At 31.8% G+C, this 72,089-nt stretch overlaps 2 protein-coding genes across 3 annotated transcripts; both read left to right on the forward strand.

The window, feature by feature from the left end:
* The first annotated feature begins 6,011 nt into the window (after positions 1–6,011).
* Positions 6,012–9,551, forward strand: LOC126852005 (uncharacterized). Of its 2 annotated transcripts, none has more exons than XM_050596444.1 (8): positions 6,012–7,001; positions 7,792–7,922; positions 7,997–8,223; positions 8,315–8,608; positions 8,729–8,779; positions 8,860–9,083; positions 9,169–9,331; positions 9,413–9,551. In XM_050596444.1, exons 3-8 carry the CDS (start codon positions 8,007–8,009, stop codon positions 9,502–9,504), a joined length of 1,041 nt encoding a protein of 346 aa, XP_050452401.1. In that variant the 5' UTR covers positions 6,012–7,001; positions 7,792–7,922; positions 7,997–8,006; the 3' UTR covers positions 9,505–9,551. The 2 variants fall into 2 exon arrangements, with proteins under 2 accessions (XP_050452401.1, XP_050452402.1); XM_050596445.1 differs by having other exon boundaries at positions 6,919–7,001; positions 7,997–8,126.
* Positions 9,552–65,322: 55,771 nt separating this feature from the next.
* On the forward strand, positions 65,323–67,613 carry LOC126851832 (uncharacterized). The gene is made up of 4 exons (XM_050596173.1): positions 65,323–65,393; positions 66,189–66,321; positions 67,384–67,453; positions 67,569–67,613. The coding sequence occupies exons 1-4, from the start codon at positions 65,324–65,326 to the stop codon at positions 67,611–67,613; spliced, it is 318 nt and encodes a 105-aa protein (XP_050452130.1). The 5' UTR covers position 65,323.
* Positions 67,614–72,089: the final 4,476 nt, after the last annotated feature.

Consider the following 72,089-nt stretch of genomic DNA (forward strand, 5'->3'; position numbering starts at 1 on the left):
CACTGAGTGCTCACGCACACTACCAGGCGCGCGGCTCACCGACCGAGCGTCCAGCTAAAGATCGGCGATGGTCGGACTTCACTCAATAATAACTCTTTTATTAAGTGTTATAAAAAAAAATGATAAAGGACTTTTCTGTTCAGAATAACACCCTCTACTTTTCCTTAAAGGGTGTTGCGCGAATTTTCGAACACCCTGTATATATATATATATATATATATATTTTCATTTTCTGTAATTTCTGTTTGATTTAAAATATTTATTTTTCTCTGTCTCCCTATATATATATATATATATATATATATATATATATATATATATATATATATATAGGAGACAAAGAAAAATAAATATTTTAAATCAAACAGAAATTACAGAAAATGAAAATATATATTAATGAAATAGAGAATAACACTAATGTAGATGTACATGAAAGCATAATGCAGGTAAATCAAGAGCGAGCTTTACAAGATATCAATATGTATGGCAAATTAGCTGCAATGGGTATTGAAATTGATACTGATGAAGAATAAATGACATGCACATTAAATGATAACGAATTGGAAAAAAATATTAGAAGATGATAATGAAACCAAAAAAATGACACTTTAATAATAGATAGCAATATAGATGCATGCCGTACAAAGAGTGTATGCCAGGAAAATGAATCGTAGATTTTACCTATTTTTTTGAGCAATTACATGAAAAATTTGACAACCATTGCCACGGAATGCAGTTTTCGCGATTTAACATTTATCGATGCCCATGTGTACGGAAAAATAAATTTCTTTTCAAATGCCATATGTGCAATTTTGAAAGTTTTGTTTGGAGTGAGCCGCCACCTGAAGAAAGTTTAAATGTAGGGGCAGTGACTGGCACAATACTAACAGGTACAGGATATACACAATTACAAGAAAGTTGCGCTGCTATGAACATTAGTGTATGGCAAAAAAAATGTATGAAAAAGCACATGAAATTGTTGCTGAGGCATTCGCAAAAGTTGCTGAAGAAAGCATGAAAGCTGCAAATGAAGAACGTTGACATTACGACACAATGAGGTAATAAATGGAATACCATATGTAGCAGTAATAGGTGACGGAAGCTGGATGAAAAGATCATACGGAACAAGAAGATATGATTCTTTGTCAGGTGTAGGCACAATATGTGGTGCGCGAACGGGCAAAGTGCTGCATATGTCTGTAAGAAATAAATATTGTGCAGTTTGTATAAAAGCAGAAAAGCTTGAAAAAGAACCTGCAAATCACAAATGTTATAAAAATTGGGGTAGAGATTGCAGTTCAACGCGTGGAAGCAGGCGCAATTGTCGAAAGATTTTAAACAAGCATAGAAAAACGCGGACTAATTTATTCTACCTATGTAGCAGATGGAGATAGCAGCGTATATAAAAAAATAATACAAGCAAATCCATACCCTAATGTATTTATAGAAAAAATTGAATGTCGGAACCATCTATTACGCAGTTTTTCTATTACGCATCAAAAGTAAAAGAAATAGCAAAAACAAAAGGACGTTTTGGCAAATTAAGAAATGTTATTGATAATCGTATACTTTAAATTAGAACAGCTGTGACAAAAGCTGTGAAGTACCGTTTAGAGGAGCAAAATACAATGCAACAAAAGATTGCATCTCTAAAAATGGATTTAGACAATATAATAAGTCATGTTTTTGGCGAGCATAATGAATGCAAAAAAATAGGATATTTCTGCGATGGATTACAGAAAGAAAATAAAGAAAATTATATTCCACAATTAAAAAAATGTGGACTGTATAAAAAACTGCAAAATGCATTAAAATATATTAGTTGGAATGCCAAAAGTTTATTGCAGAATAAAGATAGTAACAGAGTAGAAACTTTTAACTCTGTTATATCAAAATGTACTGGTGGAAAAAGAATAAATTTCGGTTTAAGAGGCTCATACGAAGCGCATTATAATGCTGCAGTAATCACATTTAACACTGGCAAACCTATAAGTCACTTAAGTTATGCTCTGGAAACAAAACCAGGGGAAATAGCAGCACAATTGGAAAATAATAAAATAATAAATGCACCTGACACAAGGAAACGATCGACGCAACGGAATATAAAACGTGCAATGACAGATAGAGATTATGGTCCGTAGGCTGATAAACCTGGCTGAGTTCGGGGAGCACGTTTTTAACGCTATGAGCGTGCTCTATCTTTGTTATTTATTGAAGTTGAACAAGGATAGAGCACGCTCATAGCGCTAAAAGCGTGCTCCCCGAACCCAGCCCTGATGCTACATCAGCTGAAATAGAATTAAGAAAAGCGCAACACATGCATATGTTGCAAGATTAGCAAATAAAACGTATAGATATAGAAAAAAAACTAAAGAACAAGCAGCAAGTGGTATTTGGCGATATTATCGCATGAAAATGCTTACTGCTTCTCATTTTGGACATATATGTAAAATGAGAAAAATGAATTAATAGGAGATGATGGAATTGTCGAAATAAAATGTCCTTTTGGAGCACAATTCTTAACACTAGAAGATGCAATTGCAACAAATGTTTCGAATTTGCTATCATTATATAAAAATGGAAAAAATGAGAAAATGAAACACAATCATATATATTATTATCAAATACAAGGGTAATTACATATTACACAACGACAATACTGCATCTTTGCTCTTTGCACACCATCAGGATTAAAAATGGAAAAGATTATATTAGTGATGATGTCTTCTGGACCAAAAATATTGCTTCGAAACTAGTTCAATTTTATGAAGATTATGTACTACCGGAATTACTTGATCCAAGACTGGAGAGAAACATATTAATCCGCGAATCTGAATATATAATTAAAGCTAAAAAACAAAAAATGATAGAAACAGAAAAAACGAAAAAGTAAATTTACGGAAATATTGGAAAACAAACATTAAAATGAATTGAAAAGAAAAATTAATTTGAATTAGAAAATAAATAATATCAAAATGCATTTTGCGTTAGACGCAGTGATTCTTAAAATGCATTCTATGTTAGACGCAATGATTGTTCTTAAAATGCATTCTGCGTTAGACGCCGTGATTGTTTTTAAAATGCATTCTGCGTTAGACATAGTTATTATTCTTAAAATGCATTCTGCGTTACACGCAGTGATTATTATTAAAATGCATTCTGCGGTGATATGTCAAAATGCATTCTGCGTTGAACACAGTTTATAATATATAAATGAAATATACGCTCTGCTCATTTACCTGCATTCTGCGTTTAACGCAGTAAATTACCATAACAAAAAAAAGGCTACTTAAATTGATTGAACAAAAAATAAAATAATTTTTATTTAATAAAAAGCAATATGGCATAAGCATTAATATGTTTTTTGTATATTATATAAGGAATCGTGCAAATTACTACCATATCTATATATGGGTGCATTTATATCTTATCATTAGAATTCATAAAATAGCTATTCTCTAATGGGTAGATATGATTGCAACCCGTTTGTACTACATCAGGATGTCTAATATCCAATAGAGAAATTTTCAGAATTGTAAAAAAGGAAGCAAAACACAAGTGAATCAGGTATATTCTTTTTTATAAAATTCTATTTTAAAATTAAATACATTAAGAAGGACTTTAAATCATAATAATAACATGTAAAATAAATGTCATTGATGCATTCGCGAATTCGCATTTGAAATTCTATGAAGTCAACTTTTTTATTAATCTGAATAATTTAAATCAATGCATGTGCGTGTGTGTGCGTGCGTGTGTGTGTGTGTGTGTGTGTGTGTGCGTGTGTGTGCGCGCGCGCGCGCGGTGTCTGTGTGTGTGCGTGTGTGCATGTGTATGTACGTCACGATTTGCACATTTTAGTATATTTCCGGGAGTCCATAATACATAATTGGTACGTATTTAACGTAACGTTTTAATTATGTCAGTAGAGTTATGTAGCATTTATGAAACTTTTATAGTATACACATTTACATTCATCAAAATTCATAAATGTTACGTATTTATTATAACGTTTCAATTACGTCGTTAGAGTTACGTAGCATTTACGAAACTTTTAAAGTATACACATTTATTCATCAAATTGCATAAATGTTACATAACAGAGTAACAACAAAATTACATAACATTTCTACGTAACAATTACAGATTCATTACGTTATTGACATAACTGATACGCCATAATTCTATTTTGTTCAATTATAACATATAGAATGATATGTAATTACTAAGTAAATATACGTTTACTGAAATTATTTATGTTCTTTGTGCATAACGCAATTAGTAAATTTTTCTCTATATTATGCATCTGTGTAAGTTATGTGAACATGCTCTTATGGGATAAGTATGTGATTGGCTTAGCCGTATTAAGTATAATACGTGCAAGTGCGCAATCATTGTACAAAGCATCCCGTGCTTCTGTGCGCTAGGCTTTACTTTTCAATATGGCCACATCTACAAAAACAGTAGTCGTGCGTGCTAAAAAATTGTGTTAAAAGTGTGAGCAATATCGAGATATTGGTAAGTATGAAATAAAAATTCACTTAATAATTAATGCCAACAAGTGGTAATTGTTGTCTTGTGGTAAAAAATCTATGCTAAAGATTGAATTCCTCTTATGCAGTGAACAAAAGATACAGCGTACTCGTGAAAACCGCGTGCGCCTAACAAAGGACAAAGGACCTCGTGCCAGCGAAAGATACACCTAGTTTTGCCTCATTATTTTTATATTTTGGCATTTTTATAGAGAGTACGATTTATTTTATGCAACATTATTTTCCTCATGTTTTTTTACAATATTTGTTGCACGGTCATTTAATGAGAAAAACAAGAAATCTTTTATTTGCACTATTTATTGAATCAGAAGCTTGAACATTTCGAGTGTAAAGTTACATCATCTCTTAATTATAGATTTATTTTGTATTGCATTGCACACTAAATTCCGGTCTACAATTTTTTTATAATGATCATAATGGTTATCCCAATGATAAATGATATCAGTTATGAAATATATAACTTATATTGTTGAGCAAGATATCTGCATTAGAAAAAATTGTAGATATAATATTTTTTCGAATAATTCACATATTTTGAAAGTTTATTATTGAATTTTTTCGTAATAATTTTTTGCAAATGAAATAGAATCTTATAATTAATAAATATTTTCTATGCATGAGTCTTAATTTTTCAATTTGGTATTTGATCGTGAATTAATTTGATGTAAACTGATTTTTATTTAAGTAAAATATTTAAACATGATAGCATTAATTATTACAAGTTATTACATAATGAAGTTATAAACATGAAATATAAGTCTTAAAAAATTGTAAATATTATGCGTGCAATATGCTTATATAATTACTTTAATTTATAATTTATAATAAGTTCATAATAACATGCAACGTAACAAAAAAAATTATGCGTGTTTAATTAATTACAACACTAAAAGACATTACAAAAATATTTACATTAAAAGACATTGAAAAAATTATATAGGTAATTTATTTTACCGTAATTGTGAAGATAAAAATTTCAAATTTTTTATATATAAATAAAATACTATTTAAGAAATATAGATTACATTTTTTCTGAAATTTTCTATTGGCGTCTTTAAAATATTACATAAATAATATTTTAATTATTGAATTAGTTTGTTTACAAAAAAACTGCAAATGTCTTAAAACATATTTTATTTGTCAAAATATTTTTAATTCTCCATATAAGCTTCCTATATATTGTTTCAGTGATAAAGGAGAATATAACATAAACAAAATAATATCAGGCAAACCCAAACCTATATTCGTGTACATAATCGCAATTCATCTATTTTCTATTGCTTTATAAAATTATATATTATGTCCAAATCAAAATTAAGACTAGACATTATTTCTTTAACGCCAAGGCAGCGGCGACGTATTTTCTTAAAAAAATTTCGTAATATTTGCCAAATGACTATTAATTCAAATTTGGAAATTCAAAATAATATCGTAAATTTATCGAATGTGCCAGGTAACATCAAACAATTACCTCAGCAGCAAAATGTACTAAAAGAAATTGATTTCGATTATTCCAATGTAATGAACATTAATAAGTGTACAGAAAATAATCATGATTTAGTCTCTGAACATTCGGAAATTAGTATTGATAAAAATAGTCCTCAGTTAAGTATTTCAAGTGATAAATTTTCCAAAACAGAACTTATTAATGACATCCGATTATGGGTTATTGAAAATCGTGTCAGTCATTCTGCTATTAGTAGTTTACTGAAAATTCTAGTAAAATACGGCCATAATCTTCCTATTGATGCTCGAACTCTGTTTCAAACTCCCAAACAAGTAGACATTATTGAAATGATATCAGGAAAATATTATCATGCAGGTTTAGGTGATAGAATTTAAAAAAATCTATTCGTAAACATTATTATCGAAGTAATTTACCATCTCAGATAAATATTAATGTAAATGTAGATGGTCTTCCTTTAACAAAATCTTCTGGGAGTCAATTTTGGCCTATTTTAGGTAGTATAGTTGCAGATTTTTACACCGAACCGTTTATAATTGGTGTTTATCATGGTTTTGAAAAGCCAAAATGTTGCAATACTTTTTTGAAATATTTCATGGATGATTGTTTTGAAATTTTCCGAACTGGCATTGTAGAATATGGCAAAAAAATAACTATGAAATTGAACGTATTTATCTGCGATGCTCCTGCAAAATCGTTTATCAAGGGAATTAAAGGACATAATGCGTATTTTGGATGCGGAAATTGTATTCAAGAGGGAGATACATAGGGAGATTACATAGAAAATCGAATAACGTACCCAGAAATTAATGCTATGTTAAGATCAGATGAATCTTTTAAATTAAGAAAACAAGAAGAACACCATAAAATCACTTCAAATCTTGAAGATTTAAATATTGGAATGGTTACTCAATTTCCTTTAGACTACATGCATCTCGTACTATTAGGAGTAATGAAAAAATTGTTGCAGTTTTGGATTAAAGGTAAACATAATGTTCGTATGGTTGCAACTCAGATAACTCTTGCTTCAACTTCTTTATTATCTATGTCATTATTCTTACCTAAGGAATTTGCTAGAAAGCCAAGCAAATTAGATGAAGTTGATCGCTTTAAAGCCACCGAATTAAGACAATTATTATTATATACTGGGCCAATAATCTTTTTTAAAAAATTATCACGTGATAAATATGTTCATTTGTTTTTAGTTTGAGCATAGCAATTCGAATTTTATGTAGCAAAGAATATTGCGTACAACTGCTTGATTATGCACACAGTTTATTATTGTATTTTGTTGAAAATTACGGCACATTATATGGTCGTCAATATATATCATATAACGTTCATAATTTAATTCATTTGTGTTCTTATGTAAAATTATGGGGAGAGTTAGATAAATTTAGCGCGTTTAAGTTCGAAAATTATATGCAAAAAATTAAATCAAGAATTAGATCTTCGAGTCGGCCATTAGAACAATTAGTCAATCGTTGTAAAGAAGAAGATAATTTTAATATAACAAATGTAGAAAAGAATTATCCAATACCAAAAGAATGTATTATAAATGGCAAAAATATAATAAAATCAGTTCAATATAAAGGTTTCTATCTAAGTACAAGAACTGCTAATAATTGTTGTTTTTTGTTAAATGGTACGACAATTTCACTTACGAAAATTTATTTTAAAAATAAACAGATTTATATTATTGGCAAAAAATATTTAAATATTAAATCATTTTTTCACATTCCATGAAACTCTTTAAATATCGGAATTAAAAAGATTAACGAGTCACAGTATGAGTTAATTACTGTTCCATTGTCTGATATTAAATTAAAATGTGTAAAACTGCCTTTATGTGACGAAGAAGCTGTGGTATTGCCTTTACTGCACCAACAAGAAATATGTTTATGGCGAGTACTCATTTTGATAGAATATATAATTGAAAACAATATTAAATTATTTAATAAGTTTTCTTTTTTTATAGATTATTAATAATGGTAAAAAATTTCGCTGTCGTAACTTTTCCAAGCGATGGGAATAATGAAGAAGAGATCGTATCAGAAGTTTCATCTTTATGGCTTTCCTCCAATTTAACAGAATGCTGGTGGCCATCGGTAAAAAATATTAACACCTTTATTGTGAAACAAACTCCACCTGTTACTAATGATCCTAAATGGACACTTTATCCTATCAAATTTCATAGATATTATGGTAATTTATATTTTACTTCAGAACTTATGTAATTATTTTTTTAATATATTAAAAAATAATGTAACTTGTAAATTGTTTTGTTCTAATCAAGATTCATTAGATGAGGCTAGACAGAGAGCAACGAATTATTCTTCAAGCGATGAAAGTAATACAAATCAAATAAAGAAGTCATGCACAAAACGGTCACTAAATACTGTTTATAACAATGAATCTGAATCTGATTCTGATGACTCACGTTCAATTATACCAAATCCACCACATCTTAAAGATACAAATGTCTCACAATCAGCCAAAAATATTCAATCAATCTCAAATATTTTGGATTCAACAATTATTAATAATATTGATATGGAAATTCTTGTTGGAACTATAGTACCTCACAAAAGTAATTTTGATTTTAATTCTTTTATTCCATTTTTATTATCTCTATAATAAAACTGTTTTTTTAAAATTATAGTTATTACTGTTTATCATGTGAGTAATCTAATACTTTTTTAATATTTAGATATGCAGGATGTATATACGTTAGTGTTAGAAATGTCAGATAAAATGAAAGGTTTTCTATTTATTTTTTGTCTTATAATCTTATTAATATCTCTTTATGGCATTGTTTATTTAATATTATTAATTTTTTAGATAATTTTGAAAAAATATGTACAGCTATAACTTTAATTTCATTAAACATACAAGCTATTGATACTCGTTTAAAAAACATGGAAACACAACATAACCAACATAAGTCTAAAACATCTGCCATGGATACATCAAATATACAAAGATCTTTTCCGTTTAAGAGCATAAATAAAGTAATAGCTTTTGAAAATAGTTTATCAGAAAATACAGATGAGTACAACAAATTTGTAAGTTTAATTAAGTTATTTAAATGCAGATTTTATTTAAATAGAATAATAGAAATTATATTATTGGTATGTTTTATTTTTAAAGATGCTGTATATATCTCGCATAGGTAGAGGGTCCGCTAAAGAAAATTTAATTCGTATATATCGAACTTTATTTTCTAATGAAGTTGCCAAGGTTTCATCCTGGAAGGGACTACGTAATCATTTTAAAATAAGTAGTTTAAAATCTATATTGACGGGAATACAAGGTAAAATATATTTTTATATTTATAAATAAATTTATAAAATATAAAATTTAATTTAATGTAAATTTTTGTTTAATAATTTAGCAACAATTTTGGCTCAACACCAATTCACAAACAAAGAGTTTGAAGACATCACGAAAGAATTTCGCCAAGGTAGTCATAGGCTTAGCAGATAACAAAAAGACTCCGAAGAAGCAAATCCGCAAGTTATTTAAATGTCTCAAAAGCTAATCATTTTTTTATTATAATCTTTTTTCTTATTAGTTTATGAGCTTTTGACTTTTTCTTACTTTATCTAACAATTTTTTTAATTACAAAAAGTATAATTGCTTTATTGTTTTTTTTTTCAAATAAAAATGGAATTGCGTTTCCATTTTTGTTTAAATTAGATTTATTCTAACGGTACACACTTATATATTTTAAACAAATGTGTTATAATTAACGAATCATACATGACTCGCAAAGATTTTGACAAGTGTGTTTATGAATGTAAAAATTATAGTTTATGAGGAGAAAAAAAACTCATTCCTTATTAATGTACAACGTTAACACAAAAAATAATATCGCAAATACTCGAGTATACCGTGAAGGTTAAATTTATTATATTAATTATTATTATAGTAAATTTATAATTTATAATATTTCTAAATTTAATTAATTTATAATATTATTAAGTGTTATTAGTGTAATACTATATTTTGCAACAAAATTAGGGAATTATTATACTTCGACATAAAAAGGCGTAGAAAGGATGAAATTCAAATTGATATACCTTTCGAAATGATCACAGAGTGATATTTAAAAAAGATTTTAAAGCTAGAAAACATAACTTTCCAATGCTCTAATTGAGATTTTTCTAATTTTTCTTACAGACTTTATTACAAGTGGTGCTACTTTAAAATGAGCTTTGGAATTGTAGAAAAAAACTTTAACTTTAACTTTAATAGGCGAGTAGAGAACAATTTTTTCATCAATTCTATTAATTGTAATAAAATTTAACATTTTCTCTTTAAAATGCGTTTTTAATCATTACACTATGATTGTTTTATTTTTATTGACAATGAGTTATGACTTTAAAGTGAATAGCATTTTCAGCTTTTTTTCTCTAAAAACTTGTATTTGCGGTATTGGTAATATCCATGAGATTATACAGTCAGATGTACATTTCGTGTGTGTATCGAAGTGTTCACTTCATAATATCATAACTCAGTAAAAAAAAAAAAAATATTCTAACGTATTAATTAAAAATGCATTTTACAAAAGAAATGCTAAATTTTAATACAATTAATAAGGTATAAGATAGAATTTTCCCCGTGCACGCCATCAAAGTTAAAGTTTTTTTTACGATTTTGCAAAATTCTCACCGCTTGTAGTAAATCTTGTACGCCGAAAAAAAATGTTGATTTGACTAAATCCGTCCAACTAAATACCATTTTGTTAATTCAAATATTTAAGTATTTAAGTCAAATATATATCATGTTAGATTTAATATATTGTATTTGACTTAAATACTTAAATATTTGAATTAACAAAATGGTATTTAGATAAACGGATTTAAGTAAATCAACATTTTCTTTTAGTGTAGTAAATATTTATAGAAAAATCTCTATTAAAGCATTAAATAATTGAGATTTCATACTTTAAAATGCTTTATTAGACAGTTCTATGACTATACGACATTTTTTTTGCAAAAATATGTAAATTTGACTATTTTTAATTTTGTGATTCTAATTGTGTTGCAAAGTGTATTAATTAATACAATATAAGTGCAATTTTTTATTTACGTTTGAAGTTATTATCAGCTATTAGTATATTTAAAGTTTTCTGTTAAAAAAATTTCTAAAACTATGTAATATAATTTAAATTATTATTATAATTGTAATTTAAAACAAAAATTAGTTTTATAAATATTAATAATATTTGTTAAAAGATTTATTCATAAATTTGTTACAAGATTCATTTATTTAACAATTTAGCATATGTGGAAATAAAGAGTTGTTCTATCAAGTTTTTATTGTTATTTATATCCATATCTTTATACATGCACGATTTTTTAAACATAAATAATATAAGTTAATTCTTTTAATTATAATAAAAAAACTACCATTAGTAATTAACTTGTACGAATTTGATCCATTCAACGGTTATTGAGAAATGAGAAATCTCATTACTCTCATTACTCGGGCCCACTCGTGTAAAGATACACGACGTGCTTCGTTTCTATGCGAGAAGGCTTTGCCTATACTACGCGCGAGACACTACCGTGTCTCTTGATAGTTAAAATTTAGACATAAAGTTATGCAACTATAGCAGAATAGTCTCTTCATTTTAATCATTGATAAATATATATGTATTATTAATATATATATTTATCGATGATTAGACTGAAAAAAGATTATTGTTATAGTTACTTAATTTCATATCTAAATTTTAGGTATTTGTTATTTGTTCTTATCATTTTGTTACATATTATATATAGCATAATGTTGCTCTATATAATATGTGACATTTTAACCTAAATGTTACCTGTAAATTACATAATGGTTAGGTAACAGAACATATGTATGATAATATGTGTTCTGTAAATAATATATAAATATTACAGAACAGTGTGTACTAAATTCTATTATAATTACGTAATTTTATATCTAAATTTTATGTATCTATTACGTATTATATACAGGCATAATGTTGCTGACATTTCCATCTAAACATCACTTAAAAGTTGACATAACGGTTACCATATCTGTTCTGTCAATGTTACAGAACAGTGTTTACTATGTTCTGTTACAGTTACGTAGTTTTATATATAAATTTTATGTATCTATTACGTTTCAAAAGTTGATATAATGGTTATATCTGTTCTGTCAATGTTATGTAAATGTTACAGAACAGTGTTCTGTTATAATTACGTAATTTCGTATATAAATTTTATGTATTTATTACATTTTAATTTTATGTATCATATACAAGAATAATGTTGCTGACATTTCCATCTAAACGTTACTTAATCGTGGGCATAACAGTTACCACAATAGCGAACAGCTGCTTTGCAAATGTACTGTAAAAGTTACAAAACAGTGTTTATTGGGGCTGTTTTGCAAATGTACTGTAAAAGTTACAAAACAGTGTTTATTGGGCATATTGATTTGTAATGATTAAATTATACTGTAATATACAAATATATATATTATTTATACTATAATTATAAAATATTTGTAATAAATTTAAAAACAAATTATTTAAAATTTTTCAATATATTGTATCTGAGAAAATAATTTAAAAACAATTTGTGAAGCTATTAATTTTAAAGAATTTTAAAAATAAGAAAGACACACATATATTACAATAAAAAAATTCAATTTTTAAAGTTGAAAAATATTTATTATTTAATTATTTAATTATTTTATTTTATTATTTATTTCACCGATTTAACTAAAGTATTTTTCAATTCACGCATGATGCGCGTAATACATTATTTATTCTTGTTTAACATTCAGTGAACAACAAAAACTCATTGTGTATTATATCACATCATGCGTAAAACGGAAAATTCCTCTGTTTGACCAATTAGTACCACAATTCACTTCTATGGTAAATCGTTCGACAGGGTTCTAATCCCTACCACAACATTTTTATTCCTATATCGTCCCCGTCAACTCAGAGTTTCTCGGCGACTACTCAGGAGCCTTAAAATCATATGATTTCATTAAAAAAAACATCAATGACCTTGAAATATTCAAAATGACCTTAATACGACTTTTTAATTTTACCATCGTGTTTCCCCCTTTGGTTCATACAACTTCTTCCTTTACCATTTTTTTGTATATGTAAAACTAACAGAGTTATTTAAGGTGTAAGAGTTAAACATCATATATATATATATATATATATATATATATATATATATATGGACCGTTTATTTTGAAAGTGGTGTAAGTCCATTAAAAAAAAAATTAGATATCATGTAATTTATGCTTAATTTAGTGTAAACTTTTTATTTATAACTAGTTAATATTTAATATTTAATATCTTAAAAAATGCCAATGTTTTGTTCAATTTAAAATTGGCCGATAGAAGAAATTGCATAGCCATTGATTACAAAAGTGGTGTAAGTCCAATTTCCATAGACAGGTGGCAAGGTCAGTGGCCACTGGTGGCTACATTTGTTTTATTTCACGTGTCGAAAGTTACTATTTTAGGTTAGTTATTTTATTTTCCTCCAAAAATGGATAATTTCATATTAACATCAGATAGTGATATAGGTAAGAAGAAATAGTAAATCAATATTATTTTATGACAATTGAAAATATTTATTTTATTTAATTTTAAATAAATTCACACAGAAATAAAACCCATGAATATAAACAAAAGAATAATCTTAGAATCGGAGGATGAAGATAATTCCATTAAAAAACAAATTAATGAAACGTAAAAAGAGAAGAAGAATTATAGAGATAGAATCTTTATCAGATGAGGATATTGTTACTGAGAACTTCGATTCTGCAAAAGAAAATAAAGGAAAATATACGCAATGAATAAATAAAATTAAGCGAAATGCCGGACAAGAGTATTATACAAAAAAAAGAAAAATTCATTCCAGCAAAAAAATTTGAATCTAAAAATTGTAACTGCTCGAAGAAATGTATAGAACGTGTTAATGAATTAGAACGTAAAGCAATTTTTGATCAATTCTGGAATATAGGTGATTTTAATAAGCAAAACATATTTTTCTATTGTAATGTTCAATGTAAAACTGTAAATAGAAGAAGGCCAAGAAATTATTTGGGCACTTTGAGGACTTACGTTTATAAATTTTATGTGATCATTTCTCGTGAAAACATTTTAGTATGTAAGAAGTTTTTCATTAATACTTTCAATATATCTATTGGACGAATTGATCGTGTCTTAAAAGCGCATGATAATATTCCGAAAGGTATGCGTGGACAAATGGATGGCTCTTGCAAAAGAACTAATGAACTAGTGATAAATACAGTGATAGAACACATAAAAAGTTTTCCGGCATTTGAAAGTCATTATACTCGATCTCAAAATTCAGAACGGATGTTTTTGAATCCTGAATTAAACATAAGAAAAATGTTTAATTTGTACTTAGAAAAATGTAAGGAAAATAACTTGAGTTCAGTTAATGAATGGACATACAGGAAAATCTTTAAACGAGATTTCAAATTACATTTCCATTTGCCACGTAAAGATAACTGTGCAAGATGCGATTTCTTGGACATGAAAATTCAGACAACAACTGACGACAAAGAAAAAACGATTCTTACAGTACAAAGTCATGATGTTCACTTGAAAAATGCTGAATTAGCAAGAAAAGCATTACAAGAAGATAAAATTCTGGCATCAAAAAATCCCGATAAATATTTTGCCTTTTCTTTTGATTTACAAAAAGTCTTACCCTATCCAAAATTATCTGTTTCAATCGCATATTATAAGTAAAATATGTATGTTTTAAACGAGGGATTTCATAATTTCTACGACAATAAAGTTAATATGTATGTGTGGAACGAAACTACTGCTTCCAGAGGATCGCAGGAAATAGCTTCTTGCTTTGAAACATTTACAAAATGTAACGACTCAAAGTCATGTTATTGCATATAGTGATATGTATACTGGACAAAATCGAAATTTACAAATGGCATTGATGTGGTTGAGGGTTGTCCAGTCTTTGGAAAATAACATTGAAGTAATTGATCATAAATTTTTACTCTCCGGGCATTCGTATCTTCCAAACATGCAGATTTTGGTATCATAGAAATGGCATTACGAAAAAAGAATTTCCTGTACACACCACAGGATTATTATGATGTTATAAAATAATGTAGACAACATAATAAATTTATTTTACACAAAATGAAACGAGAGAATTTCGTTTCAACAAAAAATCTACAAAACGCAATTAAAAAACAGGTAAGAAGAAACACTAATGGAGAAAAGGCAAATTGGTTGAAAATATGTTGGATGAGGTTTTGCAAAAGTGCACCGTATACTATTTTATATAAAACATCAATAGAGGACACAGAATTTAAGACTTTAGATTTATCACATATGGGGGAAGACCGCCAAAATTTGAAAAAATCGCCCTGGCGCCTTTGTATCACGATGCCAAGCCTATTACATACGAAAAATATAAGGATATGGGGCAGTTATTATATACCTCCTATGCATCATGAATATTTCAAAACACTGCCACATGAAGAGCATAAATAAATAATACCAATATCTTATGTTAAGTTTAACAATATATAAATATAATTAACGTTCAAAATAAAAAATACTACTCCTATTTTATTTCTTGTTATTATTTATAAACAAAATTGGATTAACATGAAATATATTTTAAGTGATATTTAATTTTTCATAATTGAAATTAAATTATTTTTACAATTGACTAATTATGAAAGTGGTGTAAGTCCATTTGCAGCCCATAAATATACATTATTTTAGTTAAATTCGCCTAAAAGAAATTTATATAATCAAATTACATATTGATAAATTAGTAGAAACATTGCCAGACTTGACATAATTAACCTATATTTTTTAATTGACAAATATGCTAGTTTCTTTAATTTTCTCGAAACAACAGAAAATGAACTTGTACCACTTTCAAAATAAACGATCCATATATATATATACAGGGTGTCCCAGAACTGGCGGAAAAGTTTTTAATGACAGATTCTTCATGAAATTCTAAGCTAAAAAGCTCTTTACAAAAAAGTGATCCGACGAATAGAATTTGAATGGTGACGCATTGAAGTTGATGTATGGGAGAGCATGAAATTCGCGCGATCAGAATTGGCACAATCAAGTTTGACTCATGACTCGTGTACTGCGGTGATGCATGTTTCTTATTATTTTACATTTAATTATTTATTATTTATTATTGATTTATTATTTATTATTATTTTTTACTTTTAATTATTTATTATTTTTTTTTATTACTCGACATTTAATTATTTATTATTTATTCATTATTGATTTATTCTTAATTACGTACTAGTTACATAATCCTTAAACACGGAAAAATATGAAAAAACAAATTTGTTGTTTGAGTAACTTATTAATTAATTGATTGATAAAATTTTGATCAATTTGTTATTTAATAATTATTTATTTTACATTTGTCATTTGTTAAGTTAATCTAATCAATACCCCGCATATCACATGTTTAAGAACTATGCAACTAATACATAAACAAAGTATACAAATAATTAATAAAGATTACAATTAATTAATAAAGATATATATCAATTGTAATTAATATTAATTACTATTTAATTCATATTATTAATAGCAGAATAATGTATAATAATAAGAAACATGCATCGCCGCGATCATGAGTCATGAGTTAAACTTGGTCGTGCCGATCTTGACCACATGAATTTGATGCGCTTCCATATGTTAACTTCAATGCTTCACTATTCAAATTCTATTCATCGAATCACTTTTTTGTAAAGATCTTTTTGGCTTAGAATTTCATAAAGAGTCTGTCATTAAAAACTTTTCCGCCAATTCTGAGACACCCTGTACATATACGTGTGTATATTTAATATTAATTAATTTAAGTAGTAGAGCTAAGCCGGTTCTAACTCCTCCGAGGAGTATGCGAGACGAAGAGAAGCCGTGCGGGGAAATGACGTAACGTGGAGGAATGTTGTGGCACGGATGGAGGATGCTCATCGCACGTTTATCGCATGTTTATTTAGGATATGTTTACAATCGAGGCGTAATAGAAAGGCCGATGTACATAGTAATAAAATTCTTTTAACCAACAAATACAACCGCACTAATAATAATTTTTTCTAATGAAATATTTAAACAAATTAGAATCATCGCGGTCCTCTTCATTTTTTTTCTAGAAAGAAACGTTTATCGAGAGTCGCAACGTTTTACATTACAGAAGCAAGCGCCAATGTCCGGCCGCTATAATTTATAAATAATAATATAAAATAAAATAAAATAAAACCATTGCAGTGTCCTATTCATTTTTCTTCTCGGAAGAGCCGTCCATCGGGTACCGATACATCAGTCAGGATGCATGAATTTATAAATAATGATAATAATTTTTTCTAACAGAATATTCAATCATTCAATAAACAGACCGTAACTATTTCTATGAATAACCCTAAGAAAGATGCAGAAAGATCGGTAATGAAATAACGCCGGTGACCTCAAGATAACAAAAACTAAATAGATCTCCCTTACTGAAATTTTTCGGTGAAGAAAAAACTAAAAGATACCGACAAGATAAAAAAAAATTTTTAACAAAATATCCTGCAAACAAACACAACTGCATCCACTCTAATAAAAATAATGCTAGAATTTTCTCTACAACATGATCACGTGCAAAGAAATCCTCGAACCGATATCGAAATCACCAATCGACGATCATTACGATAAAATACAAAAAATAAGAGAAACACCTCGCCTAAAGAAGACACTGGCATAATTTTTAATTCGTTAAAGTTGGAAGATCCCCACTTCTGCACATATCCAATTCGTAAAACCTTAGAACCTCCTATACAATTTTTGTTTTCTAGACACATCCTTCAAGAAAGCAATAAATAATGAAGAACAAAGAGTGTCAAATCATAGTAGTATACGATTTGAAAGTGTATACATCGATTAGGAAATATAGTGGATACTTAAAATACTAAAATTTTTTTAAAATTTTGTGTGTGTGTGTCGTATAGAGTATTCAATAGTGTTCAGTGTTCAATATAGAAGAAGATTTGTTACAATAATTTGCAAGAAATGATAGACAATAGGAACAGATAGACAATAATAATTTTGAAGCTATATTAGACGAATCTGATGAAGATCACGCATTGTCGGATGACAATGATTATAAGAGCGATCAAATCGAGGAAACACTCGACAAGATAATATCTCATTCATCAGACATCAGGAAATCATTGCGCTAAACGGACGTGTTGTAAGTGTTGTACTATCCACTTCTGTTATTCCACAGGTGGTGCTTTAGCTTTATGCATTTCGTGCATGATTGCTGTATCAGACACTGATTTCGGATACATGTAAGCTATTTGGAAGCATGTGATTGCTTTACATGATGCAATGGATGATTGATACTGCTCCAATTGCAAGAATCCATTGTTTCAAATCTTTCCGTGTGCCAGATTTGCACATTGTAAAAAGAAAGAAGAAAAAAAAAACATCGAGCAGCAGAAAATTGAACCTTTTGGAGCTGTCGGACAAAGTCGCTACTTTAGGTGAATATCTTGCATGGGCGCAACAATTCGAAAATTTTATCAAACTCGAGAAACACAGTCGTGTCAAACGTTCGCGACTTTCGATTGGAGTTCGGCAATCTTTGATGGCCAGAATCGCGCGACTCGAGGGTGTAAAGATTCGATTAGGGAGACGATTTTTCCTAGTGGTGGTTATTACAGCGACAATAACGCGAAAAGAGTCGTGAAATCGATTTCAATCGCGTTCGAAAACCGCATATCGACTGCGGTTATCATAATCATAATCATAATCATATCGAACCGCGTCAATTTCTCGAGGACATCAAAGACATTGTGCTCGAACACGTGCAAAACGCATTGAAAAAACATTTTAATATAAAAGTGAATACAGTGTTTAATGCTGAGTTTGTGTCGGGTGATAACCTTACAAATAAGAGGATTAATACGAGAAACTGTGAACTCTTTTGCACGACCGATCTATACGAGTAGTATGAGCGATGCATCATTGAACCCATCCTTGTCTCGCTAGAAGAATTTCAAGAACGCGACAGCGGGTGGGCTTTGTCGCAAATATACTCGATTTGACATTTAATGTAAATAAATATAATCGAATGCGTGCGGGATGTTATATTGAATTACCGCGAAAAATGATAGTGAAAAGAGCGGTGATTAATGTACAATCCAATGACAATACGTGTTTTACGGCGGTGGTCGTTGTTCTATATCCAGCTGTAAAGAACGTAGGCCGGGAATTATCATATCCACATTATACAGTGTTAAATCTCCAGGACATTGAATTTCCAATGACTGTGAAACAAATTAAAAAGTTTGAACATCTAAATAACATTTCTATCAATGTATATTGCGAGAAGAAGAAAGATACAAATTCCACAATTCTCCCGATACGACCCGATATTGCTAAGAAAGAAGGACAGGCATGTAAACTTGCTATACATGCAGGATCCATGAGACAACAACGTTGGATATTTTGCGTGGATTAAAAATCTATCCGCTTTGTGAGCTCAATTGAGCAAGAAAGATCACAGGAAATATATCTGCTATCGGTACGATATTTAATAATAAAAAAATGCAATATATATAAAATGTATACGAAAAAAAAATTAATTATTTCTATTTTTTTACAGATGTTTACACTATTTTGAATTCGACAACAAGTTGCAATTGTACATGGTAGACTGCCGATAAATAAACGAGTGCGCCATCCGGTTACCGAGCGAAAAGGATAAATGGCTCAGCTTCGGCAATTATAACAGAAAGGAACGGCTTCCATTCATCGTTTACGCTGACTTGGAATGCGTGCTAAAGAAGACAGTGATCCGACGATGTCTACGTACACATTTCAACATCATGAGGTATTTAGCATTGGATACTACATGCAGTGTTCGTATGACAAAACACTATCCGCGTATTGCATCGCCGATTGTATCGCGTGATTCACCGACAAACTCGAAAAATTAGCGATTTGCGTAAAAGATATAATATCTATATCTACGAATGTCCCCATGGTAACTCTCTCGCACGAACAATGGGAGACATTTCACAGCCAACGCAGTGCCACATATGTGAAAAATCGTTTGTGCCGGACGACGTGTAAGTATGCGATCATTGTCATCTGACCGGTCGTTACAGAGGTCCCGCGCATTCAAATTGTAATTTAAATTATAGAAACTCTTTTTGTATTCCCGTAGATTTTCATAATTTATCCGGTTATGACGCACATTTTATTATAAAAGAAATAGCTACCGCGTTCGAAGGAAAAAATCGACGTACTGCCGATAAGAAAAGAAAAATATATTTCATTTACAAAACATGTTAAAGATATCGCCGAAACATCAGAATCGCGAAACGAGATAAAATTACAGTTCATCGATTCGTGCGATTCTTTCAACCAATCTCGACAAATTAGCATCGTTTCTAAATAATGATAAATTCAACATTTTAAAATCAAAATTTATCGACTGAAGAGTTCAATTTATCGACACGGAAAGGTGTCCATATAAATTCATTGACTGCGTGGATAAACTGTAAGATACGCGTTTACCATCGCGCAAATTATTTTACAGTTCTTTGAACAATGACACTGTATCCGAAAGTGATTACGCGCATGCCGAAAACGTTTGGAGGCGGTTCTTCATTCGCTGGGCGAATACAGCAATCTATATTTAAAAACGGATGTTATTCGCCGACATTTTTGAAAATTTTCATAATAGTTGTATCGAGAGTTATAGACTCAATCCCGCTTATTATTATACTTTGCCAGGTTTCACATGGGATGTTGAAACATACAAGTATTACGTTTGAATTACTTACTAATATCGAGGAAGTAATGTTTATCGAACGCGATATTCGCGGTGGCTTAAGCCAGTGCTCCGGCAGATACGCGCAAGCCAATAATAAGTACATGCCGTCTTATGATCCATCGAAACCGTACATGATGTATTTCGATGTAAACAACTTATACGGTTGGCCAATATGTCAACCGTTACCTTACGGCGAATTTCGATGGGTCGATGACATCTATAATTTCGACATTAGCGCAATTGCTTCAGATTCATCCACAGGTTATATTCTCGAGGTCGATCTGGAATATCCGCAAAGCAAACATGACGCGCACGCTGACTTACCATTCTGTTCGACGCGCGATAAGCCATCCGGCAAACGGCGGACAAGCTTCTCGCGACTCTATGCGATAAAAAGCGTTATGTCATATACTATCGCAATCTGCAGCAATGTACGCGTCATAGTTTTCGCGTCACAAAGATACATCGCATATTCAAATCACTCAATTCGCATGGCTCTGCAATTACATCGAACTCAATACCCGATTTAGAACGCGCGCGACAAACAATTTCAAAAAAAAATTTGTACAAACTGATGAATACCGCAGTATTCGGCAAAATAATGGAAAACGTACGCAATTACGTTGACGTAAAATTATTAATAAAATGGGACGGATAATACGGCGCGGAAACAATGATCGCGAAACCAAATTTTCACAGCAAGAGTGTCTTTTCGGAAAATTTAGTCGCTGTCGAACTGCGCAACTTGAGGTGAAATTCGATAAACCGATCTACGTGGGTATGTGCTGTGACGTTGCCGTCTCCCGCGCGTCCGTCGGATCTCTCCCAAATCGCTGAGCGCGTGATATACGTCCGCGCCAGTCGAACCTATCGAGAATCGTATAGAAATCTCCAGAGGCGCGTTATATGTATAGATTTATTTCGTTATTTTTAATTTCACTTACTTTTCTATTATTACGATATGATATGAGAGCTTCATCGGAGGAGAAAGGAGGTGGCTAAGAAGGAAACAATTAGCATCGCAACAACTCCTCCAATTCCCCGCGCAAATCGCGAGATCACTCGACAAGCACACGCAAATACTATTACGATTTAACGACTAAAAAAGGAAAAGAAAGAAAGTTCGCGACGTACACTATCGCTCAAACAGTAACAAATCACGCATACGATTCAAACACTAGGCGGGCGAGAACCTTCGCGCGCGGGCTAAAAGACGCAGTATTTCAGGTCCGGATTCTCCAGAGAGACGTCACATGCGATAATCTAACGCGCAATAATGTCTCGATTCGCGGAATCTCACCATCGGTGAGGAAGAGGGCTGACCTTCGGGAGAACCCAAGACGACACGGGATCAAAAGAAATAATCAACAGCCGAATTCCGAGCGTAAGGCGAGAGGCGCGAGAGGATCCTTGCGCTTGGATGCAGGACCATGCGGAGACGTGTTCCCAAAGCATTCAGAAGGAGCTCTGCCGCGAGGCGTGGCGGGAGGAAAAGAATCATCGAGGATCGCCAGTGCATTCTTTGATCCCGATATCCAGACGGGACCCGCCGATGTCCCCTCAGAAAGATCATGCAAAAATCATTGATCGCAATCTCGTGGGTGTGCGTTTTCCAGGTACGATCATGAGCATGCCGCCCGGTGGCAGTCTAGAGCGTGATCACGCGATTGGTCGCGATAACACGCACCTCGATTGCGCATCCATGGCTGGCCCGACTTCACCGATTCTGGATTGCGACGATCCCGGATCAGATTGGTATAAGCGTTAGTACGAGTATGACGTCTGGTGATCTGGTCGAGAGCGGTTCCGAGCGCAATATCGAGAGCGTGAGCGAGAGGAGAATGATCCCGACTATAAGGAGAACATGGGAAAAAACTGCGGCGGAATACCGAGAGCGAGCCCCGACCTCCCCAGGATGAGAGATCGTTACCGTGTCGGTGAGGTTAACTCTACATCATAGCCACGCTCGATCGCGACATCGGAATCGTGTTGTTCTGTCGTCGGGCCGTGATATTATATAGTTTCCGCGTTTGAGCGGAGCTCGATCTCTTGGTGTTTTTTGCGTCGTAATTAGAATAATTTCGACTGCGTCACGGTCCCGTCGGCAAGCGACCCGAGCCCTGAAACCTTCCGAGCATTAAGATCCCGCGAATCGAGACATTATTGCGCGTTAGATTACCGCATGTGACGTCTCTCTGGAGAATCCGGACCTGAAATACTGCGTCTTTTAGCCCGCGCGCGAAGGTTCTCGCCCGCCTAGTGTTTGAATCGTATGCGTGATTTGTTACTGTTTGAGCGATAGTGTACGTCGCGAACTTTCTTTCTTTTCCTTTTTTAGTCGTTAAATCGTAATAGTATTTGCATGTGCTTGTCGAGTGATCTCGCGATTTGCGCGGGAAATTGGAGGAGTTGTTGCGAGCTCTGTACGCAAGTTGTTGGCCTTTCGATGACGCTGGATGCATGTGGATTTGTCTGATAAATTATTAAACTGCGAGTACTATAAAATACGGCGAAGGTCTGATAATCGATTCGGTATAATCTCGCACGGGCAGAGGCTCGCCCGATCTTTATCTACGAGTGTTCTCATTTTCGCGGGACGAAAATATCTTTACGAACCAGTCTCGCTGCCGCATATTACCGCCGCCGAATATCCGTGCGGTCCATAACACTTATTTGTCATTACATCTGGACTTATTCCATCGCCCGTAATAAATTGTTAATTTCTCTGTTACATTTCTCGTCTCTATTATTCTTACATGTGTTGTCGCTCCGTATTGGTCATCTCTTGACTCCGTTATCGCGCTAGGTCAACATATGCCCTGCCCCACTACCGTTAGATGAGCTAGTCCGTCCGCGACAAAATCTATTCCTTTCTTTCGTGTCTTTTTCGCACCGATCTCGCGTATTTAGCGAATTGATACGTGAAAGACCGTATCTGGCGCCCAATTAAAATTCTCGGGAGTTTTAAGGTTTCACGGCACGCGCGGAACATCTTCCATCCCGTTCCCTCCCGGCGTGTAATTATACTTCAATTCTCTGTTTTTGTCAACGATACCTTTTCCCGCCTCCCGTATGACGAATCGACTCCCGTTCGTCGGCGCAAAGTTCATCCGCGCGCGACGGAAAGAGATCAACCGGCGAACACGTCTACCGTTCGACCGGATACGAGAGAGAAAAATCATCACAGTGCATACTTGATATGTCAAAAGTGTGTTTATACGAATTTCACCATGAATACATGTTACCATTAAATCGCGACAATTGTAAAATAATGTATACCGATATAAATAGTTTAATTTATCATATTGAATGCGACGATGTGTATGAAAACATGAAACGCGATATCGATAGATTCGACACGAGCGATTATCCGGCTAACACATACACGGTATACCGCTCAAGAAAAAGAAAATGTCAGGCTTGATGAAGGACGAAAATAACGATGCCATGACCGAATTCATTGGACTTAGAGCAAAAATGTACGCGTTGCGAATAGATAGTGAAAAAGATACGAAAAAAGTTAAAAGCATCAAGAGTAACGTCGTTGCGCGTACTATAAATTTTGACGATTACACGTAGTGCCTTCACAAAGAGATTGAAATGATTCGACAGAAATCATGCATAAGGTCAAAATTGCATGAAGTATATCCGCGATACAAAAATTGCTCTGAGCCCATACGATGACAAGCGATATATCGTACCTGACGACCGACACATTACCGTGGGGACATTACCAAATACCCTTATAATGTAATGTAATATAATGTAACATAATGTAATATAGTGCATGCGTGCGTGTATGTGTTGCGTGTGTGTGTATATGTATATGTATGTAACGCAATGTATTATACTATTGACTATCAAAGCAGGAAAATAAAAGAAATATATTTTTATCTTTATTTATATTTTATATTTTATATTTTATATGCTGTATACATCTTACATATATTTTTACATATTACAAATTTTTTTTAGGCCTTTGGCCCCCCTCCCGCACACATTCCGCCGATAGGCAAGATGAATCCTTTAACAATTTACAAAGTATATGTTACATTGTGTGTGTCAAATAACCGGTGTCAAAATGAACGGTCGGCAAATGAACGTTGTCCAAACGAACGGTGGGCAAATGAATGGTTTCCAAACTAACAGTGAGCAAATGAACGGTGTCCAAACGAACAGTGTTCAAGTAAGCGGTGTCCAAGTAAACGATGCGTATTTTCTTACGTGTCCCAAAGCTACTATGTTCAAAATTATTGTGTCCAATTGAACCGTGTGCAAAATCTTGTGTCCAATTGAGACGTCCAATTGTACTGTGTCCAAGTGAAGGCCACTCATTGCGTCTATGCGCGCTCGCCAATAATATGCTCTTGTATTTTTGCATATCATTCTCCGTGTAAATGACATCATCGGGCATTCTCTTGAAGATCAATTCGTATAATCCTAATGTACCAATGTACCTCACTTTGTCTTATTATAGAATCATCTTTATTAATGTCGAATCATTTGTTACCGACCATCATTTTATTCTTGTCGAACTATATCCTGTACGTGATCAATCTCGTTTTTTTCATTGCCATCGAGGATAGTACCCATACTTTTGCTTCCAAGTGCTCTTGCAACATTTCTTGACTTTCCGACGTTTGCAATTGATTTCGAACGAACGTTACGAGTGAGTCGTCCGCGGTTTCGAAAACATCTTCGCTCACGAATGATTCGAGTATCGTAGGTTGCACGATATTGCATTCGGTGTAGAGGTTATCGATGATTCATTCAGTAAAACGTCCGATCATATCGATTTATACGATATTGGTGAGCGATCCGACGTGGCATCAGATCGTTTTTTCATTCTTCATTATTTATCGCTTTTTTGAAGGGTGCGTCTGAAAAACAAAAATTGTGTAGGAGGTTCTACAAAAGGTTTTACAAATTATACTTGTGTAGAAGTGATCTTTCAACTTTAACGAATTAAAAATTATGCTAGTGTTTTCATTAGGCGGAGTGTTTCTCCTACTTTTCGTATTTTACTCGTAATGATTGTCGATTAGTGAGTTCGATATCGATTCGATATCGGTTTCTTTGCACGTGATCATTAGAGAAAATTCTATCATTATTTTTATTGCTGTGGATGCAGTTGTGTTTGTTTGCAGAGTATTTTGTTAGAAGAACTTTTTTATCTTGACGGTATCTTTCAGTTTTTTTCCACCAAAAAATTTCAGGAGGGATATCTATTTATTTTGTCATCTCGAAGAGATCGGCGTTGTTTCATCATCAATCTTTCTGCATCATTCTTACAGTTACATATAATTACGGTCTGTTGAACGATTTGTTTTTATCCAATCGATGAACAATCGAAATCGAAACTTCACGGAAGGAAGGAATCATGGAGTCGGCAGGACGTAACAATATTATTTATAAACGTTGCGACACCCGATAAACGGCTCTTCCTAGAGAAGAAATAAAAAGGACCGCGATTGTTCTATTTTATTTTATATTATTTTTAAACTATAGCAGCCGGACGTCGGCGCTCGTTTCTGCATTGTAAAACGTCGTGATTCCCGATAAACGGTTCTTTCTAGAAAAAAAATCAAGAGGACCACGTGGTTCTATTTTATTTTATATTATTATTATTATTTATAATTTATAGCGGCCAGACATCGGCGCTTGCTTCTGTAATGTAAAACGTTGCAACCTATGATAAACGGTTCTTCGTTAAAAAAGGTTATTTTGTTAGAAGAACTTTTATTTTGTCGGTTTTTTTTAGTTTTTTTTTTCCGTAGAAAAATTTCAGTAAGGGATGTCTATTTATTTTTTGTCATGTGGAGGAGACCGACGTTGTTTCATCACCAAACTTCCTGTACCTTTCTGTATCTTTTTCACGGTCACCAGCAGATATAATTACGATCTGTTTATTGAACAATTCGTTGTTTGAATATTTTGTTAAAAAGAATTATTATTGTTTTTTATAAATTTATAAATTCATGCATCTGGACCGATGTATCGGTACTCGATAAACAGCTCTCTAGATGAAAAATGAATAGAAATCGCAATAGTTCTATTTTATTTTATTTTATATTATTGTTTATAAATTATAGCGGCCGGACGTTGGCGCTCGCATTTATAATTTAAAATGTTGCGATCTCCGATAAACGTCTCTTTCTAGAAAAAAAATGAAGAGGACCGCGATGATTCTATTTTATTAAAATATTTTATTAGAAAAAAATTATTATTAGTGCGATTATGTTTGTTAGTTAAAAGAATTTTATTACCTTGTACATTGGCCTTTCTATTACGCACCAATTGTAAATATCCTAAATAAACATGTGATGAGCATCCTCCGCCTGCGGCACGTCATTCCCCCGCGTGACGTCATTTCTCCGCATGGCTTCCCCTCGCCTCGCATATCCCTCGGAGGCCATGAGTTAGAACCGGCCTAACTCTACTACTAATTTAATAAATTTATGCAACTTCTATATAAAATAAAAAAATGTTGATAATACCTCCATTAATTTTAAATAATATATATACTCCTTTTCCCACAACTCGATAGGAGTAAATATCATTTCGTCTGGACTATATTGCGTTACTCCAGTCACATTGATCGTCATATATGTCTTATGCACATCTTTATAATCCACAATTCTGTAATAAAATTAAATTAATAATTTATTACCACTTAAGAGCCACTTAAAAGAAATATTAATAGAAAGGAATACTGTTAACTTTGATTTTGCTATACATATATTATCAAAATCACGATCTTGAGAAACCTCCGAAAAGTTTTAGTCTTTACTCGTTATTAAGAAGTTATTAACTATTGAATACTTATGCGAATCAAAATGAACATAATAAAAAATTCAATATTAAGTATAGATTATATAGTATCATTTTACATATATCAAGAGACACAGTAGTGTCTCCCAAGAGTTGCGTCTTGAAAGTTATAGTTCGCGGTGCCTCGTTCGACAAATCATCCACCGCCAGAACTAAAATCCATTAAATAATGTACACGAGATAATGTGCACTGCCGATCAACACAACATAAGCTTAAGAAGGTCTGCTTAAGAAAATCCAAGACTGAAACGTTCAATCAATAAATATATGAAACAAAATTACATTTGCGCACTGATTTCCGCGCCAAGCTCTCAATTAGCCCATTTATTCTAATTTAAATATTGCAAGAAATTTAAAAAGATAGTGACTGTGTGTGAGTGAACGTGAGTGCGCGAGGAACGAAATAAATCGGACACGGAGTGTTAACAAAAAAAACAGTCTATATTTAAAACACAATTAAATATAAGTACAAGTCCGGCGAATTAAAATTAACTGTAACCTTAATCGCGGTTTCGCTGCGGCGAGCGATCATAAACAAAACGACTATTTCCGCGAGCGACGGAAAGTTCCGCGAGCAACGAAAAGATCTTAAGACGAATATTCGCGAGCGACAAATATTCTCAGAAACTTGGATATTGCAATTCACGAGCTATGGAATTAAAAACAAAGCGAGCTACTTTACTTTCACGATTATTTCTGAAAAAACGATCACACACTGTTACGTCAAAGATATCAGATCGAATGCAAGTTGAAAAGAGAGAGCTTTTATACTCCGGCGAATTTCAGAACATTCTTGAATTCGATGTTTTTTCAATTTTATCAACTCATTACAATGGTAAGCCCGATTTTTCGGGCTTAATGAAAAATCGGGCTTACCATTGTAATGAGTTGATAAAATTGAAAGAGATAATATTGTATTTTGGCTCTCTCGGGTGATAATTGTGTGGCCCGCACTGATAGTACTTCGATGCCGCGAGGTCTGTCGTGATTCGCAGAGCGAGATTTACAACGTGCGCTCTAATAGGTGCGAGTCCGGCTTCGTTCAAGCTTATAGCGAGCGCGTTAAAGTTTAAGCGCGATTAAGCGGCGCTTTCTCATCACGTTCATTGGGTATTAAAAATTTAATTGAATGCTTGGTTCAATTTCAAACAGTAACAGTTACATAAAGTGATTGTAGATTTATTATCATCTAGAAAATTCAGTCAGGTAAGAAACAAATCATTAGTATATAAAGGGTGATCCGGAACAAGTATAGTGTCCTTGAAAGGGCATATTCCTGAATAAATTCTAAGACGATTTTTTCTTTACAAAAATTTCTGAAGCTTAGTTTTTGAACTGAATAAAAGGAACTATAGTAAGCGAATTACAGGACGAGTAAAGAAGGTAGAGGCGGCGCAACTCTTCGTCCGATGCAGGCGCTTATGCGAGGCGCTCGCTATAGCTGATCGAGTGTTATAGCGTACTCGTCCTGTAATTCATTCACTATTTTCTTTTATAATTTAAAAACTAAGCTTCAGATGAAATTTTCATAAAGAAAAAATCGTCTTAAAATCATTCGGGAGTACGATCTGTTAAGGACAAACGGTTGTTCTAAACCACCAAGCTACAGTGCTCGAGCTGTTTGCTGACACACGTTCGCAGTTCGCGATCGGCAGCGCTAATGCGGATATAACCTATTTGTTGTCATCGTGCAATCTCCGCGTCAAGTAACGTATGGTGTATTTAACGCGTTTCTTTAAGTGATTAAGTTAATAATCGGTAGTGGTCCATTGTGAATAATCGATAATCGATTGTGATTATTATAATCATTACTAATTGTCTAATTCATCGATTAAATGCGTGAGTGTATTGTTATACATCGATACTCAAGTGTCGATAAAAAACATTTCGCGTGCTATCCACGACCGTGCAGCAATTATTTGTATAAACATGTAAAACATTTTATTTATAAGGAATCAAATCTCTACAAGGTAAGAATAAGTGAGTGAGTGAGTGAGTAAGTTAGTGAGTGAGTGAATGAGAGGAGAGAGAGAGAGAGAGAGAGGAGAGAGAGAGAGAGAGAGAGAGAGAGAGAAAGCAATATGACTAACGTATAACAAATAGACGAAAAGTGATATATAATTTTGGTGATAATAGTGTTATGGTGATAATAACGCCCCTGCGTCGTGTTAGAGGCAATCGGCCTGAAGCGAGATCATAGAGGAGGATCGTCTCCAAGTGGTTGTTATGAAATGTTGATAAACAACGGCAGCCATGAGAGATTTTGGGAAGCTGTCTTGGAATATGGCCGTGTTTGAGACAGTTTCGTCTTTACGTTCGATTTATCTATTACGACATCCTGCAGTCTGTGTTATAATTGTATTATAATAAAATTCTTGTTCTTTTTATAACAAGAGTTGTTATTTACGGCGCGGAGTGTGAGTGTGTCGTGTGCGATATAAATTCAATTAAACTCGAAGTCGTCGCGCGGACGCAACATTTTGGAGGCTCGTCCGGGATCGAACTAGATAACACAATATTTGAAAAGAGCGCATAAAGGGACATGGCTACATCGGAATAGCAACGAGAACTTGCATCTGGAGTCATGACACGAAAAAGATTTCGAGCTGCGAACTTCGGATCTGAAAGCTACAGCATCGGGGCCGACATTGGAGATGATCACACTCCAATCTGCGTTGCGGGAAATCTGACAGTTACGAGAGGAACGATTATAGCAGCGAGCAGATTATGAGGCGCAGTTACAGCAGCGTGAAGAAATACTTCACAGAATATAGGACAGGATACGACAAATGGAAAACATCGATAATAACCAGCCAAGTCATTCTTATAATAGAAATAATAAAGAGGAACGTACTGAGCGCGGAGATTTAAGTAATGGAAGTAACGAAACTCGGAAATTTTAATTTTAATGAATGTCGTCACAAATTAAAGCCCGATAAGTATGACGGGAGTGTTCCTTTGCGGGAATTGTTCACCCAATTTCATTTAATAGCTCGAGAGAATGGGTGGTCCAATTAAGAAAAAACAGTCGTTTTGGAGTTATGCTTAAGAGGGAAAACGCGTTCTGTATTGGACGGAATTTTTGAAATCGAAGATTTAAAGTTTAATGAACTAAAATCGAGAAAAAAGCGATTGAAGAACGGACATGAAGGGAGCTAGAAAGAAGAATGATATGGGGAAACTCCTGGAGAACTCGGAAGACTGCCTCATCCGCGGTTTTTGATCCGTGGTTTTCCCGTGGTTGATTGGGTCGTAGGGCGAATGCCAAGGCAGAGATTTGAGGAATCCTTTTAGACGTTTGGTCCACAGAGAATATCCCCCTCCCCCGTCTTGTTTGAAAGTTTTCGATAGCAACGTCAAAGGAGATTTCCAAAATTCAAGAGACAGAGTACGAGGGATTCCAGCACGCAAAAAAAAGCGGGAGGAACACTGACAGTCGATTGATGGTGGGTCCAAAATGGCATTTCGCTCGATAACTTGGACAGGAATCTAAGGTAGAGCAGGAAGATTCATCTGGAATTGCTATGCATCTATGGAATGAATCTCTGTTTTGGATTGAATGAATTTCTCCGTTTTGAATTGTCGGGACGACAATCTTGAAAGAGGGGGAATAATGTTACGCCTTTGCGTCGAGTTAAAGGCAATCGGTCTGCAGCGAGATCATAGAGGAGAATCGTCTCCAAGTGGTTGTTATGGAATTTTGATAAACAGCCATGAGAGATTTTGGGAAGCTGTCTTGGAATGGACACGTCTCAAATGGACACAAGATTTCCGCACACGGTTCAATTGAACACAGTGTATTTGGACACAGTAATTTTTGATACAGTAGCTTTTGGACACATAAGAAAATACGCACCGTTTACTTGGACACCGCTCACGTGGATACTGTTCATTTGGACATCGTTTATTTGGACAACGTTCGTTAGGACACAGATAGACACGCACTGTTCATTTGCCCACCGTTCGTTTGGACACCGTTCATTTGCCCACTGTTCGTTTGAACACCGTTCATTTTCCCCCCGTTTATTTGGACACCGTTCATTTACCCATCGTTCATTTGGACACCGTTCGTTTGGACACCATTTGTATGCACGCACGTGCGCGCGCGCACACGCACGCACACACACACACACACACACACACACACACACACACACACACACACACACACACACACACACACACACACACGGGGGGGGGATGCAAGACAGGCCTTCGGCCTCCCTCCAGCACCCACCCCGCTAGTAGGCAAGGTGAATCCCTTAACAACTTACAAAGTACATGCTACATTGTGTGTGTCAAATGAACAGTGTCCAAACAAACGGTGGGTAAATGAACGGTGTCCAAATGAACGGTGGGAAAATGAAGGGTGTCCAAATGAACGGTGGGCAAATGAATGATGTCCAAATGAACGGTGCGCGTCTTTCTGTGTCCAAACGAACAGTGTCCAAATAAATGGTGTCCAAATAAACAATGTCCGTGTGAACGGTGTCCAAGTAAAGCATGCGTATTTTCTTACGTGTCCAAAAGCTACTGTGTCCAAAATTATTGTGTCCAAATGCAATGTGTCCAATTGAATCGTGTGCAAAATCTCGTGTCCATTTATAACAAGTCCATTTGCATCGTGTCCAATTGTACTGTGTCCAAATGCGCCGCTCCCGTTTGAGACAGCTCCGTCTTTACGTTTGATTTATCTATTACGACATCCTGTATTATGTGTTATAGTTGTGTTATAGTATGATAATCACGCTTGTTGTAAAAGGAACAAGAACTTTACTATAACACAACTATAATACATAATACAGGATAACGTAATAGATAAATTGAACGTAAAGATTGAGCTGTCTCAGCCGTACTCCAAGATAGCTTCTCAAAATCTCTCATAACTGCCTTTGTTTATCGACATTCCATAACAACCACTTGGAGATGATCCTCCTCTATGATCTCGCTTCAGACTGATTGCCTCTAACACCACGCAGGGATTAACATTATTATAAAATAAGAATGTTACGATGGAATAAGAAATTTAAAAAAATTAAATATATTTAAAAAAACTTATATTTTTTTTCTGTTTTATTATATATGTATTTCAATATATGCGTGCGCGCGCGCGTATGTGTGTGTGTGTAAGAAATATAACTAAATATAAATATAAAAAGTTTGTATCCGGATGTGTGTGAAAAAATTGTATGTAAGGAACCGATTCTGAGCACGTGCGCCGTTGCCACATGATTCATAGTATATAGAGAGGAGAGAGGGAGAGGAGAGAGGAAGAGAGGGAGAGGGAGAGAAGGAGAGAGAGAGAGTGAGAGAGGGAGAGAGGGAGAGAGGGGGAGAGAGAGCGAATAAGGAGTAAGCGAGATAGCTATCATGCAAGAGTTTTGAAGTCTCGCTCGCAAGGCTCGTTTTATCTATAATATCTCGCATTATATATCGTTAATGTTAAATTTTTGTTTTTTGCACTTATTGATTCGAAAATAATTACAATAAATTAATGATATTTTACCGATTAAAATAATACTGAACATGTTATAAATCGGATAATTTTTAATCAATTAAATTATAATTACTATTTTATTAAAAATAATCCGATTTTTATCATATTTAGTATTATTTTAATCGCAAAAATATAATTAATCCATTACAATTATTTTCAGATATATAAAATGCGAAATATAGAATTTTTATTTTCTATAGTAAGGTGACATATACAGGGTGTCTCAAAATTCGCGGATCACTTCTCGTGTGCATATAAAGCATGTTAAACTGAATAGGAAAGTCTTCTACCGTTTTGCGATTTTCACAACAATTATTAAGAAATTAATTAAAAAAATAGACCAATGCACGCTTTGCATAAGCGCGCGTTGAGAAGAGACGTCCTACTGTAACGTGATACTAGGCGCGCGGCCAAACGGCGGGAGGGACGAAAGCCATTGCACGTTAAAAAATTTTAGTCATAATCATAAGGCCGTAAGAAAATTGACCAATCTCAATCAAACATTTTAAAACGTAATAAGAATGTTTGAACTGTGATTGATTGATTTATTTACGGCTTTACGATTACGACTAAAATTTTTTAACGTGCAATGATCTTTACGTACGAGCATGTAGAACACTCCTCTTATCGCTTCACCGCGCGCCTAGTATCACATTACAGTAGGATGTCTCTTCTCGTCGCACGCTTGTACAAGGCACGGATTGGCCCATCTTTTTTAATTAATCTTCTAATTTAAATTTTCATTAATTATCGTAAAAGTCACAAAATCGTAGAGGACTTTTCTATCCAGTTTAACATGCTTTATATGCACAGGAGAGGTGATCCGTAAATTATGGGACACCCTGTATACGTGAAAGATTACAGATAAAGGGAGTCTGGCGAGACTTCGGAAACTTTTTGATTTGTCATCTCGCTTGCTCCTTCATTCTTTCTTGCTCTCTCTTTTGCCAACTTTTCAGCATCGGGATCTTTCCTTATCTACAAAATATAAATACATCTACAAATATAATCTTTTATACAATAAAAACTTAAACTTGCATTTTGCATTTTATCAGTATGAATATAAATATAATGGATTAATGAGATTCTTGCGATTAAAATGATACAAAACATGATATAAGTCGGATTATTTTTAATCAATTATCTAATTATGATTACTTATTTCATTAAAAAATACGATTTATATTGTATTTAGTATCATTTTCATTACAAGAATGTCATTAATTCATTATATTTATATTCATATTGATAAAATGCAAGTGTCAGTTTTTTTTTATAAAATGTTCATATTCTGTAGATAAAAAGATTCCCAATGCTGAAGAATCGACTAAAGCGAAAGCAAGAAAGAATAAAGCAGCAAGCGAGATGACAAACATCTAAAAGTTTCAAACTCTCACTCGCCAGGCTCTCTTTATCTGTAATGTTGGACGTATATATGTCATCTTATTATATAAAATAAAATCTCTGTATTTCACATTTTATAAAGGTGTTACAAAAGTAATAAATATCAATAAGATGAGCCGTACTTAGTGATGGACTCTTATCGACACTCGGTTTCGAATCTCGAGTAAGGCGTGAATCGCTGCTATCTGTAGATAGCGCCTCCCGCTCTCCTGTATAATCATAGTATGTGTCTGTGTCGTCCGCACCGTTCGGATCTGCGCTAATATGCGCAGAGGTCTCTTTTGCAATTTTTTTTTAAATCTAAAATAATTACTAAATTGGTTTTATATATAAAAAATTTTATATATAAAACATTATTTCTGTTTTACGAAAAAATTATATAAAATTAATTATTTATGTATATTATGTATATTAATATGGATCATTCTGTATAATTATATTATCTTTGTATCTTACATATTATATATTATATATAAGGTGTCCCTCACAATTTCAAAATTTAAATTTTGCAATAGAATAATTCTGAAAATATTAAATAATAAAACTTTTTATCAATTTCTTTTTAGCAGTATTTTCTAATATATAATAGCTTTTACTTTACAACTTACAATTTATATGATCGCCTGTGATTCGTGCGTTTAATAATTGATAACCGAGCATTTAAAGTTTCAATCTATATACATTAATTGATTGATAAATTATCAAATTTTGTTACTAATAAAATAGTACTAAGATATAAATATATATAAAAATAAATATATATATATATATATATATATATATATATATATAAAATATATATATACTTTTATTTTTATATAATGTTCCCAACTTTGTATTTCAATTTTTGTGTATCTTTTTAATATCAAAAAACATGCTGAAATTATTTTATTACTTATAATATGCTGATAATATGTGTGTATCTATATACAGGCTGTGTCAAAAGTCTGGATACACTTAAATATCTCGTAAACGTTACATTTTAGAGAAAAATATTTCAGACAAAAGTTGTAAGGCTTAAAAACATGCATTTAACGATAGTATTAATTTGACCATAGGTGGCATTGCCAAAGTCAAATCAAGGACAGTTTTAATTTCTTAAATGGAATCCCCTATTTTTTATTACATATTCTTGTAACTAATCTCGAGAGCTTTTCAAAACATTATAATAAAGTATTTTTTCATTAAGAATTTTTTGAGTTATTTTGAGTTATCTTAATGTGACATATTTTAATATAAAATATAAAATATCTCTAAAATTTTTTAATGTTCGATAATTGTATCGTAATACTTTTATGTACAGATTAATAATATAAATTAAATGGTGTAAAGAAAAAATAAATAATAGTAATAAAAAATATATTGCAAATAATTGCATACTTTTTTTTAAAAACAATTATTTTCTATACATCATTTGCTTCATCTTATTATTCTGTACATAAAAGTATTACGATACAATTATTGAACATTAAATAATTTTTGAGATATTTTATATTTTATACTAAAATATGTGAGATTAAAATACGAAATAATTCAAAAAATTCTTAATAAAAAATTACTTCATTATAGTGTTTTGAAAAGATCTTGAGATTAGCTACAAGAATATGCAATAAGAAATGAGGGTTTCTATTTAAAAATTTTAAGTTGACCTTGACCTGACTTGGCCACCTATGGTCAAATTAATACTGTCTTTAAATGCGTTTTTTTTAAGCCTTACTTTTGTCTAAAATATTTTTCTCTAAAATGTAACGTTTACGAGATATTTGAGTGTATCCAGACTTTTGATACACCCTGTATAATATGATATATATATGTGTGTGTATCTATATATAATATATTTGTGAATTTATATAAAGATGGAAACATACATATATGTATTTATTATCAGATAATAATTAACAAGCTCAATTCGGTATTTAATTGGTTAATTAATTATTATAATTTTGTTTTACACATATTGATATTAAAAAGTTGATAATAAAAAGTTTGGAACTTATATAAAAATGAAAGTATATATATTTATAATATATATATATATATATATATATATATATATATATTATAAATATATATACTTTCATTTTTATATAAGTTCCAAACTTTTTATTATCAATTTTTTAATATCAATATGTGTAAAACAAAATTATAATAATTAATTAACCAATTAAATACCAAATTGAGCTTGTTAATTATTATCTGATAATAAATACATATATGTATATTTCCATCTTTATATAAATTCACAAATATATTATATATAGATACACACACATATATATCATATTATACAGGGTGTATCAAAAGTCTGGATACACTCAAATATCTCGTAAACGTTACATAATATATATATATATATATATATATATATATATATATATATATATTTATAAATGAAAATATATATATATATATATATATATATTTTCATTTTTATATATATTTATATCTTATTAATATTTTGGCTGCGTTTCGATATTCACTGTCAGTACTGATGATATGACGTCATTCAGTAGAACTGCAAGATCATTCCGTAATTACTGCTATTTTTACATATTACGTAAATCTTATTATCAGACTTTTTTCCTCTTCTTCCTCTCAAATATGCTGACAATTCTTTTGTCATTATGTTTTTATATATTTCATTGTATTTAGACTCTTTTATTTTTATTCTTTTTTTCTCCTTTCTTTTCTTTCCATTCTATTAATTTCATTACTTCCTGTACTATCTCCTTTGCTTTTACGTTTTCTCTCTTCTTCCTCAGCTCCTCCTTATTTATGTTCTTTTCCATTTACTCTCTTCGCTACTTCTTTCATCTCCAGTTGCTTCATACATTCCGTTATTAATCTTTTTTCCGATTGGCGTTTTCCTCGTACTTAATGGCTCTTTTCCCTGCTTCTGTACAATTTCTTCATCTCAGTTTCTTCCGTTATAAAATATAATTCGGTGTTTTTATATCTAGTCCTAAAATCCATTTCACATATTTCTTCTTTATTTTATCCAGCCTTTCTTCTTTTTTCCACCCTCAAATCTCCGCTCCATACAACGTCCAACCAACGCGTCGAATATCTTCATTCTTCTCTCATAATCATTATTGAATAATCTCTTCCCAATACTCCAGGTTAATTTCATTGCAATTGTCGCTCTTCTGATTCTTTCCAATATCTGTTTCTTTGTTCCTCTGTTCTTTTGCATTATATATCCTAAGGATTTTATTTCCTTCACTTTTTCTATATTCGCTTCATCCCCTATTCCCTTTTTTCTGTCCTTCATCTTCCTTTTTCAAAAATCAATATTTTTGACTTTTGTATGCTTAAAATCAATCCTTTTTTTTCTATATATTTCTTTAGTCTTCTCATCATTTTTTTTAGCTCTTGCTCATTTTTTGTCAGCAGAACTATATCATCCATATAATTGAATACTTTTCTATTTCCACAACGATTCCTTCGGTCTGTTCCTTCCTCATTTTTGCCTCCAAGTCTATAATATACACATTGAACAGTGTAGGACTCAAAGGGAATCCCTGTCTCACTCCGCTTTTTGTCCAAAACTCTTCTGTTCTTCTGCTTCCCATTTTTATCTTGTTTTTTGTTTCTTTCTATATTTCTTTTATATATTTCCTTTTTGTATTTATATAATTCTCCTTTTTAGTCGTTCTGCTATGCCTGCTTTCTTCATCATTTCTCCCAGTTTTATTCTGTTTACTTTATTAAATGCCTTCAAGTCTATGAACAATGTAAAGATCTTTCCTCTTTTCTTCGATATTTCTTTATTAATTATATAATTTAACAGATTTAACATTTTGCATCAAGTATTCCTCTTTCTGCTCTAAAATCAAATTGTCCTTCCTCCAATTTTGTTTCCACTTCCTGCTTCAATTTCTTATTCAAAATGTTCGCATAAATTTTATATACTGTATCCATCAATGTCACTCTATAGTTTTTTACATCTCCTTTTTCTCTTTTCTTATAAATTGGACTGATTACTTCTTTATTCCAGTCCTCTGGAATTTTTTCTTCCTTTCATATTTTGTTTAATAATTTTAAGAAAACCTCTCCTATTTCTTTCGACATTAATCTCCTAGCTTCATTTTTTATTCTATTTTTTCCCGATGCTTTTCCTCTTTTTAATTTCTTTAGTTGTTTCATTAGCTCTTCCTTCGTTATTTCTTCTGCTTCTTGTCCGTTCTTCTCTATGCAATCCTTTTTTTCTCTCCTATCCTACTCTCTTCCATTATCCTTCTTTCCTTTGTTCCTGTTAAAATATAACAGTTAGATATAACAGTTAGATTATAGAAGAAGAGAAAAAATAGGTCATACATATAAAAAAATTGAACACTTTTATTGCATACGCGTCCACTTGTCTGCGATTCCTAACGAAAGCCGAGAAAAGGCGGGAACTTGCAGTCACCATGTGCTTATTCACGAATTCTAGGTCTTGGAATCCGGAGGTCTTGGAAATTAAGAATATGAGCAAATATGCATAATTATTTATTTGGATGATAACATTTCCTTAACAGTTTCTTCTAATAACTTCATGAAGTGCAGATTCCAGCTTCCCAAATCTATATTCTCATCTATTTTCTCTCTCTTTTTTCTATATTTATTAATATATTTCCATGTCTCTTCTTCTGTTTTTATTAATTTTATCTTTTTTTCTTCTTTTTTTTGTATTACTTTTTTTCGTTGTCACACCATATATAATACTTATTTCTTTTTCCAATGTATTCTTCCCGGCTAATCTTTTCTTTTTTCATCCTTCTGAGTTCTTTTCTCAGCTCTCTTTTTTTCCCATTTTTCACTATGCCATTCTTGCCTTCCTAATTTCCATGTTATCTCTTTCTTGATTTTAAATATTGGATTATATACTTTATTCTCTATTTTTCTCCAAATCGTCCCATATTTTGTTTGTGTGTATGATTATTCTTCACATCTTCATGGTAATACTCGATTCCTTCTTTTATCCATACATTTCTTTCAATCTTTATTCTGTCGCTCCTTTTCCTGTTTCTTCTTTTCAACTCTATTTCAAATAGTATGTGAACCAATTCTATTCTATTTCCTTTTTCTATTTTTTTAACTTTTTCTATTGCTTTTTCGTACATTACAACGTAAACTATATAATAGATGATCCCGTTTCTCCAATATATGTCCATTCCCCTTCCTTCTCATAGTTTTCATTCAAGATCATCCATCCTCTTTCTTTTATTTTGTTTATCATTATTCTTCCTTCTTTATTACTTTATGCATTGATTTTTTTATTTTCTCTTCCTCTTCTTTTATGTTCTTATCGGACCATCTTCCTTTCCCTCGCGTTAAAATCTCTCCTCAACAAATATTCTTTTCTTTCTTTTTTATTTTTTCGTTAAATTCTCCAATGTTTCTTTAATATTTTGGCAATGCAACGTAATCACTCTCCACCTATTTTTATTATATATCAAATTTATCTCCACTGCTCCTTTATTTATTTTTTTATTTTTATTCCTTTTAGATCCTTACTAATAACCGTTATAATTCCTCCTCTTGTCCTTCCTTTTACAATTTCTCTTGTTGCCGGTATGCAATTCCATTCATATTGTTATGTCCGCCTTCTATTTATCCGTCCCTGCGTGTCGCCTGTGGTGGTGTGCTGTACCATCCTCAGGAGATGATTCCCTAACGCGTCGCTAAGGGAAATGTATTAAACAACAGCTGACATTTTGATGTTTTGAGCCGTCATCTTAGTTTCGTGGCGGATTTGATTCCGTGCGGACGTTTCCGCGATTGATCCCGCTTTCCTTTGTAAACGAGTTATTCTGTTCCGTGTTCTGTGTTATATTAAAGTTCTTTTTGTTATTTATAATAAGTGTCATTATTTACGGCGCGGAGTGTAAGTGCGGATTGTGTCGTGCGCGGTTCGATTATTCTCGAAGTCGACGCGCGGACGTAATAGTATTTATTAGATAATCTATTACTGATTTTCTTCCATATTCCTTCCTCTACCCAAGTTTCTGTTAAACCTATGATGTAAAATTTATCCAAATATTTTGATGTTTCTTTGCATTTGTTTGTTATTCCCGTAATATTCCAAAAACAGATTTTTAAATTTTTTTCACCATCCTCTATCTCTTTTTCACCTTTCTCTCTCGTTCTTTTTTTCCTCTTTTTTCTTCTTCCAATTTCTCTTTCTTTTCGTTTTATTTGTACCATTTAGCCTTGAAATTAATTTTCTTACATCCAACTTTTACATTATTATCGCCTATTTCTATTTCTTCTCTAGTCTTTCTCTTATTTTTTGTTGTATTTCCTTTTCTTTTCTTGTAAAATCATCCTCTATAAATATACCCTAATATACCCTCTTTCTTCATCCTCATGATCTCTCTTTTTTGCTCTCAATTATCTGTGCTCTCAATTATCTGCCTCGTGGAGCACGAAGGTTTTATTTTTGGGAAGTTGTTGGCCATTTAAGCTTAGGAGCCGAGGATTAGGATCTTCCAGAAATTATAGTTCGCTTTTTTTAATAAACTACGATTTTATTTCTTATAAATGAGTTACTTCTTTTTGCCTTTCACTCTCCTTTACAGATATGCATATCGCGGTGTAGAGTTGGCGAGAGTCAGATATCACGGTTACCATCGCGAGATCAGCTGTTGCTTCCTTTTTTATAATAATTTATTTCGCGACTAGACTAGCAATTGCTTGATTTAGATTGATCACGATAATTATCCGATATAACATTTGACTAGTGATTGCTCGCCGCCTATTCGCGGTGGTATCTTTTATTGCCTCCTTTTCGATTGATTTTTTGGAAGGGATTTCTTAGCGACATGACCATATGGTTGTGATGCCTTTTTTACCACTATATCTACTTTTAAGCTGTTCTTTATATATTTTTCCATTTCATGCTCTAATTTTCCAGTTCACTTCTTTTATTACAATGTTGTTTTTTCTATCTTTTCTCTCCTTTTTCTCATTAATCCATTCTAATGCTTCTATTCTCTTTTCTAATATTTCCTTCTATTGTTTCCATTTATCCTTCTCTTTCTTCTTGTCTCTTCCTTTCTTGCTCTCCTTTCTTCTCTCATTTGTTCCTTTATTTCTTCCATTTCTTTTCTCATTTATTTTCTCAATTCTTCTATTTATTCTATTCTTCTCTTCCATATTTCTTCGCCACCTGCAATATATTTCTGTAGTAATTTTTCTTCTCTCTTATTCTTATTCCTATCCCCTATCTATTTCACAACTATTGGCGTCTCCTCTGTAGTCTCTTTTCTAAATTATCTTTCTACATTTACTTAATCACTCATATCTCAAAGTGCCAAAGAGAAATATGAGGAGAGTCCGTTGTCGCCCACGGACGAAAATGGACATGTTTTAACACGTTATGCGTGAGTCTTTTGTTTAGATTTTATTTTTGAGTTTCTGTCTGTTAAAGATTCTTTTAAATTTGTCACTCTTATTTGTTATTCTCAATCAGTTTTTGGCCGGAATTATCTGATCATGAGATCAGATAATTCCGGCCTCTAGATCAGTAGCCATTAAATAGAAAGAAGAAGAAGACTCGAGCTTTTTAACCTATCTTCTCCGTCACAATTTTCTTCCTTTATCTTCTGTTCTCTTCTTTTTCTTTCTTGGTTTTTTTTTCTCGTCTTCACTATTTCCTATTGTTTTTCACTCACTCCTCTGTTCATCTTTTACATCTAAAATTTTATAAATTTATTTGCTCTATCTGTCCCGCTCATGCACACCTCACTTACGCCCCAGGAAATCCTAAATCAAGTTTTATATATTCTTGATTTATATTTTACATATGGAAAATTCAAATATGTGTATATATACAGGGTGTTCTAGATCACCCGTACACTTCTTTTCTTTCAAAAACTAAGCATTTTAGAGAAAAACATTTTGAACAAAAATTGTATGGTTTTGAGGGGAACATAAGATGGTGTCATTTAACTTTGAATGGCATCATTAAGTCAAGAACACTTAATTTCTTAAATGGAAACCCCTATTTTTTATTGCATATTCTTATAGCTTATGTACAGAAGGTGTACAGAAAATAATTGTTAAAAAAAAGTATGCAATTATTTGCAATATATTTTTTTATTACAATTATTTATTTTTTCTTTACACCATTTGATTCATCTTATTATTTTGTACAAAAAAGTATTACGATATAATTATCAAACACTAAATAATTTTCGAGATATTTATACTAAAATATGTCAGATTAAGATACAAAATAACTCAAAAAATTCTTAATGAAAAAATACTTTATTATAGTGTTTTGGAAAGTTTTTGACATAAGCTATAAACTAATAGCAGAATATGCAATAAAAAGTAGGGGATTCCATTTAAGAAATTAAAAGTGTCCTTGATTTGACCTTAACTATGCCATCCAAGGTCAAACCAATGACACCATCTTATATTCCCCTCAAAACCATACAATTTTTGTTCAAAACATTTTTCTCTAAAACGCTTAGTTTTTGAAAGAAAAGGGGTATACGGGTCGTCTGGGACACCCTGTATATGCGTATCATAGGAACAATATTCAGACATGAAACCTATATCGCAAAATGTTAGATGTAATTGAAAATACTAGAAATCCGTTAAAAAATATAAAAGCAGATGGTAAACGTAAGTAATTAAGTAAAAGATGTAGATGCTTTTCTTTTTCTGATTTTAGCAATTTTTTTTCTTTAAAATCATTAATTCTATATAGTAAAATCTATAGTAAATCTTCATTTCTGGATTAAATTTTTGAATTTTTGAATGCAGAGAAAAAGAAGGAGAGATTGCATAAGTTTTCGCATATTCCCCTTTGTATCTCAATACTGTTCCTATGATACGCACAATATATATACACACATATTTGAATTTTCCATATAAAATATAAATCAAGAATATGCAAAACTCATTTTAAAAAAATATTAAATGTAATAAATTAAAAAAAAGATTAAGATTTTTGCAACACCTTTCCTAAATAGTTCTTTAACATTTTGTAGTTGACATTTCGAAACATGTTTTTAAAGCTGCATCGTAAGTTTCTGTTTTAATCAATGCAGCTGATAAATTATTATAAACTTTTATACGATCCTCTAATCTAATAAAATCTGTAATTTATTCAATCATCCCTTCTTTCTAATTTTTTGATTCAAATTTGAATTACTTTTTGTCGATGACAGATATTCTAATACTCTCCGATAACATTAAGTTGCATAAGGCAACTTTCCATCCGAATAAACTATTAATTTCCACCTTTACATTTGCTTTAAAAAAAGAAGTTTAATATTTACTATTATGTCAAAATGTTAAATTAACTAAATCTTGTGTTCAAAATATTTAATCCAAGAAAATAAATAAATAACCTTTATTATAAATTTATAAACAAAATTATTATCTGATTTCTCTTCTCTGATTAACACTTAACATTTCTATTTCAGACTCTAATTCAGACTTTAATTCTGATGTTTTTAATTCATGTATATGTATATGTAATATTTTTTATACAATTCCTAGAAGATTTGTTTTGTTATAATAACATAAATATGCAATTTATTGCTTAGCTATCTTTGACTTAAAAATATTAATTATGCATTAATTTTATTTACATATAAAGTATAAATAAATTCACATTTTTTTCGGAACCAAAGTAATTACAAATACACAAAATGTTTGTGGACATTGTAGAAGTGCTTTGATATAATTTTATTGTTTCATTATTCTATATAAAGTCAATTAATAGAAATGTATTTTCAATGTTTTTTATATTTTTGGTAGAATTTTCACAAGACTTATTTTGATATATTAACATAAACTCATTGTTTAATAATTTGTCATAATTAGTCATAAATTAATTTAAAAATATTAATTTCACACTAATTACATTTATATATAAAATATTAATAAATATTATACATAAATGCGCGTTCGTGCGTATAATTACTAGTTTATCTTTTTCGAAAACATGGTTAATCAAAATCTCCGAATATTTCTTTAATGCTACATAATCATTTTCTAACAATATATTTCACAAATATGTTAATTGATAATGCACTGATTTACTCAAGTGTAAGCCTTCGCTCAGTTTCGCTAATGTAATCTAACTTTGCTCAATATGACATCGATTGAAAGAAATCGCTTCTCTTTCTTGCATTATTCCGCGATACTCTTAATAACCCTTAATCACTTTTTATTCTTGTGTTGCACTATTTGGCGATATATAAGCAAATTTAATAAATCAATAAATGCAAAAAAAAATTTGATCTTTTCTGTTTATATATATTACTAATATACATTTTAAAAGGAATTATATATTAATTATGTGTATGAGTTTCTTAAATAGCATAGACTTATTTATATTAAATATATGTATATGAAACAAGTCCATCCGTTTAATAATAAAAAGAATTTTCTTTCTATTGCTTTATACATTTTGATATTTATTTACTTACACAATTTATTATTATTGATTATACAGTTTGTATACATTTTAACTTCTGTATTAAAATTATATTTATAAAAATAAAATTATATATTATTAAAATCATATCATGTTTTTAAACTTGTTAAGTAATTGATAATAAGAGATAGAGCATTATATAAAATATGTTATGATCGTATTTTATATATTATTCAATACGATACTGTTTACATAATTCCTTCTAAAAAAAAATTCCTTTTTATTGAATAAATCTTAAATCTAAAAAATATTACTCATATATATACTGTATAATGTAGTACTATATTTTTCAGAAAAAAATATAAATTTTTACAAAAAACTATAATATCTCATTAAGGAAAACCTCACAAAAGTAAAAAAAGTACGCCAAGTACATAAAAAATTTCCTTGTACGCAAAACAAAAGTTGCAAAAATATCTCTAAAAAATAATTTATAAGAAAGTTGTTCCCTAAAAAATAAAAAATAAAACCTAAATGAAAAATAATTAAGTAGCCAAGTACTTAGAACTAATTTAGTTTGTAAAGATTTGTAATTTGAAGTAATATTTATCATAAACTCAATCTTACATTTATAGAAATATTATTCTCTCGAAAAAATTAAAATCCATTTTATTTTTATTAAAAAATTATGTTTCAAATAAATATTTTACATAATATAGAAAATAACATTATTATATTGAGGAGTTTATTACAAATAGTATCACATCAATGATCAATTTTGAATTTAAAAGTGCCCCGTGTCAAACAAATAAATTATTTGTTTGAAAATTAATCATAAACTTTACTAGAAGGAACAGAAAGGCTTAAGATTACAGTGACATCAAAAAACTTGGCATCCTCGAATCGTATTATAAGTTATACATTTTTATTAATATATTGATAATGATTTCTAATAATCTTTCGCTAATTTTTATTTCAGATCGGACATGCATTTATCGACAATTTGTTGCTGAAATTCACTAATAATTCTATAGAGCCATTCAATTCGATAATCAAAAAATTGATGGAAAGTGAATCAATTTTTTTTTAAACTGAGACTCCTACAATGCTAGAATTGCGGGAGCAGTTATGCAATATAGGATATTTCATAAATGATGGGCAAAACTTCAGTATGGATTTCTAGTATCTAGAAAAAAAAACTTAATAACATAAGTCCGGAAATGAATAATTTCTAAGTTATTAAAGTTTTTGTGACATAATTCTCATCACAATTCTCGTCCTAGAGGAAATATTCAATATGTCCACTTTCTGTCCATTATAAGCCTCAGCTCGTCGTCTCATTGAGCCCCAAACACGCTTTCAAATCGGACTTCTTTTTGTGGAGTTATGCAAAATCTTTAATGTGCTTATTTGCAGTGAATGATGTAGAAACTCTCCGCAACCGCATTGGGGCAGCGTTTCAGATAATCACGCCAAGAATTTGGCAGCGTGTTCAGGACTCAATAAAATGACGAACTGGGTGAATTGAGACATAAGGTGAACATATTAAATATTTTCTCTAAGATGTAACGAGAATCGTGTCACAAAAACTTTAACAACTCAGAAACTGATAATTTCCGGACTTATGTTGATATAATTTTTGGTTCTCTAAGCATTTAGAAATCCTTATTACTGAAGTTTTACCCATCATTTATGAAACATCTTATATAATATGCAACAAGTTCTTATGCAAGTGCATAATGTAAAGCAGTAATGTAAGGATATGTAAAAATGTTCTTTTTATTATTGAAACTTTGAAAAAGCGACGACAAATAAAAATTGTAAGAACCAGAGAATCTCGAGAAATGAATGGAACACAAAAAAAATTTAAACGAAAGTCAATAGATTGTTAATATGGCCTACAATCATAAAAAAGCTAGATCTTCAATTCGGTTTTTAAGCAATTTCGACAACATTAATTGGTAAAATTGTTTGAAAAAAATTGGAGATAACTTGAATATAATACAATGGAGCAAAATGAATTGGATTTGGATAGCATTCATTAAGACAAAAAATATTACAGTATCTAATTTAGGAATCATATATCGTATAAAACCGACAATATCTTGCGTGATTATGAAGAATGTTTTATTTCCTCTCTTTATCGATATTGATATGGCTGTGAAATAGAAATAAAATTGCGAAAAAAATTACCCATAACACTGAAGAATGAGATAAAAATTTGTTGATTATTTATTGATTCAATGCTTGGATGCTTCTCCTGATAGATTCATAGATAAAGATAATCTGGTAGAAATATCCAAGATATATTTTGAAACTAATATTTTACCAATAAAAGCAACTATTACTACTATTACTGCTCTAAGTGCAGAACAAGATGACAATTACATCATTATTAACTTCTCGAAAAATAAGGAAGAATTATCTAAAGGTGTGACAAGACAAAAAAAATTCTAAATAATTCTGTTGTTCCTTTTTATTTAATAAAAGCTAATGTATTACCTGTATATGGCAAAATAAATGACGAATCATTGGACAGATTTTTATATGTATATCATAAGAGATAATTCTTCTTTTAAAACACAAAGTGTGCTATATTTAGAATATATTTATATATTTGAAACAAATCGTAGCAATAAAAGATTACAAATTATTGGCAGGAATTATAGTGATCACTAGCGATGTATCTTTTTTTGACGACAATAAGCTTTGAGTGATAATCTATCCGGCTGTACATACAATAATACGAATTTGGTGTCTAAAGAGAAAAATTGTATTTAGCGCCATTACCCACAAATAAATAAAAATAATATAATATTTAAAAAGGTTCAAGCACAACTTGATGATACATGTTGCGGAATTTACGCAGCTTTCATTACAATCTTCGTAACTATAGTTTTGAAAAAAAGTCTACAAGAAAATCCTTGTAATGAGAAATATTCCAATGGCGGAAAATATATAAAGCAATATTTTCTTAAAATTGTAGTAGAAAGTAAACTGGAAACTATTGTCTTTTCTAAAATGATAAAAATTTATCATTATATCTGAAAAATATATCGTTATATTTTAATGAATATCGTTGAAAAAAAACGCTTCAATGTAAATGTCTCGTGTTAAAATTTATTTTTCGATCTTTTATGATCATAATAAATTTCTTTTGTTCTTTATCGAGCTAATTTGTTTTTGCTAATTTTTTTTTGCTGGATAACGTGTGTTTGAGTGTCTGGAATATGTGATTTTTGTTCGCATATGTTTTTCAGTTATATATATATTTCACGATAATTAATTAATATCTCTTTATATTTTTAGACTTCCGTTTCCGGTGTTAGGTAGTGTGCTTCGAGATGTTTGACGTGTGTGTTTTGCAGGTTGTAGAGATAAAGTGAGAAGTGGAAGAGTGAGAGGAGTGAGTGTGTTAGTTTGAAAGCGTGAGTGTGAGAAAGCGTGGAGAGATGAAGGGTGAAAGTGGAGGCAAGGCGTAAGGGCGAAAATAAAGCGGGAGCACATACTTTTGCATAAGCGCATAACAATAAGCATAAGGAAATTGATTGGTTCATTTTCTTATGCATACATTTGTGGACCAATCAATTTCTTTATGTTTATGGTTATGCGCTTATGCAAAAGTGTGTGCTCCCCACTTAAGGTTGTAAAGGGAAGTGTGGGGCAGTGACAGTTAGGCCATAGAGTATAGGTAGCGTAGAGCGGGTTAGTGGATGGTGACGGGAGTCTGCATAGAGGGCACGGGAAAACAAGATAGCGCAGTTCGCCAAGAAAGAAGGAAAGGAAAGGAGAGGTAGCTACGGAAATGTGGAGGAGCTACCGAAAAGAAAAAGGAAGGAGCCGATGTTGGGGAGGAGGATGTGTTAAGAAGTAGGAAAAAATTGGGAGTAATAAAAGATGCGGAGTTAGGATGGATAGAGGGAGTAGAGATGGATGAAAATGAGGGAATGAATGAAGGAGGTGGAGGAAGAGGTGGAAGGAAATATGAAAGGAAAGAAGGAGGGTAAGGAGGAGAGAGACAAGAGATGGAAAGATAGAAAGAGAAGAAAGAGGAAGTGGCTGGAGGGAAGAAGAAAAGATAAAAGTCGCAATATTGGGGAGGGGGAAGGGAGTAGGGCGAGGAGTAAATGAAGGGATAGGGAATAAGATAAAAGAGTTGGAAAGTAGAATGGAAAAGAGAGAAAGGGAGGAGAGAAGGAAAACATACTGATTAAAGGAGTGGAGGTAAAAGAAGGGAGGAGAAGGGTGGCGGTAGAGGAATTATTTGATAGCATTGGATTCAAGCGGAAAGGAAGAATAAGAAGGGGAGGGAAGGATGGAGTGGAATAGAAAGGAATTGAAGGTAGAGGAAGGAAGGTGAAAAGACGGTAGTGAATGGAAGGAGCGATGGAGGGTAGAGAATGGAGTATGAAGGAGGAAGGGGATATGGAGGAAGTGGAAGAATTGGAATGGAAGACAGGAAGGAAATGGATGGGGGACTTAATGCCAGACCAGGTGGAGGGGAGGAAAAGGAAGGAAGAGGAGGGATTAGGAAGAAGGTCGAAGGACAAAAGAATTAATAAGGAGGGAAAGGAATGGAAATGGATGGACAAGTGGATGGACAAAGAATGGATGAGAGGGATGAGTAGGACGGATGGGGAGAAGTGGAAGTAATATACTATGTTGAGGGACGAAGATGGATGGATGGTGGATGGAGTAATGGATTCTGGATCTAAGCATCTAATCATAGGTTGGATAAGAGGAAGAAAGGAAAGAGGAGAGAGAAATGGACGAAGAGAGGAAGAAATGGAAATGGAGGGAAGGAAGTGGAATATGGATAGGACAATGGAATGGACAAGAAGGAATGAGATAGGAATGGAAGAAGAGACTGAGGGTGGATAGAAGAAGGAAGGGATGGATATAGAGGAAAGAATAGAGGGGATAAGAAGGAAGAGGGAAGAAGGAAGAGGGAAAGATAGGAATAGAAGGAAAGGTGAAGAGAATGTAGTGAGGATGGTGGAATAGGGAAAGAAGGAGGAGGTGGAAGGAATGAAGATAAGAATGGAGGAATGGATGGAATGGAATGGAGGAGGGAGTAGTGGATAGGACAGAGGAATGGATGGATGAGGAAGGATAGAGGAATGGAAGGACAGGATTGGAATGGAAAGATAGGATAGTGGAATGGATGGAATGGATGGGATGAGAATGGAATGGAATGGAGGAAGGGATGGATAGATGAGTAAAGTGAGGGTGTGATTGTGCCGATATTAAAGAATGGTGAGGGGGAGAGGGTAGAAGAGTATAGGGGGATGTCGCTGACACCGACGCTTTATAAGGTGTACGCTTCGGTGCTGGCAAGTAGATTAAGCGATGAGGTGGAGAAAAAGGGATTGATGCCGCAGAATCAGACGGTATTCAGGAAGGGGTTAGCGATAATGGACAACATATTTGTACTAAATTATTTAGTGAATAAGCAGTTGGATAAGAAGAAAGGAAAATTAGTGGCATTTTTTATAGATCTGAAAGCAGCGTTTGATTCGGTAGATAGGAGGAAATTGATGGAAACGATGAGAGAGAGAGAGAGGAGAGTGAGGGAAGGGCTGGTTAGAAGGAGTGAGGATGTCTTGACGGTGACTAGAAACAGGGTGAGGAGGGGGGAGGATTTGGGAGCAGGGTTTTGGACTGGAAAGGGAGTAAGGCAGGGGTGTCCATTGAGTCCTCACTTATTTAATTTGGTGACGGCTGATATGGAGGAGGTAATAAGTATAGGAGGATGGGGAGGAGTTAAATTAGGGGAGCTGAGAATTTACATCTTGGCATACACGGATGATGTGGTTTTAATTGCGGAGGAGGAGGATGGAATGAGGAGTATGATTGAAAGGTTAGAGAGATATCTGGAAAAGGTGGGGTTGGAATTAAATGTGGGGAAGTCGAAAATCTTAAGATTCAGGAAAGGAGGAGGAAGAGAAAGGAATATAAGTTGAAGATAAAAAGGGAAGGTGATAGAGGAGGTAAAAGTATTTACTTATTTGGGTTACGTAATGCAGAAGAATGGAGGACAGGAAGCACAGATAAGAGATAGGCTAAGGAAGGGTGCTGCTGTAATAGGCAAGGGAAATTTAGGAATGGTGGTAAGAAGATTAGGATTCTTGATGAACTGGTGGAACGGTGGTGGGGAATCTGAAGCGAAAAAGGATAAGAACTGGAGAGATAAGGAAAGGTGACAAGATGAGTGTTGGATGGAATGAGAACGTCAGGCTATATGGTAAGGAGGAATTACAGAGGGTAGAAGTTAAGAGGTAGAGCTGAGAGAAGGATCGAACGTGGAGGGGTCAGGAGAAAGGTGGAAGCAGGAGAGTGGGATAGTCGAGAGAGTGGAAGGAATGGAAGGTTCAAGAATGGAAGGAAGTCGAGTGGAAGGTGGAAATGAAGAAAAGGATAATAGAACGAAACGGATACGAAGGAATCGAAGAGTGCTGTAAGATTAGAAAAGGACATAGAGATGGATAAAGGAAAGATAGGGAAAGGGATAGAAGGGATCGGCGGTACTAAGCAGGAGTACAGTGGAGAATCAGAATGGAGTGGAGATGCAGAGAGAGACGAGAGATGGGACCGAGATAGAGTAGAAGGCATTTGATGTGTGAATGAAGGTGTGTGAAAGGATGGAAACGTGATATGAGCCGGAAGCGGAGGTCCCAAATTAGGGTAGGGCAGGTAACGGTGTGTATGTGTGTTTAGGTAGGTTAGAAATAGGTAGAGGTTAAGTTAAGATAAATTAAAGTTAAGATAGTTGTAAGCTATTGTTAAGATAGATGTAAGTAATTAAATTGTAATAGTTTATAACCCCATAAAGGGGAATCAAGAAAGCATATCTATCTCTTTATATTCTTATATTTAAATATTTTTATTACAGTGTGCAATAATAAAACATTGTTGCACACATTGCGAATCACCATTGTTTTACATCGTTATTTTATGATATAATCTTAAATGGTTATGGGCCCAGACGACGTCTTAAAGAGTATCGATATCGGATATTCGTGTTGTTGAACATTTACATAGACATAAATTTTGTGTATATTAATTTTTTTTTTTTTTTTGAGAGAGAACATAGCGCATATAAGATGGAAGACTCAATTGAGAAGTATATCAAAATTTGATGAATAAAATTTTTAAGCCTAGAAATTCCAAATTAATATTTATGGCGAATGATTTGACAAGCATTGAAGGCACGAGAATCGAATGAAAGTGCAAACGAATGGGACGAAAACAACGCAAAGAGTTGTTATCTCTTCGACCATGGAATTCACGCAGCTTGAATATCTATTAACTTGTAAGACGGTAGCGGACATATGGAAACAAATATGTGCGGTTCACAAACAAAAGAGTAGTAAAATAAATTGCTTTTGATGACAAAATTTCACAATTACAAAATAGCAGCAAATGATAACATAATATAGTAGGCGTGAAGAAAATATAGCACAACAATTAAGAGCAGTCGGTGAAAATATTTCGAATATAATATTAATAACTAAAGTGTTAAGCAGTTTACCCGTGAAATTTGATTTGTTACGGCATGGGATAATATAGACGCAAATAATCAAACACTTGAAAATTTAACACAACGTCTCATCAAAAAAGAAGGAAGGATGAGATAGAAGTGAACAGCGCACTCGCAGCCGTGAGTGTGAAATCTGACAAAGAGAGAGTTTAATTAATAAAAACAGAAAACATTAGAGAAGAGAATGCAACGTTCAAGGAAGGAAGTAACGTGCTTCTATTGTCAAAAGTGTAATCATATTGCTAAGGAGTGCCAGAAGAAGAAGAAAGAGTCATATAATCGAGTACAGAAAGAGATAAAAGAAGAGACGCTATAGCTGATTCAAGTGTATTGGTTGTTGAGGCATATATGAAGAAACTCATGAATTCTGCGATAAAGAATGTCTTCTTGATAGCGGTGCCTCAAAACATGATATTTCATCGTGACTGATTTTCAGAATTACAGCCTTATGAGGGTGAGTACGTTTCACTTAGTAATGGAACCACATAAAATGATAGATTATGATCAATATACATTAAAAGCCTTCTTGATGAAGAATGGCTTGATGATAAGCTCGAAGATTTATTTTACGTACCTCGAAAATGTATTTTAAGTATTATAAAAAGTTATTTTCAGTAGGGCCCTGTATAAATAAAGATTATAAAATTATTTTCAAGAAGGAGTTTGTCGAATACTTCAAGAATAATGAATTAAAAGCTAGAAGTGCGAAGCAAAATAATAATCTTTTTCGCATGTTTATCAAAATACAACATAGAAGTAATGCGAATTTAGCTGTTTAACTTGAAGCATGTTGGTATGAACGTTTAAATCACATTAGTTATATACACATTCGTCAACTCCAAAGAAAAAGAAGGAAAATTTGATCGGAAAGGATTAATAGGATAATGATGAAGATACATTTTGTGAAGCATATCAATGTGGAAAACAACATTTATCTTTCATTAATGCTATGAAGAGAAAACCCTTACCGGGTGAGTATATTCATAGTGACGTATGCAGACTAATCTCAGGATTCAATAGGAGCATCCAGATTTTTTGTAAGCTTTAAGGATGATTATTCAGCACATTGTGTTGTTTATTTTATAAAACAAAAATCTGATGTTATGGATAATATGAAAAAGTTTGTTGATTTAAATGAAAACAAATTTCAGAAACATGTCGAAATTCTACATGTAAATAAAAAAAAATATTTCAATGAACGAATGTCAAAATATTTATGCGCGAAAAGAATCAATCTGAAGATTACTCCTTATACTTCAGAACAAAACAAACGAGCCGAGATAATAGAATAGTTTGTTGAGAATGCAAGAGCTATGCTAAAGATTTACCTATTTGTTTATTGGCAGAAGCAGTAAACACAACTTGTTACATATTAAATTGGACACCAACGCAATCATGCAATCAAAATAAAACTCCATACGAGTTAGAGATTGGAAGAAAGTTTGAATCACATTGAAATATTTCGGAGACATACGTCCATGTTTCTAATCAATTAACCCTTTCAATACTAACGCCGACTATTTGACATATTGAGCTGTGGATACCAGCGCCCGCTATAGTCGACATCCATATAACAAACGATATCAGTGCCCATTATAGATAGTGTTCGGTATATTCACTAATTTCGCGGCGATGCGGCGCATATAATACAAAACAACGACCTTTGCTTTTTTGTTATATTGTATTATAAACTAGAAAAAAGTTTTCATTTGTTATTATAGTTGTTCGAGATTGCAACGATCTCGAACTTCGCGTTTTTGTTGCCGCGCGACCGCGTCATCGCCGCGCGCGCGATGCGAGGTAGCGTTTTCTGCGACCGAGCGAAAACGCGCGGCAACAACAAACATCGTCGCCCTTCTCGAAGGATCTAAGGTAAAATTGCGACAAACAAGTCACCTAAAAACTGTCGGCGGAAATGACTAAATTTCGGGGACCTTCTGGATCCTTCGAGAAGGCGATGACAGTATAAAGGTAAGCCGCCAACCGAGCGCGGCGCATTCCGCTCAGAGTACTTTTGACGCGTGTACGCTACTCGAGTGAAATAAAGAGTCGGTCTCGTTTAGTGAAATAGACATATTTCAGTGCCGTTGTGTGACTACCGGAGTTATTCCGAGACAGACGTTTTATCGCTGTTCATCCGCCGCGTGCGAATTACAATCGTATCTCGCGTACGAACGATAAAGCAAAGAGTTAAGATTCTATTCATCTTAGAATCGAGCGCGTCTCGATACTCGCGGGTGTCGTTGTCCGTCGGCCGTCTCATTTCGCGCTTGTCTCTTTTGGAGCACGCTCGCTCGCACGCTCGCTATAACTTTCGCTTACAATAGTAAAGATTATAATTAAAGTCTATCAGTTGAAATTATAATACTTGAAACATTTGGAGAAAAAATTGATACCAAATTAAGATAATTTGATATTAAAGTATCAGGTAATTTTTTTAACGTTTAAGGTTAATTATTTGCTGAAAAAATAAAAAGAGATTATTTTAGACTTGTTCAAAATGTTTACAAGTCAAAAAAGAAATAAATTCGGAAACACAATTAATTCTGAAAACGAATCTACTAATCAAAATGATGTTATTCCTCTATTTTGTAAAAGAAGGCGAATAAATGTTCTTAGCAGTTTCAAAAAAAGGAACTAAAGTTCAAAGTGATACGTCTTGTGATACAATATGAACTTTGAACAATTTTGCTTCAAAAATTCATAAATTTACCTCGCAAAATCCGGGATTTAGAGCAAATGTCAATAGGTCATCAAGAATCATAGATTATTTTCAATTATTTTTTTCTGAAAAATTAGTTCATTTTATTGTAAAGAAGAAGAATAGCTATTGTTGTAAAAAGAACAATAATAATATAGATAGTTCACTTAAAAAAAAAAAAATGACACTAACCGAACTATATTGCATCCTCGCTCTATCTCTGCTAATGACCCGTAATAAAAATTATCTTTGTACGAATATTGGAGTAAAGATAAGCTTTTGCAGAGCGATATTTTCGGTGAAGTAATGAGAAATCATTATTTTTTCATATTACAAATGATACATTTCAGTGGTGAAGTCGGAGTGGTGATCGTTTGAGAAAAATACGCAATGTAATTGACATGCTATGCATATCATTTAACGAATCTTTTCAACTTTTCCAAAAATTATGTATAGACGAAAGTTTATTGTCATACAAAGAGAAATTATCTTTGAAACATATTTCTTCAAAAAGGAACAGATTTGGAATAAATTTTATGTGATTGTGAAAAAGGATATATACAGGATATTATTATGTATACTGGCTCAAGCACCACAATGGATGCAGAATATAAAGACATCGAGAAATCAGGAGGAACAGTATTATCTCTGTTAAAACCATATTTAGGGAAAGGTCATACAGTTTTTGTAGACAATTGGTATAAGTCCTACTTTATTCATTCAACTTCATAAAAATACGAACGCGTGCAGAACTGTGAGAAAAAGACGAAAAGGAATACCAAAGATAGAAGAAAGATTAAAAAAAGGAGAGGCGTCCTTTAGGTCATCTGATAATCTTTTGGCAATAAACTTGGCTGATAAAAAGGAAGTATATATTCTTTTCACAATACGCGCATCACACTTTGCAGAAATAACTAAACGTCACAGAAGAAGAGAAATCATCCAAAAGCTGTCTGCATAATCGATTATAACTCTTCAATGGGTACAGTAGACAAAACAGACATGGTGATCAGCACAATTCAACGTAAAACTCTAAAATGGTATTGCAAATATTTTTTCCACCTACTGGATATTTGTGTTTGGAACGCGTATTGCCTTTACAAACATATTATAACACATTTATTATTACACATTTACACAAATTATAACATTTTGCATACGAAATGCTTTTTTTTTAATTGTCTTACGATTTTTTTTGGCCGAGTTACATGACTTTGAAACCAATAGTTTTTTGAAAATGAAGTTTACCGACATTAGCGTTATCCAATGTGCATCACGGGAAGGTTGCCGATCAGGATTTTGCACATTTGTATGTGTATGTGTGTGCATGCGCGCGCGCTTCATATTGAGTGTGTTTAGTATTACCTCCTCTGCCGAATTACTGCTTGCAATCGCTCTCGCATGTTTATGCATTTTTGGATTAAATCTGATGTAATCTTATTCCAAATGGGTTGTCAGATGCCCAAACTGGTTCCGAGATTTCCGAGAACGGTAATCACTGATGCCATGTCACTACCGCCGCACCACGCTGCGCGTACCTGGCCACCTACACGCGCACGCACTTGACCACTACCTGCCGACCACCTCACACACCACCGTGGATTCAGATCGTCCTTCTGCGCTTCCCTACCACAAATGTGCAAAACCCTGATCGGCGACTTCCTCGTAGTGCACATTAGATACCGCTAATTTCGGCGGTAAACGTCATTTTCAGAAACTATTGGTTTCAAAGTAATGTAATTCGGTCAAAAAAAATCGTTAGACAATTAAAAAAAAAGCATTTTGTAGGTAAAATATTGTAATTTGTAGCGCTTGAGTTGAATTATCCGAGAGAAATTTTTTTATCAAGTTCCAGAATGTCAACGATAATTTTAAAAAAAGGTAATTTAAGGAACAAAATAATGTACTTTTTTAAAGCATAAAAGAAAAAAGATAAAAAATTTTTTTAAAACCGTTGGTAGTGGATTAAAGTTGTAACTTCAAGCTTCAAAATGGTTTTTTAATTTTTTGTCTATGATGATTTTTCGCCGAGATTTTTGAGATTTAGTTTCAAAATCGTATAGTTCGATCAAAAAAATTGTAGAAAAAATTTAAAAAAACATTTTGTAGATAAAATGTTGTATTTTGTTTAATTTGAATTGAATTATTCGAGAGAAATTTTTTTATCGAGCTGCAAACTGTCAAAATGTACGTAATTTTAAGAAACAAAACAATATGTTCTTTTTTAAAGCATAATAAAGAAGATACAAAAATTAAAAAAATTGCCGATATTTCGTTAAAGGTAAAGTTTCAAGCTTTAAAGTGCTTTTTTAATTTTTTGTCTACGATGTTTATTCGAGTTTTAACAATTTGAAAATTGCCAAATTTTTAAGATATAAAAAGTGTTCCCTATTTTCTTTTGTGTAGTGTATGTTAGATGCAAAAATTAAAGAGACGCTTACAGATTTATTAAGTTTAGTTTCAATGGGAGAAAGTGATAAACGTAACAATATATCATACCGACAAGCTATAGGCAATTAAATGTTTCTTGCAAATGTAATGCGTCCGGATTTTACGTTTATTGTAAACTAAATCGTTTTATTTCTAATTATAATGAATAACATTGGCATATGATTAAAAATGTATTCCGATATTTAAAAGATACGATTGATATGGGCATTTTATATAATGGATTGGTAAATATGAAGATGAGGGAAGGCACCTCCAATAATTCTGATTTTGATGTTATTCAGGACTTTGACAACATATCAAGATCAAAATCATCGGAGGTGTCTCCCTTTATCTTCATTTTTATCATTTTAAAATTCTATTTTGCTTTCATGTAATATTAAAAAAAAATAAACTAGATGAAACTTTAATCACCATCTTTAATTAAGTTAAATTGAAATTTTTTAAGTTAAAAATAAGTAATTAAAAGAAATTTCTTACTTTAAAGCATAAGGAGAGAAATATTCAGAAGATCGGTCTACAGCATAGATCATGTAGTAGAACTCGCCACTTAGATCTTCTCGCAATCGTTTAATTAAATTCGATTGATCCATTATAGATGGCTTGATCTTCGTCGTATATTTTATATTTGTCTCGTTGTCACCTTTTGGTTGCACTTGTACTTATAATAAAATATAAATAATACATATTATATATATTATATGAAAATAAATCAATAAACAATTATAAAATTGAATTCACAGAAGTTATTTTATTTATATAAAATTATTGTTTGAATAAAATAAATGATAATTTATAATTTTTTTTTTTTGCATTTTATAGATTGGTTCAATTTATAGAAATTCATATTTTGTACAATAGAAATTATTATACAGAATGTCCCCAAACCGGACTTCCTCTTAATGGCAGGCAATATTAGTTTTTAAACGGGAAGCAAATATATTTTGCGTGAAATAACAAGTAAAAAAAGAAGCTCTACAAATGCTCTAGAAGTCCCTTTTATACCTCCCAAGTTCTCTTCCTATATCTCGTCCCTTCTATAATGTTAAAATCAGTCTTTATATTATTAAGAGAATTGATTTGAGAACCGGGTGCTTTTGCATTTCTACACCAAATAATAATTTGAAAAGGGTAGCTTGAAAAGGGTAGCTCACCGAAGAATGGTATGTGTTATTAATCACATATTACACTGTGTCAAATGAGATTTCCAAAATTGGTCGTCCTCAATTACCTTCCTTAAAGAAGATTTTAGAAATCTATTCATTCTTTCTACTAAACCATTAGCTCAAGGTATCGCTACAGCTATACCTTGCGATGAACAACATTATAATGTTTTAGGAAATTAGCAAATTCTTGTGAAGTGAACGCTGTTTCTCATAAATATCAATGAATTCCCAAAATTCTTAAAAATATAAGATAAATTTTTAATTACTTCACGAGAACTAATTGACTTTGTAGGAAAATGTCATATATATCTAGTAAAGCTGTCAATAACAAGTAAAACATGTTTAAAATCGTCATAAGATTTCTTAATAAGATCGAAATGATCAGTGTCAAAAGATCTGAAAAGATTTAGAGGGGAAATCGAAATTTGAAGTTTACCTTCACTCAAATTTACGGTCGAATCAGTTAATTAACATATCAAACAATTATCTATATAATTCTGAATTTTCTTCTATGAGAAGGAAATCATTAATTCGCAGAAATTCCCTTGGAAGTTTTTTCTGGGCCGCAATGTGCCATATCATCATGGTGATATAAAATGTTATTAATCATAATATCAAGGACAATCGAGATTTATACGATTTATACCTTTCTTAAAGACAAGACCATCAATAAGCTCGTAATTTTTGTCTTCTTTAATTTTAAATTTTTCTGCTAATACTTGAAGTTTAGAATCTTTCAATTGAATTTCTTTTTCTAAAGATATTGATTTGATGAAATGAATAATATGACTAAGAGCATCAACATGCATCATGCGATGATGTTCGCAATGAAAAATCTTGAATTGACAGTTTTGGAGTTCAAGAATCCATCGAGGATCAATGTTGGCTTTGTTTATCGCAAAAACTAAAGCATGACAATCAGTAACCACTGTAAAATCTATATATAATTCATATAAATGTGCAGATATGAAATCTTTTAATTGACTTTACGACATTTAATATTTCAAGTCCGAAGCTGTGATAATTGGTTTCTGCTTTATTTGTATTTTGACTGTATAAAGCAACAGGAACAAAAAAATTACTTTTTTGCTTTTGAAGGAGAATTCCAGCAATAGCTATCACACTAGCATCAGTGTGTAATTCTGTCTCTAAATGAGGATTATTTATTTGTAAAACTTGGTAGAAATTAGCTTCGTTTTTAAAGAATTAAATTCTTGAATACAGACATCATCAAATTTAAATTTAACAGATTTTCAAAGTACAAATTTAGAGATTTTGTAATAACCGCGTAGTTTTTGATAAACTTTCTAACATAATTGAGATCCAAAAATTTTTGAAGTTCAATTACTTTGAATGATTGTGGAAAATTCGCAACAGCATCCGTGTGTCGGGAGCTAACAAGAGGAGAGCTAGACGTGCTCGACGACAATTCAAGTGACGATTTTTCTATGTGTAGTCCTTAATGAGAAAAAAATTGTGTTAAAGTTGAGCACGCTTCTCATGCGTTTGTGTGAAAATTAATGAAGATTTTAAATTAAAAAAGCAGAACTTAAGCTTTGCAATAATCGAAATAGTGGCGTGGCTTAGCGGATTAGAATCCTTGTATGTAATTTTTATTTTTTAAATTTTTGTGTAATTTTTCTTTTTTTTTCTTTCCAGCAGCATTTTAGCATTAAATAAATAAATATTGCACTGGTTTTTCACAATAACATGTATTTTATAATATTTTGTTTCATATTTTTTTATGAAAATTTGCAATGATATCGAAATATGATATAGAAAAGATAAGGGAATGAACAATGTTTAATTCAAGAAATATGTTAATTAAAATAAAATTAATAATCAATAATAATTAATAATATATTAATAATATAATTAATAATTATTATTAATAATAATTAATAATAATAATTAATAATAATTATATAAAGAACAAATTTACAATAATTAAAAAATTTTCTTTTTCTTACAAATAATTTTATTATTTTTATTATTTTTCTCTTCAGTAGTATTTTAAAATTAGCATTACCATTAAAAAAAAATTTTTAATTATTATAAATTTATTGTTTATGTAATTATTATTATTAATTATTATTTTGTTTTAATTAACATATTTCTTGAATTAAATATTGTTAATTTACTTTTCTCTTATTGTTTCTTTACTTTTTTGTAAAAATTATTTTGATATCATTGCACGAATTTTCATCGAAAAATATGAAACAAAATGTTAAAAATTAAATGTTATTATAAAAAACTCGCGTAATATTTATTTATTTAATGCTGAAATAGTGCAAAAAATAGAAAAAGAAAATTTACACAAAAATGAAAAAAAAAATTCCATTAATATTATACGATATAGTATGATAAATATTTCTATTAAATTAGATTTACTTCCAAACTTTATTGCTGATATTTCTTTTTTAATTTTAAAAAATAATTTTTTTTTATCTCAATTATTTTTTAGACGTGATTTTCTTATTAATCATAGAATTTCGGTTACCATTAATTTTTCTAATGAAAACTTAAACAGTAGAATAAAACGATTTTCTGAAATAGCTTCAACAGATATAATCGATACGTCTACAAATAAAACAAATGCTTTAGCTGAGATTAATATCGATTTTGATAAGAACGTGGAACATCAAATAATTTCTGTGATCAAAGAAGTTAAAAACTAATATTTCTTTTGTCCAGGATGATTATTTGGTTAAAATCAATTTAAAAAATGAATCGATCTTTTTTTATTCGGCTAGACAATTCGCTTATAAAGAAAATATTCGAATAAGAGAAATAACTGATGATTTATTGTCAAGGAATATTATTAAAGAAAATAATTCTCCGCACGGATTGTTTTCGTTAGAAAAAAAACGATTTCATGGGTTTATGTATTGATTCGTGTCCTTAATAATAGAACTATTAAGCAAAAATATCTTCCATTATAGAAAACTGTTTAACACAATTAAATAAGAAATTTATTTTTACACTGCTTGATCTCAAAGATGGATTCCATTGTATCAGAATTCACTCTGATCATATTTTGCATTTGCTACTCCAGATAATCAATTTGAATATTTGTGTTTGTCCTTTGGATTTTGCGAAGCAGTCACGAAATTTCAAAAACGCTTAATAATAATTTTCATTCTATATTCGTAAAAATGAACTAAATATAGATCAAGATATCTTAATGTAGGGGTATAGAGTTATAATATCTGAGAAAATAAAGTTGATAATGTTAAAATAACTTCACGAAAATCATTTTGGAATAACGAAGCTGAAACAATTGGCGAGATACTTCTGGTATCCGAACATGGATTAAGATCTCGAACAGTTAATTAAAAGTTGTGAAATATGTATGTCGTTCAGGGCTGAGCCAAAAAAGCCTTGCTGATGAAATGGCCACGAACAGAAACCATTCAAGAGAATACATCTCGATTTTGGAGGATCGTATGAACATGTTTTTAGTGAATATTGACTTTTATATTAAGAGGCCGGAAGTCTTCATAATGAAGAATACTGACGCTCTCTCTACTATAGAAGCACTCAGAAAGATATTTGCTCGCTTTAGACTTCCCTCACAAATTGTCACCGATAATGGTGCGCAATTTACTTGCAAAAGAGTTTGCAACTTTCTGTGCAAAAAATAGAATCAAGCACAGCATTTCACCGGCATTTCTATCAATCTATCAACAAATAGTGCCGCTAAAAATTTTGTAAAGACATTCAAGATTGCTTTAGCCAAGGCAATGAAGGATCCCAAAAATCGATCCTTAAGAAATTTATTCATTAGATCTTATTTGCTTACAACATCTCATTGTGTGACGAGAGAAATTCCGGGCAAACTAATGTTCAATGTCAGAACATTAAAGAACCTGATTAAACCAGCTTTTAAAAAGAAGTGAAAATCAGCAAGAACACCACAGGAATTCATGATGTCATTTTCAAAGAAGGAGATCTTATGACTATCGAGTTCTAAACAAGAAAACGAGGGCTCCTGTTGCAATCACAGAAGTACTAGGCTTTCGTACATATCTAATCAAACTTAAAACCGGAAGTTTGATAAAGACATCTTGATCAATTAATAGTTACTCACAATACTGCTCACAATAATGATTAGACTCTCAATTCGTGTAACGAATTAGATATAAGCATTAACGAAACTGATAATCGAATTCCAACAATTATTAGTTACAAAGATAATAATTGCTATTCAAAATAATGTTGAAAAATCTAAACAGAATACCACTAGTCAATTGACTTGCAGTTCTAACAACCATGATAATATGGTAGTAACTCATAGAGACATTAGCAGAGTGCCAATGTCTATAGCTGAAAATTCCAGGCGTAGTAGACTGCGCAGGAAACCTGAGTGTTAGCTGTAGTGCCTAACTAATAAATAAATAACAATGCCTAATTAGTTTAAGTGTAGCTTTAAGATTCATTATATGCTTTATGTTTACAGGGTGTCCCGAAATTTATTATTATATTGATAATAATTTCTAATAATCTTTTGCAAAATATCTTATATTTCAGATCAGGTACGCCAAATTTATGTTCAATTTACAAATAGAAAACAAAAATTTTCAAATTTTTAAATTTTAAGATTTGCCTACATTAAGTGCATATACAAAAAGATTATTATAATTAGCTTATCCTGAATGCTCTCACGAGAGACAAAATTGCACAATTTATCGCTGCGCTATTGAACGGATTTATAAAACGTACGTTACAATTAAAAAGTTTTCATCTCTAAAATCGACTATAAGAAGAGCAATAACCATTAAAGTTATACAAGAGTATTTTTCCTAAAAATAAAAATTATCAATATTGAAATAAATATAAATATAATAGTTATAATAAATTTGATAATGACACTAAATACATTAATATTAAAAATTATAAACAGAAAGATGAGATTAAAAAAAGTAAAGAAAAAGAAGTTGATAACAGTAAAAGAAAATTTGGAAAATATAATAGAACTTCTAATAAATATCAAAACAATAAATTTGTCCAAGAAAGGAATGTTGGAATTGCGGATTTGCGAATTCATCGAGACATTTCCGGTCAGAATGTTTATCATTAGTTTCTGAGGAAAACAAGGTCGAGCTTTTCGGGTCGAACTCATCTGTAAGGAATAATGCTTCGAAAACAGTTAATCATTTTTTATTTAATAAAAACTTGATAAATATGCATATTAGTGCCGACTTTACCGATTTCAATGACCTTGACATATGTTGTCAAGGACATGATCCTGAGTAACTTTTCCTTATAACTTAATCGGCGGTTTCATATAGTTTTCGAGATATGCGATTTTAAAGTTTCATGGTTTTAATGCATTTTCTGTTATAAAATAAGAAAAAATAAAGTTTGTTTACATTGTATTTGTGTAGACGTGAAAAAAGTGTCTGTTTATATTTTCAGAGACAAAACTCCTTGGGTTTTTCGACTTTCCACGCAAAGCAAAGTTCAATGCAAACCTATGTGTCTAATTTTTTGATAATGGAACCTTCCCCTCATAGGGGGAGGAGACGGAACATACCGTTTCCACGCATATACTTTTTAATGAAAAGTGAAATTCCACATGAGTTTACAACTTTTCACGCAAAGCGAAGTTCAACTCATGTATAACCCATGTAGAATCTCACTTTACTTTAAAAAGTATATGCGTGAACATAGAAGGTTTCGCCCTTCCTCCCTGTGGGAAGCTCCACTTCCGGAAAAAATAACCTAACCCAAACCTATTTCTGATATAAACTGAACCTAGTTTTGCACACAAAATTGCAAATCCTTCTAAAATCATACATCGCTTCATGTGAAAAGTCATAAACTTAAATTATTAATAACTTTGTAATAAACAACGAACGACGGCTAAAATTTTTTGCAAGTTACTTAGGGTCATGTTCTTGACAACATATGTCAAGATCATTGAAATCGGTGAAGTCGGCGCTAACATGCATACTTATCTGTTATTTTTATTAATACATACAAACATTGTCAAATATTTTCAAATATATTTTTTATAAATAATAAAAAAATAAAACTTTAATAATAATAATTATATATTAATTAAAATTTACACCATATATTTTATATATTAATATATATATATATATATATATATATATATATATATATATATATATATACTTAAAAGTTAGATTATCGAGTATTAAAATTATTTTTAATTATAAATAAAAATTAAATTAAATTTTAAATTATAAAATTGTATTTTTTTGGCATATCTAAAACTGTTTCTAAAAATTTATTTTAATTTTATTAATAATAAGATGTAGTTTTATCCTATATTCTATTTTTTCTTATTAAATATACTATATTTTACTGTTTTAAAAGGATACGTAAAAACTTTTTTACAACGAATAATAAATTCAATAAAATTATTGGATGCAGTTTAGTAACAGACGGAGTATATAAACTTGAGGTTCACATTATCAATTTTACGGATGATGAATATTTTTAATATGACATTAGAAAAGGTGATCACATTAAAGTCACGTATTATGGAAACGTCCGGTATTATGCAAACTACAGGTAATAAAAGTTTGTAAAATAATAATTGTTTAAAATTATTGAGCTAACAATAAAATTATTAATCTTTTCATTATACTGGATTATATATCCTGTATAAATTCTCAATTATACAAATATACATATATTTCTATATTTATAATAATTATAAAATTACATAATTATTTATATAAAATAATATACTTTTGAATATACTATTATATAATGTTTCACGATGTTGAAATCACTGCATTTACATTTCTAGAATAATACATTGTTTTCTAATCATCAAACTTAATTAATCGAGCGAGTAATTAAGAAACACATACATCAAAAGAAATTTATATATTAAAATTTGTAAACAAAGCTTTGAAATGTAAAGAGAAGTATGATAAACCAAACAGAAAATATTAAATTATAATTGTTATGTCAAAATAAAATGTAAAGAAATCTTATTTATGCGAGAGAAAGAGAGAAAAAGAGAAAGAGAGAGAGAGGGGGGGAAAGAGGGAAGGAGGGAGAGAGGAGTAGAGGGGGGGGAGGGAGAGAGAGACTGAAAAATTGAAAGAGAACATTAATGATTGTAGTTATATATTTATTGAATGTCTCAACATTCGTTATCAATTTATGAATAAAAGAATATAGCATGTTATTTAAGAAAATATATTTAAGAAAATGACTGTGGAATCTTCTCTACAATTCTATCTACAGAAATATTAATCATATATAATGTCCTGAAACATTACAATATTTTTCATCGTTCACCGTTTCATTTTCATTGTTTATTAATATTTTATTAATATTTTTATAATTTTACAGCTGTGCCGTCACATTTAGCAGTTAACAGTTTAAAAGATATAAGAAAAATTGATGGACATATGTCGTTATTAAAAGTATTAAATAGTACATGTTTACTAAAAAAAGAAAAAGTAGAAAGGACTCATTTGATGAGGTATAATTGTTAAAAATGAAAACAATAAAAAGCTTTATTTATTCTTAATTTAAATCTTATTAAATTTATCAAACTTATTTATTAAACTAATTTGTCTCATTTTAAATATACACAAACACATACTAAAATTAATTAAATGTAATTATTATATAAAATATATTAATTGCAATTATATATATAAATATTTTTATTCTTTTTTTATATGACGATTTTGAGTATACAAATAATAAAAAATCTTTTAATGCTTCTAGTCTCTCATTAACATCATAATGAATTATAAGCGAATATAGAAGCGAGAAACCATAAATTGTTTTCTTGCGAAATACATCAAAATAAATAATTTTTTCTCGAATGCTATTATTTGTGTTAATTTTTATCTTCCATTTATATATGTATGTGTAACATCTTCTATATTTTTAGTAAAACCAAATCTTACGATGTTTGAGCAAGATTTATATATTTTATTTATTATTAAATTAATTTGAATTTAAAAAAAATTTTTTTGGCGGATTTTACTAATCCATATTATCGAATGCAAATGATCGCATCCAAAAAAACTTTTTTTGATATATTTCGCAAGAAAAAAGTTTACATATAATTTCTCTGACATCATAATTCACTGATTGCAATGAGAGACCAAGAATCTTAAATAACAATTTTTTGGGTGTACAGGTAAAAATAAAATTTAAGAATCTTGAAGAAAATATATTTATAGAAGATAATTTATTTTCTTTCTTATTTATGTCTCAAGAAAAATAAAACATTGTATAATTCTGTATAAAACAAATAAGAATATATCAACAAAATACATCAATTTTTTCTGCATGCTGTCTGAAGATGATCTAGAAATTTTATTTCAAAAATAGTTTTATAATATAGTTTTACCGTTGTTAAAATGCTTATGTTTGTTTTTAATTTTTATCTTTAATTTTTAAACGTGTCAATTGGTTTCGATTAACTTATACATACGCGTACGCACACATAAATACACACATACATACACATGTTCACACAAATATATATATATATATATAATAAATTTATATTATTTCTTTTTTACAGGGTCAAAACAAGAAAAGCGCAACAAATTAATCATTTGTTTTACAAAATATGTTCTAATTGTTCTCCAAATGTAAGAAAATTTATTAAATCTTTTATCTAAAATTATGTATTGCTTAAAAGAATTCAATATATGATATAATATATTTTGTTATAAGATTATTCTTTTAAAATAATTATATTAATAGATTAAAGATGCTGTATCTTACATATGTAATACGTTTATTCCATAACATGCATTTGTGTTTTTAATAAAAGAATTAATATTTTTGCATAATTCTAACAATATAATGTAGATATAATGTAGAAATATAATGTAGATAAATATTATATATATCCTCAAAGAATAAATATTGTTCTATTTTATTAGAAATATTTGCATTCTGAAAATTTATTCAATTATACAAATTATTAAAATTTACAACATTTTTCTCTTTCAATCTGTCTTTAAAATTTATAAATTTTGTTTTGAATTATTTCATCTGTGATCAAAGTATCTTTATTAACTGTTTTCTCTAAAATTTTATTTTTAGAGTAAAAATAATTATAAAATGTAGTCACATGCCGTTGAATCCGAATAAAATTGCGCAAATATTTTAACATTACCATTTTGCAATTATTATTTTTATTAGGATAAGTAATTTACTATTTCAAATTTACTATATATATATATATATATATATATATATATATATATATATATATATATATCAAATTAAATGGTTTAAGCTGAATTTTATTGAGCATAATGATTGCTTTCAAAAACTACTTATGCTAATGAATGGAAAGATAAGCATAATTTTTTTATGATAATATAGACATTTTGATATGAAAGTTGTAACGCTGTTTGAAAGAATACAACAATGTATGACATAATGTAAATATTTTATTTATTATACGAATTTTATTGACTTGAAATATCGCAGGCGACGTTTATTGTCTCATCTTCTGCCATGTGTTATAGCCAATTCTGGCATGCATTAAAGATTGACATATGTCATGTTGTCATTTAATTATAATACTTGATCCGAATTTTGCTATATCACAGGGTCAAAAATGACAAAGTAAACGTCGCCCGCGATATATCGAGTTGATAAAACTCATATAATATAGTGTTACGTCCGCCTTCTGTTTATCCGTCCCTGTGTGTCGCCTATGGTGATGCGCTGTACTGTCTTCAGGAGATGATTCCCTAACGCGTCCCTAACTCCTAAAGGAGATGTTATTAAACAACAGCTGACATTTTGATGTTTTGAGCCGCCATCTCGCGGCGGATTTGATTCCGCGCGGACGTAACAATATGTAAAATATTTACATTATTATTTATATCATACATCGTTGTATTTGTTTCAAATAATGTTACAACTTTTTTTATGTTGAAATATTCACATTATTATAAAAAAATTATGCACCTCTCCGTTTGTTAACACATATAGTTTTTGAAAGTTGTTACTATGCTCACAATAGAGTTCAGTTTCATTTAATTTTATATATATATTTGTTACGGTCTATCTCTTTTATTTTAAAAGATATAGATAAATTATAAAAGATATCGGTGGAAGGTCAGTAAAGAGGTTCGAAGTGCACAGAGAGAGAAGTAGATGGCAGCCATGGTAGATAGAGGCTAATAAGAAGCAAGAATAAGCAAAAAGAAAATACACTAGAAAGTCACTAGAAAAGTTCGGCTTGAGTAGAGATTCGGAGACAGAAATGAAGAAGAGGATAGAAGGTCTAATGAGAAAGTTTAAAGAAGAGACAGCGGCAGAAATGAAAGAACACTATGAGAAACTAATGGGAAATATAATAAAGCAACTCGCAAGCGAAGATCGAGGCGCAGAGAAGATCAAAGATCGAAATCGAAGCAGGCATGCTAGAAGATCCTTAGATCAAGAGATCAGAGAGATGAAGCAGACACATAAGCGTAGATAAGCGGAATGAATATCGAATAGCAAGCATTGTAGATGGAAATCGACGATCTGACAGAATCTGGGAGTAAGAAATCAAAGGAAAATATAGGATGAACGATGGAAGAAGAAAAAGGAAAAGAGGTAAAAATAGGATTATAATAAGAGAAATTTTAGTATAGGAAATTAGTGGGAGCTTATGCAGCAAAAAAGATTGTTATCCTAAGGTTAGAGTGACCGGCCGAAAAAATAAGTAATTTTTAAGTATACATTGTTGAAGAAATAAAAAACCTATGAACTTGTTGTTTGGTACTTTATTTAAGTACACGATGAAGATATAAGATATATAAAATAAAAGAAAAAATAATAACTTTAGTACTATTTATTAAAATGTTATAAAAAGTAAATTTTTTTGCATGGATCACTGGTGTCGCTGATTTCGCCATATTGGATCAGCTAAAATAAAAAAAATAATATTATTTAAGTGTATTGTATTTTCTAAGCATTGACCGACCTTCTTCAAAATTTATTAAAATTTAACTAAAAAAATTGAACATTTAGTTTAATTTTTGACACAAAAATTGTTAATTAATTTGTTAATATTTTGCAAAATAACAATAATATTGTAAAAATCCTCGGTCAATGCTTAGAGAAAACTATAAGAATAATAAAAAACCAAAATTCAAGTCAATCCGATGAATACATCCCGAGAAACCTTTGACATCAGTTTGAAAAATACGGTTGAGAAAAACGTAATTCAAGTTTTACAACATAGTTTCGCACTAACGGTGCATCCCCGATCGATCCCGGCACGTCGCCCGCCGGAAGTCTGCCGCCTGGCGAACACCAGCCGGGCAGAGACAGAGGCGCTTAGAGTCCTAGTTTTAACGAACGCAAGTACGGCCGTTATATAGTCGCCGAGCGCTCCCGAATAGCGTCGGGCGCTCCCGAATAGTGCCGAACGCCATATGCTAAAAATCCCACGCCGTTTTTGCCACTACCGAGGGGGATGTTAAACGACGTAGGTACCGTTATATTGCGGGTATAAAAAGCCAGACAGATCTCATTTGTACCAGACTAATATCTAAACCTGCTCGTGCTGTATGCACGAGAGACAATCAGATACCGCTCTGAAATCGTTTAAAGACAGGGAAAAGGAGGTTGACATGTTCGCAGCCTCCGTAGAGCATTCTCGACTATCTGTTCCAGAGACGAATCCTTTCCAATATCCCCATATAGAAAAAGAGCGGCCGATTTCGTTCTCTTCGAGTATACTCGAATCTTACGGTCCTACAACCGACCATTCGAACTCTGCGCACAGATGCATTTTGGCGAAACTTTCAGAAAAAACGCGCTGCGTAATGATGATCACCGACGCTTTGCACTGACTACATTCCGCGCCGACCACCCGATTATACGCCTCGCAGATACTTTGTACGATCTCGCATTTTATAAGCGCCGAGAATAAACGCACGTGAAATCTTTATTGTAGCGGCTCCGCCGCCTGCACTGCCGCGCGCTTTGCGCCAACGAGAACAACGCATTGTCAACACGCAGCCGCTTCAATGTGGGCGTCACCAAGTACGACGCGTCTACACGCCCGCCGTCTACACGTCACCGAATATCCCGTGCCATCGAGCCGGGACCTTTAACCAGACACGCATAACATCATCTCGACCCGCATCATAGCACAGCATAACTTTATATTATTTTCTACGATCTGACCATTGTCAATTAGAGGCAAATAAAATACATTATTAAATCCTGTCGTCTCACGAACCTTCACGAACCCTGATCACGATTGCGTTATCCGCACACGCGAACCGCTCGTGAAGTGGCCCGTTACAATTGACGCTCGAACAGGGACCTCTCCGCAAGGCACACAATTTCTTTTTATCTTAATGCTTGGTCAGTCCGAACTATCCGTCTGTTATGAAAACGTGGATATACTCACTATCCAAAGAAAAATTCGTCGCTATCGTTGCCGCCTACGATCTGGATTAGTGCTCGGAGATAGTTGCCCATTTCAAGCCAATATCATTTTATTAATATATTATATACGTTATAATAATAGACAAATTATCTGGCAAAGCAAATTTTAATGCCGATTTGACGAAAGATACGATTCCAGCATATTTTTTGATCGGGATGCTCCTGAAGCATAGCATTATACGCGCGATTGGCAATTCGGCTGTCGAGCTAAGAACAGTAGTGGGGGATCATAGATGTCGCTTCAGATATCGGCCAAAAAAGGGCAACTATCTCCGAGCACTGATCTAGATACATCCGACACGTTCGATGAGATACGTAGCCGTATGCGCAATTACGTGGAAGCGCATCCGAAGGAGTTCGGGGAAGCCCTCAGTCCGCACCCGACAACCCGACACCGCGAATTGAAATTTCTTCACTGCCCGCCGGCGAAGAGATCGGCATTATACCCGACAACCCGATCCTTAATCAATTAAGGAAATGGGAATGCCCGTTCGACGGCTGCGACCCAATAACGTTCGTCGAACAGAGTGGCCTTCACTCAGACACAGTACAATTGGACACGATGCAAATGTATACGTTACAAATGGACACGAGATTTTGCACACGGTTCAATTGGACACAGTGGTTGTTATGGAATTTTGATAAACAGCCATGAGAGATTTTGGGAAGCTGTCTTGGAATGGACACGTCTTAAATGGACACAAGATTTTGCACACGGTTCAATTGAACACAGTGTATTTGGACACAGTAATTTTGGATACAGTAGCTTTTGGACACATAAGAAAATCGTTTACTTGGACACCGTTCACTTGG

The sequence above is a fragment of the Cataglyphis hispanica genome, chromosome 9 (genome assembly GCF_021464435.1).
Source record: "Cataglyphis hispanica isolate Lineage 1 chromosome 9, ULB_Chis1_1.0, whole genome shotgun sequence".
NCBI lineage: Eukaryota > Metazoa > Arthropoda > Insecta > Hymenoptera > Formicidae > Cataglyphis > Cataglyphis hispanica.

Excerpts from the sequence above, each read along its gene's own strand:
- LOC126851832 (XM_050596173.1), top strand. The coding sequence starts at position 65,324 with ATGACATTAGAAAAGGTGATCACATTAAAGTCACGTATTATGGAAACG. Across the intron at positions 65,394-66,188 it reads CGGTATTATGCAAACTACAG|CTGTGCCGTCACATTTAGCA; the intron begins GTAATAAAAGTT and ends ATAATTTTACAG. Across the intron at positions 67,454-67,568 it reads GTTCTAATTGTTCTCCAAAT|ATTAAAGATGCTGTATCTTA; the intron begins GTAAGAAAATTT and ends TTATATTAATAG.
- LOC126852005 (XM_050596444.1), top strand. The coding sequence starts at position 8,007 with ATGGTAAAAAATTTCGCTGTCGTAACTTTTCCAAGCGATGGGAATAAT. Across the intron at positions 8,609-8,728 it reads AACTATAGTACCTCACAAAA|ATATGCAGGATGTATATACG; the intron begins GTAATTTTGATT and ends TTTAATATTTAG. Across the intron at positions 9,084-9,168 it reads CAGATGAGTACAACAAATTT|ATGCTGTATATATCTCGCAT; the intron begins GTAAGTTTAATT and ends TTATTTTTAAAG.